A 68308-nucleotide genomic window follows, 5' to 3' on the forward strand; every position below is an offset into this window, starting at 1 on the left:
TGTGATCAGCGCTGTAATGTAGATAACAGTGGTCCTAGTAATAAAGAGGCTGTCACCACATTATAAGTGGCCTATATTGTACATGATGTGATCGGCGCTGTAATGTAGATAACAGTGGTCCTAGTAATAAAGAGTCTGTCACCACATTATAAGTGTCCTGTCTCCTACATAATGTGATCTGCGCTGTAATGTAGATAACAGTGGTCCCAGTAATAAAGAGGCTGTCACCAGATTATAAGTGTCCTGTCTCCTACATAATGTGATCAGCGCTGTAATGTAGATAACAGTGGTCCTAGTAATAGAGAGGTTCTGTCACCAGATTATAAGTGCCCTGTCTCCTACATAATCTGATCAGCGCTGTAATGTAGATAACAGTGGTCCCAGTAATAAAGAGGCTGTCACCAGATTATAAGTGGCCTATATTGTACATGATGTGATTGGCGCTGTAATGTAGAGAACAGTGGTCCTAGTAATAAAGAGGCTGTCACCACATTATATGTGTCCTGTCTCCTACATAATGTGATCGGCGCTGTAATGTAGATAACAGTGGTCCTAGTAATAAAGAGTCTGTCACCACATTATAAGTGGCCTATATTGTATATGATGTGATCGGTGCTGTAATGTAGATAACAGTGGTCCCAGTAATAAAGAGGCTGTCACCAGATTATAAGTGGCCTATATTGTACATGATGTGATTGGCTCTATAATGTAGATTACAGAAGTGTTTTTTATTTAGAAAAACTATAATTTTTGACGGAGTTATGACCTATATTAGCTTTATGTGAATGACTTTCTCAATGGACAACAGGGCGTGTTTTACTTTTTGACCAAGTGGGCGTTGTGGAGAGAAGTGTATGACGCTGACCAATCAGTGACAAATCAGTGACCAATCAGTGACCAATCAGCCACATACACACACACTAACGTTACACAAGTGTCCTGACAGTGAATAGACATCACCTCCAGCCAGAACGTGATGTCTATTCACAATCCTGACACTTTGTTTGTGTGAGATTTACAGCACAGCAAGCGTAATCTCGTTTTAAATGACAGTTTACAGCATAATCTCGAAAGATTACGCTTGCCTTGCTGTAAATCTCACACAAACGTTAGCAAAGTGTCAGGATTCTGAATAGACATCACGTTCTGACTGGAGGTAATGTATATTCACTGTCAGGACACTTGAGTAACGTTAGTGTGTGTGTATGTGGCTGCACATAATGATCTAGTAAGATCACTATGTGCTGTGTAAATGAATGGGGAGAAGTGTATGATGCTGATTGGTCACTGATTGGTCAGCGTCATACACTCCTCTGTACAACGCCCACTTGGTCAAAAAGTAAAACACACCCAGTTGTCCATTAATAAACTCATTAGCATAAAGCTAAAATAGGTCATAACTCCGTCAAAAATTATTATTTTTCTAAATAAAAAAACACTGCTGTAATCTACTGTACATTACAGCGCCGATCACATTATGTACAAGATAGGCCACTTATAATGTGGTGACAGCCTCTTTATTACTAGGACCACTGTTCTCTACATTACAGCGCCGATCACATCATGTACAAGATAGGGCACTTATAATGTGGTGACAGCCTCTTTAAGAGTTTATATTCTTGGCTTAGTGGATATAACAGGAGGGACAAGGAGGGGGCGTTTAGAGTCCCATTAATTCCTAGAAAAGGAATAACTAAATATTGGGTAAAATCTAGACCTCCAACAAGAGTCGCTTGGGTTGGCGCTATCAATCAATTGATTCAGTTTGAAAAATGTCCCGTATTAGTAGGAGAATTTATTAGTTTTTCACAGACTCTGGGATTCATGGATTCGGTGGGGTGGATATAATGATTTCCATGCCTATGAGATTCTGAAGTGGAACATCGGACTGATATATGTCGGACTGAGCATTGTGTCCCTTGGGAGACTTGCTAAACCTTTTTCCTGTTTTACCCAAACTTTTTTTTAAATTTCTGTCTCCCTTTATCATTACAACAGGTCATTGACCCTCGTACTTCTGGGATGACACCATCTTTATTTTTCCTTTTAGGGTCTTTGGAGTCCAGCGCTGGCAGGGACCTGAAAACAATGGCGGCCTCCTTGATTATAGTGTCCCTGCTCCTCCTCCTGTAATGACCCCTGTGATCCCCTAACTATTCAATGTTATATTTTCTGCTCCATGTGGTCTGTGATCCCCTTCTAGAACTGCCCCCACTCATCATGGATGATATGCTGCCGACCACTGATCCCACACTTCGGGTCACCTGCAGCTTTCCCTGTCGCCATTGTTCTTCATTCTGATTCCTTTGGTGCCGCTTATCCCTGAAATATTATCACCCACCAAAGATCCCTGGACACAACAAAGATCTGCTCTGCTCTCTGCTCTATTCCATGCTCCGAGATTTGTTATCTGCTCCATGATCTGCTCTCTTTTCTGATTCATGATCTTCTCTGTTCTCTACTCCATGATCTGTTCTCTGCTCTATGATCTGCTCTCTGCTCCATGATCTGCTCTCTGCTCCATGATCTGTTCTCTGCTCCATGATCTGATCTGTTCTCTGCTCCCTGATCTGTTCTCTGCTCCATGATCTGTTCTCTGCTCCATGATCTGTTCTCTGCTCCATGATCTGTTCTCTGCTCCATGATCGGTTCTCTGTCCCATGATCTGTTCTCTGCTCCATGATCTGTTCTCTGCTCCATGATCTGTTCTCTGCTCCATGATCGGTTCTCTGCTCCATGATCTGTTCTCTGTTCCATGATCTGTTCTCTGCTCCATGATCGGTTCTCTGCTCCATGATCTGTTCTCTGTCCCATGATCTGTTCTCTGCTCCATGATCTGTTCTCTGCTCCATGATCTGTTCTCTGCTCCACGATCTGTTCTCTGCCCCACGATCTGTTCTCTGCTCCACGATCTGTTCTCTGCTCCACGATCTGTTCTCTGCTCCACGATCTGTTCTCTGCTCCACGATCTGTTCTCTGCTCCACGATCTGTTCTCTGCTCCACGATCTGTTCTCTGCTCCACGATCTGTTCTCTGCTCCACGATCTGTTCTCTGCCCCACGATCTGTTCTCTGCCCCACGATCTGTTCTCTGCCCCACGATCTGTTCTCTGCCCCACGATCTGTTCTCTGCCCCATGATCTGTTCTCTGCTCCATGATCTGTTCTCTGCCCCATGATCTGTTCTCTGCCCCATGATCTGTTCTCTGCCCCATGATCTGTTTTCTGCTCCATGATCTCTTCTCTGCCCCATGATCTGTTCTCTGCTCCATGATCTGTTCTCTACTCCATGATCTGTTCTCTGCCCCATGATCTGTTCTCTGCTTCATGATCTGTTTTCTGCCCCATGATCTGTTCTCTGCTCCATGATCTGTTCTCTGCCCCATGATCTGTTCTCTGCCCCATGATCTGTTCTCTGATCTGTTCTCTGCCCCATGATCTGTTCTCTGCCCCATGATCTGTTCTCTGCTCCATGATCTGTTCTCTGCTCCATGATCTGTTCTCTGTCCCATGATCTGTTTTCTGCTCCATGATCTGTTCTCTGCCCCATGATCTGTTCTCTGCTCCATGATCTATTCTCTGCTCCATGATCTGTTCTCTGCTCCACGATCTGTTCTCTGCTCCACGATCTGTTCTCTGCGCCACGATCTGTTCTCTGCTCCATGATCTGTTCTCTGCTCCATGATCTGTTCTCTGTTCTCTGCTCCATGATCTGTTCTCTGCTCCATGATCTGTTCTCTGCCCCATGATCTGTTCTCTGCCCCATGATCTGTTCTCTGCCCCATGATCTGTTCTCTGCCCCATGATCTGTTCTCTGCCCCATGATCTGTTCTCTGCCCCATGATCTGTTCTCTGCTCCATGATCTGTTCTCTGCCCCATGATCTGTTCTCTGCCCCATGATCTGTTCTCTGCCCCATGATCTGTTTTCTGCTCCATGATCTCTTCTCTGCCCCATGATCTGTTCTCTGCTCCATGATCTGTTCTCTACTCCATGATCTGTTCTCTGCCCCATGATCTGTTCTCTGCTCCATGATCTGTTTTCTGCCCCATGATCTGTTCTCTGCTCCATGATCTGTTCTCTGCCCCATGATCTGTTCTCTGCCCCATGATCTGTTCTCTGATCTGTTCTCTGCCCCATGATCTGTTCTCTGCTCCATGATCTGTTCTCTACTCCATGATCTGTTCTCTGCCCCATGATCTGTTCTCTGCTCCATGATCTGTTCTCTGCCCCATGATCTGTTCTCTGCTCCATGATCTGTTCTCTGCCCCATGATCTGTTCTCTACTCCATGATCTGTTCTCTGCTCCATGATCTGTTCTCTGCCCCATGATCTGTTCTCTGCCCCATGAACTGTTCTCTACTCCATGATCTGTTCTCTGATCTGTTCTCTACTCCATGATCTGTTCTCTGCTCCATGATCTGTTCTCTGCCCCATGAACTGTTCTCTACTCCATGATCTGTTCTCTGCTCCACGATCTGTTCTCTGCCCCATGATCTGTTCTCTGCTCCACGATCTGTTCTCTGCTCCACGATCTGTTCTCTGCTCCACGATCTGTTCTCTGCTCCATGATCTGTTCTCTGCTCCATGATCTGTTCTCTTCTCCATGATCTGTTCTCTGCTCCATGATCTGTTCTCTGCTCCATGATCTGTTCTCTGCTCCATGATCTGTTCTCTGCTCCATGATCGGTTCTCTGCTCCATGATCTGTTCTCTGTTCAATGATCTGTTCCTTGCTCCATGATCGGTTCTCTGCTCCATGATCGGTTCTCTGCTCCATGATCTGTTCTCTGTCCCATGATCTGTTCTCTGCTCCATGATCTGTTCTCTGCTCCATGATCTGTTCTCTGCTCCACGATCTGTTCTCTGCCCCACGATCTGTTCTCTGCTCCACGATCTGTTCTCTGCTCCACGATCTGTTCTCTGCTCCACGATCTGTTCTCTGCTCCACGATCTGTTCTCTGCTCCACGATCTGTTCTCTGCTCCACGATCTGTTCTCTGCTCCACGATCTGTTCTCTGCTCCACGATCTGTTCTCTGCTCCACGATCTGTTCTCTGCTCCACGATCTGTTCTCTGCTCCACGATCTGTTCTCTGCTCCACGATCTGTTCTCTGCCCCACGATCTGTTCTCTGCCCCACGATCTGTTCTCTGCCCCACGATCTGTTCTCTGCCCCACGATCTGTTCTCTGCCCCACGATCTGTTCTCTGCCCCATGATCTGTTCTCTGCTCCATGATCTGTTCTCTGCCCCATGATCTGTTCTCTGCCCCATGATCTGTTCTCTGCCCCATGATCTGTTTTCTGCTCCATGATCTCTTCTCTGCCCCATGATCTGTTCTCTGCTCCATGATCTGTTCTCTACTCCATGATCTGTTCTCTGCCCCATGATCTGTTCTCTGCTTCATGATCTGTTTTCTGCCCCATGATCTGTTCTCTGCTCCATGATCTGTTCTCTGCCCCATGATCTGTTCTCTGCCCCATGATCTGTTCTCTGATCTGTTCTCTGCCCCATGATCTGTTCTCTGCTCCACGATCTGTTCTCTGCTCCACGATCTGTTCTCTGCTCCACGATCGGTTCTCTGCTCCAGGATCTGTTCTCTGCTCCATGATCTGTTCTCTGCTCCATGATCTGTTCTCTGCTCCATGATCTGTTCTCTGCTCCATGATCGGTTCTCTGCTCCATGATCTGTTCTCTGTCCCATGATCTGTTCTCTGCTCCATGATCTGTTCTCTGCTCCATGATCTGTTCTCTGCTCCATGATCGGTTCTCTGCTCCATGATCTGTTCTCTGTTCCATGATCTGTTCTCTGCTCCATGATCGGTTCTCTGCTCCATGATCTGTTCTCTGTCCCATGATCTGTTCTCTGCTCCATGATCTGTTCTCTGCTCCATGATCTGTTCTCTGCTCCACGATCTGTTCTCTGCCCCACGATCTGTTCTCTGCTCCACGATCTGTTCTCTGCTCCACGATCTGTTCTCTGCTCCACGATCTGTTCTCTGCTCCACGATCTGTTCTCTGCTCCACGATCTGTTCTCTGCTCCACGATCTGTTCTCTGCTCCACGATCTGTTCTCTGCTCCACGATCTGTTCTCTGCTCCACGATCTGTTCTCTGCTCCACGATCTGTTCTCTGCCCCACGATCTGTTCTCTGCCCCACGATCTGTTCTCTGCCCCACGATCTGTTCTCTGCCCCATGATCTGTTCTCTGCCCCATGATCTGTTCTCTGCTCCATGATCTGTTCTCTGCCCCATGATCTGTTCTCTGCCCCATGATCTGTTCTCTGCCCCATGATCTGTTTTCTGCTCCATGATCTCTTCTCTGCCCCATGATCTGTTCTCTGCTCCATGATCTGTTCTCTACTCCATGATCTGTTCTCTGCCCCATGATCTGTTCTCTGCTTCATGATCTGTTTTCTGCCCCATGATCTGTTCTCTGCTCCATGATCTGTTCTCTGCCCCATGATCTGTTCTCTGCTCCATGATCTGTTCTCTGCTCCATGATCTGATCTGTTCTCTGCTCCCTGATCTGTTCTCTGCTCCATGATCTGTTCTCTGCTCCATGATCTGTTCTCTGCTCCATGATCTGTTCTCTGCTCCATGATCGGTTCTCTGCTCCATGATCTGTTCTCTGTCCCATGATCTGTTCTCTGCTCCATGATCTGTTCTCTGCTCCATGATCTGTTCTCTGCTCCATGATCGGTTCTCTGCTCCATGATCTGTTCTCTGTTCCATGATCTGTTCTCTGCTCCATGATCGGTTCTCTGCTCCATGATCTGTTCTCTGTCCCATGATCTGTTCTCTGCTCCATGATCTGTTCTCTGCTCCATGATCTGTTCTCTGCTCCACGATCTGTTCTCTGCCCCACGATCTGTTCTCTGCTCCACGATCTGTTCTCTGCTCCACGATCTGTTCTCTGCTCCACGATCTGTTCTCTGCTCCACGATCTGTTCTCTGCTCCACGATCTGTTCTCTGCTCCACGATCTGTTCTCTGCTCCACGATCTGTTCTCTGCTCCACGATCTGTTCTCTGCTCCACGATCTGTTCTCTGCCCCACGATCTGTTCTCTGCCCCACGATCTGTTCTCTGCCCCACGATCTGTTCTCTGCCCCACGATCTGTTCTCTGCCCCATGATCTGTTCTCTGCCCCATGATCTGTTCTCTGCTCCATGATCTGTTCTCTGCCCCATGATCTGTTCTCTGCCCCATGATCTGTTCTCTGCCCCATGATCTGTTTTCTGCTCCATGATCTCTTCTCTGCCCCATGATCTGTTCTCTGCTCCATGATCTGTTCTCTACTCCATGATCTGTTCTCTGCCCCATGATCTGTTCTCTGCTTCATGATCTGTTTTCTGCCCCATGATCTGTTCTCTGCTCCATGATCTGTTCTCTGCCCCATGATCTGTTCTCTGCCCCATGATCTGTTCTCTGATCTGTTCTCTGCCCCATGATCTGTTCTCTGCCCCATGATCTGTTCTCTGCTCCATGATCTGTTCTCTGCTCCATGATCTGTTCTCTGCCCCATGATCTGTTCTCTGCCCCATGATCTGTTCTCTGCTCCATGATCTGTTCTCTGCTCCATGATCTGTTCTCTGTCCCATGATCTGTTTTCTGCTCCATGATCTGTTCTCTGCCCCATGATCTGTTCTCTGCTCCATGATCTATTCTCTGCTCCATGATCTGTTCTCTGCTCCACGATCTGTTCTCTGCTCCACGATCTGTTCTCTGCGCCACGATCTGTTCTCTGCTCCATGATCTGTTCTCTGCTCCATGATCTGTTCTCTGTTCTCTGCTCCATGATCTGTTCTCTGCTCCATGATCTGTTCTCTGCCCCATGATCTGTTCTCTGCCCCATGATCTGTTCTCTGCCCCATGATCTGTTCTCTGCCCCATGATCTGTTCTCTGCCCCATGATCTGTTCTCTGCCCCATGATCTGTTCTCTGCTCCATGATCTGTTCTCTGCCCCATGATCTGTTCTCTGCCCCATGATCTGTTCTCTGCCCCATGATCTGTTTTCTGCTCCATGATCTCTTCTCTGCCCCATGATCTGTTCTCTGCTCCATGATCTGTTCTCTACTCCATGATCTGTTCTCTGCCCCATGATCTGTTCTCTGCTCCATGATCTGTTTTCTGCCCCATGATCTGTTCTCTGCTCCATGATCTGTTCTCTGCCCCATGATCTGTTCTCTGCCCCATGATCTGTTCTCTGATCTGTTCTCTGCCCCATGATCTGTTCTCTGCTCCATGATCTGTTCTCTACTCCATGATCTGTTCTCTGCCCCATGATCTGTTCTCTGCTCCATGATCTGTTCTCTGCCCCATGATCTGTTCTCTGCTCCATGATCTGTTCTCTGCCCCATGATCTGTTCTCTACTCCATGATCTGTTCTCTGCTCCATGATCTGTTCTCTGCCCCATGATCTGTTCTCTGCCCCATGAACTGTTCTCTACTCCATGATCTGTTCTCTGATCTGTTCTCTACTCCATGATCTGTTCTCTGCTCCATGATCTGTTCTCTGCCCCATGAACTGTTCTCTACTCCATGATCTGTTCTCTGCTCCACGATCTGTTCTCTGCCCCATGATCTGTTCTCTGCTCCACGATCTGTTCTCTGCTCCACGATCTGTTCTCTGCTCCACGATCTGTTCTCTGCTCCATGATCTGTTCTCTGCTCCATGATCTGTTCTCTTCTCCATGATCTGTTCTCTGCTCCATGATCTGTTCTCTGCTCCATGATCTGTTCTCTGCTCCATGATCTGTTCTCTGCTCCATGATCGGTTCTCTGCTCCATGATCTGTTCTCTGTTCAATGATCTGTTCCTTGCTCCATGATCGGTTCTCTGCTCCATGATCGGTTCTCTGCTCCATGATCTGTTCTCTGTCCCATGATCTGTTCTCTGCTCCATGATCTGTTCTCTGCTCCATGATCTGTTCTCTGCTCCACGATCTGTTCTCTGCCCCACGATCTGTTCTCTGCTCCACGATCTGTTCTCTGCTCCACGATCTGTTCTCTGCTCCACGATCTGTTCTCTGCTCCACGATCTGTTCTCTGCTCCACGATCTGTTCTCTGCTCCACGATCTGTTCTCTGCTCCACGATCTGTTCTCTGCTCCACGATCTGTTCTCTGCTCCACGATCTGTTCTCTGCTCCACGATCTGTTCTCTGCTCCACGATCTGTTCTCTGCTCCACGATCTGTTCTCTGCCCCACGATCTGTTCTCTGCCCCACGATCTGTTCTCTGCCCCACGATCTGTTCTCTGCCCCACGATCTGTTCTCTGCCCCACGATCTGTTCTCTGCCCCATGATCTGTTCTCTGCTCCATGATCTGTTCTCTGCCCCATGATCTGTTCTCTGCCCCATGATCTGTTCTCTGCCCCATGATCTGTTTTCTGCTCCATGATCTCTTCTCTGCCCCATGATCTGTTCTCTGCTCCATGATCTGTTCTCTACTCCATGATCTGTTCTCTGCCCCATGATCTGTTCTCTGCTTCATGATCTGTTTTCTGCCCCATGATCTGTTCTCTGCTCCATGATCTGTTCTCTGCCCCATGATCTGTTCTCTGCCCCATGATCTGTTCTCTGATCTGTTCTCTGCCCCATGATCTGTTCTCTGCTCCACGATCTGTTCTCTGCTCCACGATCTGTTCTCTGCTCCACGATCGGTTCTCTGCTCCAGGATCTGTTCTCTGCTCCATGATCTGTTCTCTGCTCCATGATCTGTTCTCTGCTCCATGATCTGTTCTCTGCTCCATGATCGGTTCTCTGCTCCATGATCTGTTCTCTGTCCCATGATCTGTTCTCTGCTCCATGATCTGTTCTCTGCTCCATGATCTGTTCTCTGCTCCATGATCGGTTCTCTGTTCCATGATCTGTTCTCTGCTCCATGATCGGTTCTCTGCTCCATGATCTGTTCTCTGTCCCATGATCTGTTCTCTGCTCCATGATCTGTTCTCTGCTCCATGATCTGTTCTCTGCTCCACGATCTGTTCTCTGCCCCACGATCTGTTCTCTGCTCCACGATCTGTTCTCTGCTCCACGATCTGTTCTCTGCTCCACGATCTGTTCTCTGCTCCACGATCTGTTCTCTGCTCCACGATCTGTTCTCTGCTCCACGATCTGTTCTCTGCTCCACGATCTGTTCTCTGCTCCACGATCTGTTCTCTGCTCCACGATCTGTTCTCTGCTCCACGATCTGTTCTCTGCCCCACGATCTGTTCTCTGCCCCACGATCTGTTCTCTGCCCCACGATCTGTTCTCTGCCCCATGATCTGTTCTCTGCCCCATGATCTGTTCTCTGCTCCATGATCTGTTCTCTGCCCCATGATCTGTTCTCTGCCCCATGATCTGTTCTCTGCCCCATGATCTGTTTTCTGCTCCATGATCTCTTCTCTGCCCCATGATCTGTTCTCTGCTCCATGATCTGTTCTCTACTCCATGATCTGTTCTCTGCCCCATGATCTGTTCTCTGCTTCATGATCTGTTTTCTGCCCCATGATCTGTTCTCTGCTCCATGATCTGTTCTCTGCCCCATGATCTGTTCTCTGCCCCATGATCTGTTCTCTGATCTGTTCTCTGCCCCATGATCTGTTCTCTGCCCCATGATCTGTTCTCTGCTCCATGATCTGTTCTCTGCTCCATGATCTGTTCTCTGTCCCATGATCTGTTTTCTGCTCCATGATCTGTTCTCTGCCCCATGATCTGTTCTCTGCTCCATGATCTATTCTCTGCTCCATGATCTGTTCTCTGCTCCACGATCTGTTCTCTGCTCCACGATCTGTTCTCTGCGCCACGATCTGTTCTCTGCTCCATGATCTGTTCTCTGCTCCATGATCTGTTCTCTGTTCTCTGCTCCATGATCTGTTCTCTGCTCCATGATCTGTTCTCTGCCCCATGATCTGTTCTCTGCCCCATGATCTGTTCTCTGCCCCATGATCTGTTCTCTGCCCCATGATCTGTTCTCTGCCCCATGATCTGTTCTCTGCTCCATGATCTGTTCTCTGCCCCATGATCTGTTCTCTGCCCCATGATCTGTTCTCTGCCCCATGATCTGTTTTCTGCTCCATGATCTCTTCTCTGCCCCATGATCTGTTCTCTGCTCCATGATCTGTTCTCTACTCCATGATCTGTTCTCTGCCCCATGATCTGTTCTCTGCTCCATGATCTGTTTTCTGCCCCATGATCTGTTCTCTGCTCCATGATCTGTTCTCTGCCCCATGATCTGTTCTCTGCCCCATGATCTGTTCTCTGATCTGTTCTCTGCCCCATGATCTGTTCTCTGCCCCATGATCTGTTCTCTGCTCCATGATCTGTTCTCTACTCCATGATCTGTTCTCTGCCCCATGATCTGTTCTCTGCTCCATGATCTGTTCTCTGCCCCATGATCTGTTCTCTGCTCCATGATCTGTTCTCTGCCCCATGATCTGTTCTCTACTCCATGATCTGTTCTCTGCTCCATGATCTGTTCTCTGCCCCATGATCTGTTCTCTGCCCCATGAACTGTTCTCTACTCCATGATCTGTTCTCTGATCTGTTCTCTACTCCATGATCTGTTCTCTGCTCCATGATCTGTTCTCTGCCCCATGAACTGTTCTCTACTCCATGATCTGTTCTCTGCTCCACGATCTGTTCTCTGCCCCATGATCTGTTCTCTGCTCCACGATCTGTTCTCTGCTCCACGATCTGTTCTCTGCTCCACGATCTGTTCTCTGCTCCATGATCTGTTCTCTGCTCCATGATCTGTTCTCTTCTCCATGATCTGTTCTCTGCTCCATGATCTGTTCTCTGCTCCATGATCTGTTCTCTGCTCCATGATCTGTTCTCTGCTCCATGATCTGTTCTCTGCCCCATGATCTGTTCTCTGCCCCATGATCTGTTCTCTGATCTGTTCTCTGCCCCATGATCTGTTCTCTGCCCCATGATCTGTTCTCTGCTCCATGATCTGTTCTCTACTCCATGATCTGTTCTCTGCCCCATGATCTGTTCTCTGCTCCATGATCTGTTCTCTGCCCCATGATCTGTTCTCTGCTCCATGATCTGTTCTCTGCCCCATGAACTGTTCTCTACTCCATGATCTGTTCTCTGCCCCATGATCTGTTCTCTGCTCCATGATCTGTTCTCTGCTCCATGATCTGTTCTCTGCTCCATGATCTGTTCTCTGCCCCATGATCTGTTCTCTGCCCCATGATCTGTTCTCTGATCTGTTCTCTGCCCCATGATCTGTTCTCTGCCCCATGATCTGTTCTCTACTCCATGATCTGTTCTCTGCTCCATGATCTGTTCTCTGCCCCATGATCTGTTCTCTGCCCCATGAACTGTTCTCTACTCCATGATCTGTTCTCTGATCTGTTCTCTACTCCATGATCTGTTCTCTGCTCCATGATCTGTTCTCTGCCCCATGAACTGTTCTCTACTCCATGATCTGTTCTCTGCTCCACGATCTGTTCTCTGCCCCATGATCTGTTCTCTGCTCCACGATCTGTTCTCTGCTCCACGATCTGTTCTCTGCTCCACGATCTGTTCTCTGCTCCATGATCTGTTCTCTGCTCCATGATCTGTTCTCTTCTCCATGATCTGTTCTCTGCTCCATGATCTGTTCTCTGCTCCATGATCTGTTCTCTGCTCCATGATCTGTTCTCTGCTCCATGATCTGTTCTCTGCTCCATGATCTGTTCTCTACTCCATGATCTGTTCTCTGCTCCATGATCTGTTCTCTGTTCCATGATCTGTTCTCTGCTCCATGATCTGTTCTCTACTCCATGATCTGTTCTCTGCTCCATGATCTGTTCTCTGCTCCATGATCTGTTCTCGGCTCCATGATCTGTTCTCTGCTCCATGATCTGTTCTCTGTCCCATGATCTGTTCTCTGATCTGTTCTCTGCTCCATGATCTGTTCCCTGTCCCATGATCTGCTCTATGATCTGTTCTCTGCTCCATCATTTGCTCTCTTCTCTGATTTCTGATCTCTTTGTTCTGCTCTATTATATTCTTTATGCTCTCGTCCAGGATCATTTCTCTGCGCTTTACTGTTTATAAATTGTTTCATATTTTATGATGTGTAAAAATTAATAAAGGTCGGAAATTATGGGGAATAAGCTGAGCTGTGATAACTGTGGGCTCTGGGGTGATCTGCTGCTGCTGTTGTTGTTATTGTTGTGTACTGACACAAGGACAGGTCGAGACAAGCTCCAAAATATGGGGCGTGTGTGGGGTGTCAGACCCCCCGCTAATCCCTGCTCCACCCTGAGCTCGTCAAGGCGCATTACATTCCCCTCACTCACACAGAAAGGATCACACCCCGGCTGAAGCGGCAGCTTTAAAAGCAATCACTGGAGTAATATCTGGTATACAATACAGGAGAAGAGGAGTAGTACTGTGCAGTGTATATATACAGAATAATACAGATACTGAGAATTACCCCCAGTATACAGGACAGGAGAAGTGGTACTGTGCAGTGTCCATATATACAGAATAATACAGATACTGAGAATTACACCCAGTATACAGGACAGGGAAGTGGTACTGTGCAGTGTCCATATATACAGAATAATACAGATACTGAGAATTACACCCAGTATACAGGACAGGAGGAGTTGTACTGTGCAGTGTCCATATATACAGAATAATACAGATACTGAGAATTACACCCAGTATACAGGACAGGAGAAGTGGTACTGTGCAGTGTATATATATACAGAATAATACAGATACTGAGAATTACACCCAGTATACAGGACAGGAGAAGTGGTACTGTGCAGTGTATATATATACAGAATAATACAGATACTGAGAATTACACCCAGTATACAGGACAGGAGAAGTGGTACTGTGTAGTGTATATATATATACAGAATAATACAGATACTGAGAATTACACCCAGTATACAGGACAGGAGAAGTGGTACTGTGCAGTGTCCATATATACAGAATAATACAGATACTGAGAATTACACCCAGTATACAGGACAGGAGGAGCGGGTGTGTGCTGTCTGTGTGTTGGAGGAAGCTCTTTCCGGGTGTCGGCTCTTTCCTCTCCAGGGAGAGAGTTTGCTGCTTGGGATGAGAGGAAGTTCTTGCCAGCCAAGTGCTTCTCAGCCTCCTGTTACCCGGTCTAGGCCGGCGGGTAGCGGGAGCGTTCAGCAACCGGCCGAAGTTGTGGGGGTGAGAAGATCTAGTCGGGGTCACAGCGATGTGGCCCCGATCCTGCTCCCGCCTGAAACCAGGACAGAAAGCCAGGAAAGCCGCAAGGTTCCTGGTGTTGCAGCCGGCAGGATCGCTCCTGGAGATGTGCAGCAGAGCATGCATGATGGTGTGGAGGCAGATTGGGGTGAACTACGTGCCACGGAGTCAACAACCACCTTTAGCTCCCGTGTTGCGGAGTGCCTCCGTGGGTATGAGGACGCCGGGAAGGCCATTAGGAAGCTCCAGGAGGAGCTGAAAGCAGCCCGGGTTCGGTCGCACGCCACTTCTGGAGCAAAGAGGTTGGTAGTAATGGCGACTATCAGGGATCTCAAATCTGAGGTGGATGCCCTGAAAGAAAAACGCAAGTTTATTTTGGAGAATAGTGGACCTTTCAAGGAGAACCTCCTTAATGATGATCGGTTCCGGGCAATGAAGGGTGTCTGTGACCCTGGAAAGCAGACGGATGATGAGGGTGAGGAGGAGGAAATGTGTCCGGGTGCGTCTGGTCAGCGGAGCACGTGCAGCGAGCTGCCTGCAGAGCAAGTGGCTTTACCCATGGACTCCAGCTCAGCCGGTGAGGGGGACACCTGTGACCAGGACATCAGCAGCAGCAATTCAGGTGGGAGGCTGATGGCGGAAATACGGCAGCTCCAGTCTCCGGTGAGCCTGCAGCATTTTTCTTTTGGCGCGGACTTGGGTCCAGAGGAGAAAGTTAATGCCAAGCGCGCAGCAAAGCGCAAAGCCCGGCGGCGACTAAAATCCAGAAAGGCTGGAAAAATCGTGGAGGAGGTCAGTTTTAAGTTTGTTCCCCACCCAGTGCTACCCCAGCTGGCCGCAGGGTCAGCTCACTGCACAAGCCCCGTGATCCAGCCTAGCCCGGGCCCTGAAGTGGGTCCGGTGCAGGAAAGCGGGGAGATTAATGATGGCGTAATAATGGAGGCTGATGTCCCTGCTTGTCATAGTAGCGGTGGCGTTTTTGGTGGCGTTTTTAAGGCGTCAATAGCGCCAGATAATGTTGGTGGCCCAGCGTTGGGTGCAGAACAAAGCTCTGGTGCTCTGGTTTCCTCCTCAGTAATGGGGGGCGGCTCGACACCAGAGCTGGCAGCGAATATTCCAGTGTCCCTGGAACCCGTTGGTGCTACTGAGCGGCGGCAGCATGAAGGGGCTGCTGGGACTGACAGCACGGTTGAATGTCCCCCCAAGCTTGCGGTCATTGTGTCCGGTGGCGCAGTCACTAGTATTCCTTTGGTGGCTGCGTCACATGAATCCCCAGCCCGGGAGCCAGCTTTGCCAGGGGTGAGGGCGAGTCTGGGCATTGCTGGCTCTAAGAAGGAAGGATTGCCTCAAGTAAAGAAATGTCACGCTAATGAGGTGGAGGGGAAACCTGATGAAACCGAGGCGATAACATCCGGCCCAGAAACACTTTTTACTGCTGGTCCAGGGGGTGAGGGTATGAATGGTGCAGGTACAAGTGCTGCTAATAATGGTGAGGGTATGAATGGTGCAGGTACGAGTGATATTGATAATGGTCCCTCTCCTGTGTCTGGGGCCGGGGTGAGTGGTGGGAATGTTACTGCCAGGGGTATGAGGTCTAGTGAGGCCGGTCCATCTGCCCCCCCAGGGGTGACTACTCACAGTTATGCCAGTGTCACTGCTGGGGCCTCTTCCTCATCTTCAGGCTCTGGGGACGGTATTTTACAGCGGCGCCTCCTGGAGGCCCTTAAAAAGGGTGAGAGAACAATAATGGTAGAGGGCCGAGCGGTTGATCTGTCCTTCTGGATAGACAGGCATGGCCTGACTGCTTTCCGAGAAGAAAGGTTAGGGGAAACTGTGTGGACCCTTCCGACAGCCGGGCCTGGGGGGGCTCGTAGGAATGTTGTTCGTCTTCGCTGGAGAGGCAATGATACGTGCCCACCTAGGGCAAAAATAGTTGAGCTTCTCTTGAAGATGAATTTCAGGGCAATCGACATCTTTGCCCTGATACATCCCTATGGCACCCCAGTATTTGACATCAGCTTTGTTCGGCCGGAGGGCCTGGAGCTCTTTTGGTCAAATTATGAGCTGGTGAAGAATGAGCCCGGCTGGCGAGACTTCGCTGTACAAGCGTTGTCTCGTCAGAGCGAAATCAAGAAGGTGACCGTCCTAACTTGCAATGAGTGTCTTTCTTGTATGGACATTATGACCTGGCTCAGCAGGTACGGGGAGGTAACGGAGGTCCCCAAAAAAAACAGGGATGAATTTGGCATCTGGTCAGGGGCCTGGACCTTTATGGTTAAATTAAAGCGTTCAGGAAGTTCTGTCACCCACATCCCTTCCTCAGCCTTTTTAGGAAGGGACCGAATCCTGGCCTTTTACCAGGGGCAGCCGAAGCTCTGCCACAGGTGTGGTGACCCCACGCACTTCAGTGCCCACTGCAGAGTGCAGAAGTGTGCGTTGTGCGGGGGGATAGGTCATCTTGCCACATCCTGTGGGGATATTCGGTGTCACCTGTGTGGGGATCTAGGTCACCCATTCAGTCGCTGCCCTCGTTCCTTTGCCAACGCCATGGCGGGCCCAGCGGGAGAAAGCCGAGAGGTTGCTCCTGCCGTGGTTGGCACTGGTGGAGGTGAAGGGGCTGAGGGGCCAGGGAAGAAAGGCAAGTCACCCTCCAAGTTAAGGCGATTGGAGAACCGTCGAAGGAGTAGGGAGCTCGGGGAGCCCCAGACAACTGGGGTAACCCTTGGCCCTGCTCCGGGGGCAAGTGTCATTGCTACTGAGGCCCTGGGGGAACAGGACTTGAATGAAGAGGTCAGGAGGTTGGAGAGGGAGGAGGAAGCCGCTTCTTCATGTTCCTCGCTATATGAAAGTATGGATGAGGACAGTAGACGGTGGCTAGATGAAAAGCGCAAGCAGGGTGCTAAAAAGAAAAAAAAGGGAGATAAGAAATCTTCTCCTCCCCTGGTCCAGGTGCCTAAGGAAAGCCCAACCGACTCACCTCTTGTTGTTCTCTCAAACCGCTTTCAAACCCTCAAGGACATCTCCTCTTCAGATGAGGAGTGTGGGGGCGAGGATGTGGCGAAGGTGACGAGGGGGTCTGTGGGGGGCGTCCAGCTTCTTGCCTCAGGGCATGCGGAACCCTCAGGGAGAAGCGCTGTCTCGGAGCCTGGAGGTGAGGTTGATAGTGGTGCTGGCGGGGAGCTGGAGGAAGGGAGGGATATGGACACATCAGCATCCCTCAAAAGGGCCCTCGGCTCTTCATCAGACAGCGATAAAAACCAGGGGAAGGGCAAGGGGAAGGGGAAAAAGGTCATCTAATTCAATCACCCAGGATGGCGGCACCCACCCCGTTGACGCTGGCATCTATTAATGTCGCCAGCATTAAATCTGACAAGGCTAGATTTGCGGCCTTTGATTTTCTCGGCCGAATTGAGGCCGACATTTTATTTTTGCAAGAGACCAGGCTGACAGACTTGGCAGCCATACATAAAGCGAAAAAGGAGTGGAGGCGTGGACCATCTTATTGGTCTCTTGCGGCCGAGCCGGGTAGCGGGGTGGCGGTTCTTTTCACCGCATCGGTAGAATGCAGACGGGTTATTGAATTAGAAATGGGGAGGTGCCTGATCTTGGATGTCCTCATGAAGGGACAGGAGCTCAGGCTCATTAACATCTATGGTCCCCAAACCAGCTGGGACCGGAAAAGTCTCTTTATGAGGATCAAGCCCTATCTTTTTACGAGTCGGCAGGTGGTCTTTGGAGGGGACTTCAATGCTGCCACGAGGTCCCAAGATAGGGGAGGTTCCAGAGACAGGCTGACTTATGACTGTGTGGCCCTAAATAGGATAGCTAGTGAGGCTCGCCTGGTGAATGTCCACATCCGGCACACCCCAGGCAACGCGGGATTCACCTTTTATCGAGGTAGTTGTAGGTCTAGAATAGATAGGTTTTATTTAAAGGAGGATGCCATCTCTTCGGCAGTGTCCGTCGTTGAGGTGGAGTTCTCCGACCACTGTTTAATTTTATTTTCTCTGAATGTTGCAGAGACCCCCCGGATGGGAAGAGGCTTTTGGAGGCTCAATTCGTCTCTCTTGGAAGAAGCGGAGATAAGACGGTCCTTTGAGGATTTCTTTCAGAGCCAGGTACCATTACTGGATCTTTGTAGCAGTAAGTCGGAGTGGTGGGAGATGTTCAAAAAAAGGGTGGCGAGTTTCTTCCGCCAGCTCTCGAGCCTCAGGAGCCTGGACAGGTATCGCCTGTATCAGGGCCTGAGGAGGAAACTCGAGCATCTTGTCTCGACTGGAGGTGACCGCGAGGACATTTCCAGAGTGAAATCTTTGCTTAAGAGTTGCCAGTATGATAGACACGCATCTTTAGTTTTTGAGAGGGATTTTGGGAAGTACCGCTCGCCCGACCCCTACAAGAACTGCAAGATGTCAGTAAATAGTAAAGTGGTTTCAGGACTGATGGACAGTACAGGATCCCTGAAAAGGTCCAGATCAGGGATCTTGGAGGTCGTCAGATCCTTTTACTCGCACCTCTTGGGAAAGATGGATCTTGATCGGGATGCGATGTCGGCTTTCCTGGCTGAAACTGTCCCCGAACCAGGAGTAGACCCCTCTCTTGGTGTCTTGGCAGAGGCGATCAGGGAAGAGGAAGTGAGACTGGCGATTGAAGGGCTTGCCCTCAAGAAGTCGCCGGGTCCAGATGGCTTAACGTCTGAATTTTACAAGACCTTTAAGGACATTTTAGTTCCCCTGTTGACTGAGGTGTTGAATGAGTGTCTTTCCTCGGGCACTTTGCCGAAGTCAATGAGGAGGTCGGCCCTGATCATCCTGTCAAAGGGTAAAGACCCATCGCACATTGAGAATTGGCGTCCCATAGCGCTACTCAATGTGGACAGAAAGGTTCTGGCAAAGGTGCTGTTTAATCGGCTGGTGAAATTTGCACCCCGGCTCCTTTCGGGGGCTCAGCATTGCTCTGTTCCAGGCCGCAGCGCGTTTAGCGCTGCACTCGGTGTCCGAGAGGCAGTGGAGCAGAGTAGGGCGGGCCGTTGGAAGGGGTACTTGCTGTCCTTGGATCAGGCAAAAGCGTTTGATCGGGTTGATCACGAGTATCTCTGGTCGGTCCTTCTGAGGTATGGTCTGCCGGGGGGGTTTGTTGATTGGCTTAAGATCTTGTATGCAGGGGCAGAGAGTTTTCCGCTTGTGAACGGTTGGATTGGCCGCTCTTTTGAGGTTGGGTCTGGGGTTCGCCAGGGTTGCCCGCTGAGCCCGCTTTTATACGTGTTCGCGATTGACCCCTTCCTTAGGAGGGTAGATCGTGGACCGTTGGTGGGAGTCAGCATGGACTTGGCAGCCTCGGAAGCCACTCTGAGAGTGGTGGCGTATGCGGATGACGTCACCGTCTTTGTGTCCTCGAGAGGGGAGGCAGAGTGGGTGATGTCTGAAGTTGACCGCTACTCGGAGGCATCCGGGTCCATGATCAACCAGGATAAGTGTAAGAGTCTCTGGCTGGGAGGGGGAGATCCTACCTTTGATCTCTCGGACACTCTTCCAGGGCCTCAGGAGTTTGTAAAAATTCTCGGCATCGAATTTGGCCAGGGGGATTACCCCAAACAAAATTGGGACAGCAGGCTAAAGATCGCCGCTCAGAAGGTCGACCAGTGGAAGGGTTGGTCTTTGACCCTCAGGGAAAGGGTCAACTTGATCAAAACTTACCTGCTCCCTTTGTTAATCTATTTGGGCAGTGTCTGCATCTTGCCAGAACCTCTCTGGACTCGGGTCTACAGCTTGTTCTTCCAGATGTTATGGGGGAATAAGCTGAACCTAGTCAAGAGGGAGGTGACATACCGTACGAGGAGACTAGGGGGGTTGTGTATGGTCAACCCTGTGGTATTCCTGGTTAATACCTTTGTAAAGATCAACATGTCAAACCTCTGGCAAGAGAGGGCTCCTCCGTGGGTAGTCTCCTGCAGGGGGTGGTTTCGGCCTTTCTTCCAGGAATGGGAGACAGGAGGGCAAGTGAAGGACCTTCGCACGCCGCATGGGCATCTTCCGGCTTACGCTACCGTGGTTCTGAAAACAATTCGCCGGTGGGGTCTGGGGATGTGGGAGATCAGGACTCTGTCAAGGAGGCTCCTTGACAACAGAGTTCTGTTGACCCATTTCCAGAAGCCCCTGGCGCTCAGGGACTGCCCAAGTCGGGATCTGGAGGTTGGTTTGAGGGTTTTAAATTCTAGTAGGATCCCTTTAAAGTTTTGGGACTTGGCTTGGCGTTGCTTCCATGGGAAACTGTATGTGAGGGACAACTTGAAACACAGGAACCCTGAGGAAAGGGGTTGTCCCCGGGAGGAGTGTGGCGGCGTGCTGGAAAGCATGGAGCACTTCCTGCTTCATTGTCCCCTCAATACAGGGGTCTACAGCAGGGTGGGTGCCTCCATTGGTTGGCCTGGTCTGACCGGTCTCTCCTATGCGGAATGGGCCTATGGAACATTCAGACACCTGGGTGGTCGAGATCGGGGCACTTTATTCTTAGTCAGCTTAGCGGTCAGGTACGGCACGTGGAACGCACGGTGTTTTGTATCAACCAGACAAAAAACCCTCCCGGAGGAAGAGGTGGTGAGGAACATTCTCGGTGACCTGGGGAAGGTTCGTTCTTTGGAGTTCGAGAGACTGGGCACGAGTAGGGCCTCCATGCTTTGGAGGGGTTTCTCCTTCAGCGTGCCCTAGTCTAGTCGTCTCTATTCCTGGTGGGGGGCTAATGCTGTCACTGTAGCTTTTTGTTTTCTGTATAGTTGATGATGGATATAGGGCTTGCAGGTACCGAACCAGGGCCTTGTGGGTAGGATTTGTTAAGGATGTGTTATGTGTTATGTCAGGTAATGTATGCCATTGTACAGGCTGAGTCTTTACTTACTATATCTTGTAGAGTGTAGTATTTTTGTATAGATGTGAGGGGGTTAGGTGTTAGGTGGGGAGGGGGGAAAGGGGGGGTACAAATAATAAGAAAAAGCCGGGCCCGATCAAAGAGACATTGAAGGATGGACGATGGTGTCGGTCGGAGCTTAAAGGTACGGACTTTGGACTGGACATTGGTCTTGAATTGGGTATAATGTAGATATTATATATATATGTATGTTCAGTATTGTTTTCTATATATTGTATATATTGGTTACTAATTGGAAAAAAATAAAAATAAAAAAAAAAAAAAAATTTAAAAATGTAAAAAAAAAAAAAAAAAATTATAAAAAAAAAAAAAAAAAAAAAGGGGGGGTTATTTGCCGATTAGGCTCATGTTGTGTTTTCTCATGTAGGAATTTCTCATTTTTCCTTGGTAATATATTTTGATGGGCACATGGACCGGTTAGGGTCAGTTTTTGGTTTTATTGTGGTTTAACAATTTTATTTATTTTATTTTTTAGACTGTTACTGATTTTGTTCTTTTGAGGCGTCTGGATTGATGTTGTGACTATGAGTTTTGTGTATTTGTATTTATACTGATGTGAGTGACGTGTGGATGATGTGAGTGATGTGTGGATGATGTGAGTTATAATACAGAAGACTGAGTGCTGGTAGGAATGTGATCTGGACCAGAGAGGAGGCGGCCGAGATTCATAATGTGTTTAGAACTTGTTCGTTTTGTGTTGGTTTATGACCCGTGTATTGTATGTGCGGATTTATGGCATGTGTATGTTTGTTAACATTTATTAAAAAGATGAGAAGTGGTACTGTGCAGTGTCCATATATACAGAATAAGGTGAGATTCGGATGGGTGGAGAGGCGATAGAGTGATCGTGGCTTTATCTACTTGCTGCAGGTTCTAGAGCAGAAGGAGCTGAGAACAATTTTTTCTTTTTCGTTTTGTGGATAAGGAGATTTTAGGTCATTTCTTTTTAGGGTATGATTTTCTGGTTGATCCTACTGACTTTTTGACAATCTTTCCTTTAAAGACGAATGCATGTAACTTCCAGTGCTCTTTATAATCATCATCTACATATAGTGTCCTATGTAGCGACAGCGATGCTGATCTATAATTCTAACAGATGGAACAAAAAAACAAAAACGAAAAATAATTGTAGAAAGTAAAAAAAATACATGAGGATTAAAAAGTAAAAATGAAGAAAAATGAAACAATAAATGAAGATTAAGATGAATGGCAGTGACAGGCGCTGAGGGCAGATTGCGGGCAGCACTGTCATCGCTATGTGTTGTTTGTGGCCCCGTGTTTGTGATGTCCCAGCTGGAGACCTCTGTCAGGGAGTGGCCGTCTATGGACTGGGGTGAATCACTCAGGGAGGAGATACAATAGGACTTTATGAGGGGAGGAGGTTATAAGGGAGATGTATAGGAGTGAAGCCTTGGAGCCGGTTCTATGAGCCCTCCACCAGGTGAGTGATCCTCTTATCAGCACTGGTGGACTATAAACCTGGCTGTAGTCCTCTGCAGATACTGAAGAAGCCAGAACTGGTTATTTGTGGTTTCCTATTTAATTCATGCTGGTGCCTCATTATTTATGGTCTTTCCTCCCCGTCACTCTCTCTAAGCTGTGGAGGGGTCTTACTTTCTAGGGAGAACCGTTAGCCTGAAAGTCTACAGGGATCATGAGGCATCATCATATGTGGACATTGATGCTTCTACTCTCCACAAGTGAGTATAAAACTTGGCTCTGGGTATAAGGTTCCCTAGATGAGGTCCATCCATCTCATTAGACTCTGATAGGGAAACAAGTAACATTTCCATAAACTTATGGCTCCGAAAAAGCGAGAGGCCACTGTTAGTAAGATGTATTGCTGCTTCTTCTTCTTCTTCCATTCTTTATTCTTCTTTTCCTGTTTTGTCTTCTTCGTCTTTTTCCTCTCTTCCTTATTCTTCTCCGATTTTGTTGTCTTCTTCTCCTTCTCCTTCTTCTTCTTCTTCTTCTCCTCCTCCTTCTTTCCCTTCTTTTTTCTTCTTCTCCTCCTCCTTCTTCTTTTCTCCTTCTTCTTCTCCTTCTTCTTCTTCTTCTCCTTCTCCTCCTCCTTCTTCTTCTTCTCCTTCTTCTTCTCCTTCACGTTCTTCTCCTTCTTCTTCTTCTTCTCCTCCTTCTCTTCTTCTTTTCCTCCTTCTTCTTCTCCTTCAGTTTCTTCTTCTCTTCTCATTCTCCTTCTCCATTTTCTTCTTCTCCTCCTTCTTCTCTTTCTCCATCTTCTTCTCATTCTTCTTCTTCTTCTTCTTCTCCTTATTCTTCTTCTTCTCCTTCTTCTTCTCCTTCACGTTCTTCTCCTTCTTCTTCTTCTCCTCCTTCTCTTCTTCTTTTCCTCCTTCTTCTTCTCCTTCAGTTTCTTCTTCTCTTCTCATTCTCGTTCTCCTTCTCCATTTTCTTCTTCTCCTCCTTCTTCTTCTTCTTCTTCTTCTCATTCTTCTTCTTCTTCTTCTTCTCCTCCTCCTTCTTCCTCTCCTTATTCTTTATCGTCTTCTTCTTCTTCTTTCTCCTTCTTCCTCTCCTTCTCCATCTTCTTCTTCTTCTCCTTCTTCTCCTCCTTCTTCTTCTTCTTATTCTTTGTCTTCTTCTTCTTTCTTCTTCTTCGTCTTCTTCGTGTTATTCTTCTTCATTTTCTTTGTGTTCTTCTTCTTTCTCCTTCTTCTCCTCCTTCTTCTTCTTCTTCTCCTTATTCTTTGTCTTCTTCATTTTCTTTGTGTTCTTCTTCTTCTTCATTTTCTCTGTCATCCTCTTCTGCTCCTTTTTTCCTTCATCTTCTTCTTTTCCCACCTCACATTCTGCTTATTTTCATGCAACTCTAGCTGTGTGGCTGCTTCTCCTGAGCTGTATTGTTCCAGTGCCTGAGTGGCCCCTCAGCCTCAGGGGCCCTGTAGCAGCTGCTATGACTGCAGTTGTTTTACTGATCATGATTTTCTCTGGTATTATGTTGAGGTCTTGCGGCTTCTCAGTGGGGCATTGTTCATGACCCTTTGATTGGCATCTTGCAGCAGGTCGTTCTTTGGCTTCTCTCCCTTTATCTCCTCCCACTATAATTGTCTTCTCCATTGAGTTAGGCTGCTGTCTGGTCATTTGTGGTCACGTAGGGAGTTGGATGATTAGAGTAGTTGTTTCCTTCACTGGACTCATAACAATCCTCTCCAGCAAACAAGGGATAGGTTCTGTCCCACCATCTCAATGGTATCCTCGTTCAGTCAGCCCTCTAACCTGTTCCACTACTCTCCAGCTTTTCTTGTATCTTCAATGAATCATAGAATTCTTAAAAAGCAGTAGAGTTCCTAGAAGGAGTGCGGTGATAGTGGTTGTCATTCATTGCAACCCTAAATGTCTTGTGAGTCTGTATTGTATAGCTGCACCCCTGTTTTCTCTCTCCTACCTCTCTGCCTGTGCTCACTATGGGATTTAGTCTGTGAGGCAGGAATTGTGGAAGGACACATCATTAACATTGCTGCATTTGTGGCTGGGGGGGGGGGGTCTGGGAAATCTTATGGCGTTGCACACAGGCTGTATTCTTTGTTACCGTTTATACATAAGAACATCTTTGTGCTGCTTCTTAGTGCCTTGTATGTCTCAGCTCGGTGTTTCAGAGTCTTGCTGGGTGGGGAGCAGAGTCATGTTCTACAGGTGACTGCACCCCCAGGAATGATTGGTAAATGACTCACTGACAGCAGATTTAACAACTGGTAACGTCTGTCACAATAGACAGTAAATTCAATGTACCGTAAACACGGCGTCTAGAGGTGCGCGCAGCGCCAAAAGTGTCGTTGGTACGGCAGCCATGTGTGAGGAGCTCAGGGACGCACATCCTGATCAATAACCTTATTAATTAGGATCCCGAGTCAGTTCCAGTCATTTCATGGGTAAGGACTCGAAACCACCCACAATGTATCTTACGGCTGCCACAATATTATCCTATATAATTATTTCATATCATTATATCATATCATTATATAATCTAATTTCATGTCATATCATCATCTCATATCATCATCTCATATCATCATCTCATATCATCACCTCATATCATATCATCATATCATATCATCACCTCATATCATATCATCATATCATATCATCATCTCATATCATATCATCATATCATTATATCTTCTCATATATCATATCATCTTCTCATATCATAATATCATTACACCATCCTGTATCCTCTAATATAATTATATCGTCATATCATCATCTCGAATCATCATCTCATATCATATCATCTCATATCATCATCTCATATCATCTCATATCATCATATCATATCATCATCTCATATCATCATCTCATATCATATCATCATCTCATATCATATCATCATCTCATATCATCTCATATCATCATATCATATCATCATCTCATATCATCATCTCATATCATATCATCATCTCATATCATATCATCATCTCATATCATCATCTCATATCATCATCTCATATCATCTCATATCATATCATCATCTCATATCATATCATCCTCTCATATCATCATATCATATCATCATCTCATATCATCATATCATATCATCATCTCATATCATCATCTCATATCATATCATCTCATATCATATCATCATCTCATATCATCTCATATCATATCATCCTCTCATATCATCATCTCATATCATATCATCCTCTCATATCATCATATCATATCATCCTCTCATATCATCATATCATATCATCATCTCATATCATCATCTCATATCATCATATCATATCATCCTCTCATATCATCATATCATATCATATCATCATCTCATATCATCATATCATATCATCATCTCATATCATCATCTCATATCATCATCTCATATCATATCATCATCTCATATCATATCATCATCTCATATCATCATCTCATATCATCATCTCATATCATATCATCCTCTCATATCATCATATCATATCATCATATCATATCATCATCTCATATCATCATCTCATATCATATCATCATCTCATATCATCTCATATCATATCATCCTCTCATATCATCATATCATATCATCATCTCATATCATCATATCATATCATCATCTCATATCATCATCTCATATCATATCATCATCTCATATCATATCATCATATCATATCATCATCTCATATCATCATCTCATATCATCACCTCATATCATATCATCATATCATCATCTCATATCATCACCTCATATCATATCATCATATCATATCATCATCTCATATCATCCCATATCATCATCTCATATCATCATCTCATATCATCATCTCATATCATCATCTCATATCATCATCTCATATCATATCATCATCTCATATCATATCATATCATATCATCTCATATCATCATCTCATATCCTCATCATATCATATCATCTCATAACATCATCTCATCTCATATCATCATATCATCATATCATCTCATATGATCATATCATATCACCATCTCATATCATATCATCTCATATCATTATCTCATATCATCATCTCATATCATCATATCATCATCTCATCTCATATCATCACCTCATATCATCATATCATATCACCATCTCATATCATCACCTCATATCACCATCTCATATCATATCATCATATCATATCACCATCTCATATCATCATATCATATCACCATCTCATATCATCACCTCATATCACCATCTCATATCATATCATCATATCATATCACCATCTCATATCATCATATCATATCACCATCTCATATCATATCATCATATCATCATATCATATCACCATCTCATATCATATCATCTCATATCATCATCTCATAACATCATATCATCATCTAATATCATCATCTCATCTCATATCATCATCTCATATCATCATCTCATATCATCATCTCATATCATCATCTCATATCATCATATCATATAATCTCATCATCTCATATCATATCATCATATCATTATATCTTCTCATATATCATATCATCTTCTCATATCATAATATCATTACACCATCCTGTATCCTCTAATATAATTATATCGTCATATCATCATCTCGAATCAACATCTCATATCATATCATCTCATATCATATCATCTCATATCATCATCTCATATCATCTCATATCATCATATCATATCATCATCTCATATCATCATCTCATATCATATCATCATCTCATATCATATCATCATCTCATATCATCATCTCATATCATCATCTCATATCATATCATCTCATATCATATCATCATCTCATCTCATATCATCCTCTCATATCATCATATCATATCATCATCTCATATCATCATATCATATCATCATCTCATATCATCATCTCATCTCATATCATCATCTCATATCATATCATCTCATATCATATCATCATCTCATATCATCTCATATCATATCATCCTCTCATATCATCATCTCATATCATATCATCCTCTCATATCATCATATCATATCATCCTCTCATATCATCATATCATATCATCATATCATCTCATATCATATCATCCTCTCATATCATCATCTCATATCATATCATCCTCTCATATCATCATATCATATCATCCTCTCATATCATCATATCATATCATCATCTCATATCATCATATCATATCATCATCTCATATCATCATATCATATCATCCTCTCATATCATCATATCATATCATCATCTCATATCATCATATCATATCATCATCTCATATCATCATCTCATATCATCATCTCATATCATATCATCATCTCATATCATATCATCATATCATATCATCATCTCATATCATCATCTCATATCATATCATCATCTCATATCATCTCATATCATATCATCCTCTCATATCATCATATCATATCATCATCTCATATCATCATATCATATCATCATCTCATATCATCATCTCATATCATATCATCATCTCATATCATATCATCATATCATATCATCATCTCATATCATCATCTCATATCATCACCTCATATCATATCATCATATCATCATCTCATATCATCACCTCATATCATATCATCATATCATATCATCATCTCTTATCATCATCTCATATCATCACCTCATATCATATCATCATATCATATCATCATATATCATCATCTCATATCATCATCTCATATCATCATCTCATATCATCATATCATATCATCATATCATATCATCATCTCATATCATATCATCATCTCATATCATATCATATCATCATATAATATCATCTCATATCATCATCTCATCTCATCATCTCATATCATCTCATATGATCATATCATATCACCATCTCATATCATATCATCTCATATCATTATCTCATATCATCATCTCATATCATCATATCATCATCTCATCTCATATCATCACCTCATATCATCATATCATATCACCATCTCATATCATCACCTCATATCACCATCTCATATCATATCATCATATCATATCACCATCTCATATCATCATATCATATCACCATCTCATATCATCACCTCATATCACCATCTCATATCATATCATCATATCATATCACCATCTCATATCATCATATCATATAATCGTCTCATATCATCATCTCATATCATCACCTCATATCATCATATCATATCACCATCTCATATCATATCATCATATCATCATATCATCATATCATATCATCATATCATCATATCATATCACCATCTCATATCATATCATCATATCATCATATCATATCACCATCTCATATCATATCATCTCATATCATCATCTCATAACATCATATCATCATCTAATATCATCATCTCATCTCATATCATCATCATCTCATATCATCATCTCATATCATCATCTCATATCATCATCTCATATCATCATCTCGAATCATCATCTCATATCATCTCATATCATCATCTCATATCATATCATCATATCATATCATATCATCATCTCATATCATCATATCATCATCTCATCTCATATCATCATATCATCATCTCATAACATCATATCATCTCATATCATCATCTCATATCATCATCTCATATCATCATCTCATATCATATCATCATCTCATATCATATCATCATATCATCTCATATCATCATATCATCTCATCTCATCTCATCATCTCATATCATCTCATATCATCATATCATCTCATCTCATATCATCATCTCATAACATCATATCATCTCATCTCACCATCTCATATCATATCATCTTATATCATTATCTCATATCATCATCTCATATCATCATCTCATCTCATATCATCACCTCATATCATCATATCATATCATATCATATCATCTCATATCATTATCTCATATCATCATCTCATATCATCATCTCATATCATCATCTCATATCATCATCTCATCTCATATCATCACCTCATATCATCATATCATATCATATCATATCATCTCATATCATTATCTCATATCATCATCTCATATCATCATCTCATATCATTTCATATCATATCATCATATCATATCATCATATCATCATATCATATCATCATATCATATCACCATCTCATATCATCATATCATATCACCATCTCATATCATCATCTCATAACATCATATCATATCATCATATCATATCACCATCTCATATCATCACCTCATATCACCATCTCATATCATATCATATCATCATATCATATCATCATATCATATCACCATCTCATATCATCATATCATATCACCATCTCATATCATCACCTCATATCATCATATCATCACCTCATATCATCATCTCATATCATCACCTCATATCATCATATCATATCACCATCTCATATCATATCATCATATCATCATATCATATCACCATCTCATATCATATCATCATATCATATCATCTCATATCATCATCTCATAACATCATATCATATCACCATCTCATATCATCACCTCATATCATATCATATCATCATATCATCATATCATATCATCATATCATATCACCATCTCATATCATCATATCATAACATCATATCATATCATATCACCATCTCATATCATATCATCTCATATCATCATCTCATATCATATCATCCTCTCATAACATCATAGCATATCATCGTCTCATATTATTATCTCATATCATCATCTCATGTAATATCATCGCATCATTTCATATTATCTCATATCAGCGAATCATCTCGTATCATATTATCATTATGTATTTTTACATCATCTGATAATATCTTATATTATGTCACCTCATATCTTCTCATGTCATTTTTTATCATCTCATATAATCTCATGTTATATCTCCATATCATCTCATATAATCTCATATCATTTCATTATCTCAAATCATTATATCATCCCACATTATCCCATATGATATCATTTTATATCTCATATCTCATATCATCTCATATCATCATATCATCTCATATCTCATCATATCATATCATTGTATCATCTAATATCATATCCCCTTGTATAACCTCATCTCATATAATTATCTCATCTCATCTTTTAATCTCATATAATCTCATCTCTTAATTTATAATCTCATAATATAATCATATATCACCTCATCCTATCATATGCCCTCAGGTTAGTTGTTATTACTGAGAACAGACATTAAGTAAATTCTCTGTATTACAGGTTTCCAGTGTGCGCTGAGTTATGCAGGTAAGTGCCCCCATCCTCTTCTCCTTGTACCTCCATATTAAGTGACCTCGGTAGTAGGTGACAGGTTGCTGGTTGTCTATAGGTTGTGGAAAGCCGATGACGTCGGATCGCATCGTCGGTGGACAGGATGCCTTCTATGGGGAGTGGCCCTGGCAGATAAGCTTGAGAAAAAATGGGTTTCACATCTGTGGGGGAGTCATGATTGACACCCAGTGGGTGCTGAGTGCGGCTCATTGCTTCATACGGTAAGAGACTGCTCTATGCCATGTTATTCAGTATAAGACGCTAGTTCCATATTGATAAACACCATTCAGTTCTGACCTGAGATTCTCCATGCACTGTCCATACTCACTCTGCTTTCTTCTTCTTGCCCCACCAGACCCTTCTCACCCACAGATTACATGGTAAATCTGGGAGCATATCAGCTGTCCATACCCACGGGCATTCTGTCTGCAGTCAGCTCCATTTATATCCACCCAATATTTCAACGTGCCGGTTCCAGTGGTGACATCGCCCTCATCAAGCTTAAGAACCCGGTGCAGTACTCAGATTATGTGATGCCCATTTGTATCCCCACCCAAGATGTCCAGTTCCCCAGTAATCTCAACTGCTTTGTGACTGGCTGGGGATCCATTAAATCAGGAGGTAATGGCTGAATAGTGGCAGTCAGTCAACATGTTTTACTGTTATTAGGATTGACACCAAGTTGATGTGATCTCCCGGGATGTGTGGTAAGAGTTCCTGTTGTCTGGGTCTTCACACTTTCCCCTGGTGCCTTCTCCTTATCTATTATGGTATCTTCATGGTGGAGTAAGGGTTAGATATTGTAACTATACGAAGTCTATAGAACGATCCAGGCTGCGGCACTTTAATGCTTTGTTTTTCCTGTGAAACCCGGACACCAGACTGGACAGGAGCCAATTACTGCACATGAACTTGGTGAAGGAAAAATACAAGTGGACCCCGGACCTTATCAAGCTCAACCATCGAAATGAAGACGGAATGACTGATCTTCATCTCATGCGGGATATATGATGTTTATTGGGATTGATAGATATGGAGAAAGAGAAGACGAGGAAGGATGGCGGCCATCAACAAGAATGGGTTAATCCCAGGAATCATGAGCCAAAAGACACCCGAAGACTCAAACATCAGACAGGTGTCCTGGAGGAGGGACATGAGGGACAGTAGTTCCATCACATAATAATATTCTTAGTCATCCTCTTCTACCTTCTGAGCTGCGTCTTCTCATGAGCCGAATAAGATAAATCCTCCGTCTAGTCATTCGTGGGAATGGGAAAGTTCTGCTTTAATTGGGTCAAAAATCCACTCACTTAAATTCTCAATAGTCTTCACCAACCAAAGTTCAAAGGTGCAAACACTTCTGTCCGGCTCGTGTATCGTCCATAAAAAGTCCAACAGCCTTAACAATTCTGCTCTTGGTTTTAAATATTGGATATCAGAATATTGTATCTTCATTCAAGAACATCTACTGGAAAATGTTAGAATGAGGTTGGGAGTGATTAATCTTCTATTTCTACCATTAATTACTGAGGGTCGACTCTGTTGAAGTCAAACTCGTAGCAAGGACAGGGTCAGATAGCGGAAAACCTGAACTCTGACCAGGATAATGTGGCTTTTCTTTCAGTGAGTCTACCATCACCTCAGACACTGCAGAAGGTCCAGCTCCCCGTCATTGACCGTGCCCAGTGTGATGCCATGTACCACGTCAACAACCCCACAACAGCCGCCAACGTCACCTTAATACAATGGGACATGATCTGTGCAGGATTCACGGAGGGTCAGAAGGACGCCTGCCAGGTAACCAAGACGTCATAAATCTTACAACACGGTGACCTAAGCAGTCAACACATTATATAAGATGTAGACATCAGCATGACCCCCAGGATACCCGTCAATCCCAATTATCACTACAGGGGCTTAGGGACTATTGATAGGACTGAAGTGTGAGGAGCAGAACAGTGACGAGTATACCGAATTAACAGGACTGGTGATTGTACCCAATGATAGGGAGGGTGAAGTGACATTAGGATGAGTCCACTCCCACAATTGCCCAATAACTATACCATTCCACCCTAGACATATACCACAACTGCCCCATAACTATACCATTCCACCCTAGACATATACCACAACTGCCCCATAACTATACCATTCCACCCTAAACATATACCACAACTGCCCCATAACTATACCATTCCACCCTAGACATATACCACAACTGCCCCATAACTATACCATTCCACCCTAGACATATACCACAACTGCCCCATAACTATACCATTCCACCCTAAACATATACCACAACTGCCCCATAACTATACCGCTCCACCCTAGACATATACCACAACTGCCCCATAACTATACCATTCCACCCTAAACATATACCACAACTGCCCCATAACTATACCATTCCACCCTAGACATATACCACAACTGCCCCATAACTATACCATTCCACCCTAGACATATACCACAACTGCCCCATAACTATACCATTCCACCCTAGACATATACCACAACTGCCCCATAACTATACCATTCCACCCTAGACATATACCACAACTGCCCCATAACTATACCATTCCACCCTAGACATATACCACAACTGCCCCATAACTATACCATTCCACCCTAGACATATACCACAACTGCCCCATAACTATACCATTCCACCCTAGACATATACCACAACTGCCCCATAACTATACCGCTCCACCCTAGACATATACCACAACTGCCCCATAACTATACCATTCCACCCTAGACATATACCACAACTGCCCCATAACTATACCGCTCCACCCTAGACATATACCACAACTGCCCCATAACTATACCATTCCACCCTAAACATATACCACAACTGCCCCATAACTATACCGCTCCACCCTAGACATATACCACAACTGCCCCATAACTATACCATTCCACCCTAGACATATACCACAACTGCCCCATAACTATACCACTCATATAGAACAACTGCTCCATAATTCCACCCTACACATACACTGTCTCCATATTATCCTTGCTTTATTCGGCAGTATATACAGATGTTGACTTGAGTTTCACTCTTGACTTCAGGCAACGTTTATGGCCAAATGTTCATGATTGAATGTGAGGTAAGAGGGAAAGACAGTATGTGGAATAATTGAGAAATCCAACCCCCAAGACCCCCCACATAGTGTGTATGAGCCCCTAGATTTCTCAGGCCTGATCATCCCGGGTCTCCTACGTGGGGTCGTCAGTGTACCGTTATGTGGGAGGTAAATCTAACTTTCCAGATTCCATTACCCGGTATCTACGAGGTCGATGTTCTCTGGGGGTTTCATATTTATTCATTAAAGGTAATTGAGGGTAATAATTAGTGACTGGTCAAGTTCTATAATGTAACCTATTGTTGTCACATTCTCACAGCCACAAACCTCTTCTCTCCCACAGGGTGACTCCGGTGGTCCGCTGGCTTGTCGATGGGATGGGTCTTGGCTCTTAGCTGGACTTGTCAGCTGGGGCTTTGGCTGCGCAAATCCAAACCGTCCAGGTGTATACACCAGAGTGACAGCGTACTCCAACTGGATTCAACAATACGTGCCACAATTCGATCTGACACCTGCTGTCATCACCGGATCCAATCCCACCAACGGCTCGCTGGCGCCATCTTCGTTCCTCACCCTTCTATTCCTCATTGCCCTGCTCATGCCCAAGCTGTGGTAGACCGGGTAACATAGGTGCAGCTCTCTGCTGGCACTGGACATATATTAGACATTACTGTGTGAATTGTTCTTCTTTCTGGGTCATGAGACATTTAGACATTGCACAATGTGTCCTATTAGTGATGTCATCGCTGTGACGTCATTTACACGTAGAGACCCTCATGCTGCTCAACTTTTATTTCATGAAACTTTTTAATATTAATAAATGTCTATGGAATAAAACATTGTTCTGCCCACATTGTCCACACGCTCTGCCCACATTGTCCACACGTTCTGCCCACATTGTCCACACGCTCTGCCCACATTGTCCACACGTTCTGCCCACATTGTCCACACGCTCTGCCCACATTGTCCACACGTTCTGCCCACATTGTCCACACGTTCTGCCCACATTGTCCACACGCTCTGCCCACATTCACACATCTACTCACATGATATTAAAATTGAAGCAGAGATCTGGAGAAAACATGTGTGGAAAACACAACAGCTCAAACACATAAAATGTAACACAGTGTAATGGTGTAAGATCCGAGACTCAGACAACTAGAATGCAAATGGCGCTTTAGACGGAACAAGGAATAATAGCCAAGTCTCATGATACAATTGACGGATTCTTCAAGGCTGCAATACTCCCACTCACCACTGGGTGTGACTAGTGCACATAAGAGGTAAGTGTAGGTGACTGCTCCATATAGACAGAACATTGAGGAGCATGTGACGGGGTCACTATATATCCTGCAGAGGCCTCCAGCCGAGCGCCACGTCACAGTCACACAGATCATTACTTTGCTTTAGTTGTTGCTTCTTGGTCTGGTTTTCCCGCCTGCTGTTAGTGTCAGAGGGCCAAGGAAGCACAACAAGCACCAGCAATCCTGGACTCCCAGCCAAATACTCACCCGTTTTTTCCCCCACTATATCAAAAGCAAATGATTACCTTACATGGGGTGTTAATATTTGTGTCATTGTCAAGTTAGGACCTGGGACGGTGCGTTGGGCTCAGACTACGAGGCGCCATTTGTCCATGTAAAAAAAAACAACAAAAAAAAAAACAACACCTTTTTGTAAACACAAAATACACAAATAAGTAAAAACATTCACAAAACCAAGTGCCGTGTCACAAAGTGTCAACTAATCCAGAATATCACATTGTCCTCAGTTCCCCCGACGTGTCACAAAAATGTAACAAAACGTCGTTCTGTCACCAGTTTGTATATTCACTGTCACTAATTGAATTTGTGGCAAAGTTGTGTATTTTCTGTGACAATGTGTCGTTCTGTGTCACACAATCGCATGTTGTCCCTGAATGTTCTCCTGCCTGGTTTGCCTATATTTAATGATTATTGAATAGGGGACCAGTTAGAGTCCTTGTTTAATCACCGCGGAGCCGCTTCATTATATTCCCTGTGTGATGATTCCTGAAATATCTGACACTGTAACCACCAAGCTGGCGGAAATCCTGAGGATGAAGTCACTGCGCAGCCCCCACCTCACCGGTCACTGCGCAGCCCCCACCTCACCGGTCACTGCGCAGCCCCCACCCCCCACCGCACCGGTCACTGCACAGCCCCCACCGCACCGTTATTCTGCTGCACCGGTCACTGCACAGCCCCCACCTCACCGGTCACTGCGCAGCCCCCACCTCACCGGTCACTGCGCAGCCCCCACCCCCCACCGCACCGGTCACTGCACAGCCCCCACCGCACCGTTATTCTGCTGCACCGGTCACTGCACAGCCCCCACCTCACCGGTCACTGCGCAGCTCCCACCTCACCGGTCACTGCGCAGCCCCCACCTCACCGGTCACTGCGCAGCCCCCACCCCCCACCGCACCGGTCACTGCACAGCCCCCACCGCACCGTTATTCTGCTGCACCGGTCACTGCACAGCCCCCACCTCACCGGTCACTGCGCAGCCCCCACCTCACCGGTCACTGCGCAGCCCCCACCCCCCACCGCACCGGTCACTGCACAGCCCCCACCGCACCGTTATTCTGCTGCACCGGTCACTGCACAGCCCCCACCTCACCGGTCACTGCGCAGCTCCCACCTCACCGGTCACTGCGCAGCCCCCACCTCACCGGTCACTGCGCAGCCCCCACCCCCCACCGCACCGGTCACTGCACAGCCCCCACCGCACCGTTATTCTGCTGCACCGGTCACTGCACAGCCCCCACCTCACCGGTCACTGCGCAGCCCCCACCTCACCGGTCACTGCGCAGCCCCCACCCCCCACCGCACCGGTCACTGCACAGCCCCCACCGCACCGTTATTCTGCTGCACCGGTCACTGCACAGCCCCCACCTCACCGGTCACTGCGCAGCTCCCACCTCACCGGTCACTGCGCAGCCCCCACCTCACCGGTCACTGCGCAGCCCCCACCTCACCGGTCACTGCGCAGCCCCCACCTCACCGGTCACTGCGCAGCCCCCACCTCACCGGTCACTGCGCAGCCCCCACCTCACCTGTCACTGCACAGCCCCCACCTCACCTGTCACTGCACAGCCCCCACCGCACCGTTATTCTGCTGCACCGGTCACTGCTAGAAAGAAGACAAGCAACGCCAGCAGCAGATAACTCCACACTGATCACATGAAGGTTTCGAGCACTGAGACCCCCACCGACTGTAAAAATGTAGTGGCAGAAGTATACGGATGAGAACGGTGACGCTTCGTTTCTGATCGGCTTTCCCCATAGACTTTCTATTGAGCCCGCACAACACTTACTTGGCTTTCCATCAGAAATGATGCGCCACATCGCTCACCTGAGCACTTCTCCTGCTTCGTTTTAGCAATTGGTGGTCTCAGTCCTCGGCCCCCACCAATCAAAACTTCTGATATGTTACTATGACATGACTACACTTTTTGGAGTGTTTAGAGATCTCTACAGCCTACGTGCGAGGATGAGAGCTGGGAGGAAACGTTCCGTCAGTAGATTTCAGCATCAGGTTTATCTATCCAGCTGCACCTGGGAGGGGATGTTCTCACGCTGTGTTTTTGGGGTGTAACTGGTAGCTAAACACCTAAAAGCATCTGCCCATTGAAATGAATGGGAAAAACTGCATTTCGTTCAGACGGTGCGTTTTAACTATAGAGAGAGGAATAGAGAGAAGCAGTGTCACTATAGAGAGAGGAGTGGAGAGAAGCAGTGTCACTATAGAGAGAGGAGTGGAGAGAAGCAGTGTCACTATAGAGAGAGGAGTGGAGAGAAGCAGTGTCACTATAGAGAGAGGAGTGGAGAGAAGCAGTGTCACTATAGAGAGAGGAGTGGAGAGAAGCAGTGTCACTATAGAGAGAGGAGTGGAGAGAAGCAGTGTCACTATAGAGAGAGGAGTGGAGAGAAGCAGTGTCACTATAGAGAGGAGTGGAGAGAAGCAGTGTCACTATAGAGAGAGGAGTGGAGAGAAGCAGTGTCACTATAGAGAGAGGAGTGGAGAGAAGCAGTGTCACTATAGAGAGAGGAGTGGAGAGAAGCAGTGTCACTATAGAGAGAGGAGTGGAGAGAAGCAGTGTCACTATAGAGAGAGGAGTGGAGAGAAGCAGTGTCACTATAGAGAGAGGAGTGGAGAGAAGCAGTGTCACTATAGAGAGAGGAGTGGAGAGAAGCAGTGTCACTATAGAGAGAGGAGTGGAGAGAAGCAGTGTCACTATAGAGAGAGGAGTGGAGAGAAGCAGTGTCACTATAGAGAGAGGAGTGGAGAGAAGCAGTGTAACTATAGAGAGGAGTGGAGAGAAGCAGTGTCACTATAGAGAGAGGAGTGGAGAGAAGCAGTGTAACTATAGAGAGGAGTGGAGAGAAGCAGTGTCACTATAGAGAGAGGAGTGGAGAGAAGCAGTGTCACTATAGAGAGAGGAGTGGAGAGAAGCAGTGTCACTATAGAGAGGAGTGGAGAGAAGCAGTGTCACTATAGAGAGAGGAGTGGAGAGAAGCAGTGTCACTATAGAGAGAGGAGTAGAGAGAAGCAGTGTCACTATAGAGAGAGGAGTGGAGAGAAGCAGTGTCACTATAGAGAGAGGAGTGGAGAGAAGCAGTGTCACTATAGAGAGAGGAGTGGAGAGAAGCAGTGTCACTATAGAGAGAGGAGTAGAGAGAAGCAGTGTCACTATAGAGAGAGGAGTGGAGAGAAGCAGTGTCACTATAGAGAGGAGTGGAGATAAGCAGTGTCACTATAGAGAGAGGAGTGGAGAGAAGCAGTGTAACTATAGAGAGGAGTGGAGAGAAGCAGTGTCACTATAGAGAGAGGAGTAGAGAGAAGCAGTGTCACTATAGAGAGAGGAGTAGAGAGAAGCAGTGTCACTATAGAGAGAGGAGTGGAGAGAAGCAGTGTCACTATAGAGAGAGGAGTGGAGAGAAGCAGTGTCACTATAGAGAGGAGTGGAGAGAAGCAGTGTCACTATAGAGAGAGGAGTAGAGAGAAGCAGTGTCACTATAGAGAGAGGAGTAGAGAGAAGCAGTGTCACTATAGAGAGAGGAGTGGAGAGAAGCAGTGTCACTATAGAGAGGAGTGGAGAGAAGCAGTGTCACTATAGAGAGAGGAGTGGAGAGAAGCAGTGTCACTATAGAGAGAGGAGTGGAGAGAAGCAGTGTCACTATAGAGAGAAGAGTAGAGAGAAGCAGTGTCACTATAGAGAGAGGAGTGGAGAGAAGCAGTGTCACTATAGAGAGAGGAGTGGAGAGAAGCAGTGTCACTATAGAGAGAGGAGTGGAGAGAAGCAGTGTCACTATAGAGAGAGGAGTGGAGAGAAGCAGTGTCACTATAGAGAGAGGAGTGGAGAGAAGCAGTGTCACTATAGAGAGAGGAGTGGAGAGAAGCAGTGTAACTATAGAGAGGAGTGGAGAGAAGCAGTGTCACTATAGAGAGAGGAGTGGAGAGAAGCAGTGTAACTATAGAGAGGAGTGGAGAGAAGCAGTGTCACTATAGAGAGAGGAGTGGAGAGAAGCAGTGTCACTATAGAGAGAGGAGTGGAGAGAAGCAGTGTCACTATAGAGAGGAGTGGAGAGAAGCAGTGTCACTATAGAGAGGAGTGGAGAGAAGCAGTGTCACTATAGAGAGAGGAGTGGAGAGAAGCAGTGTCACTATAGAGAGAGGAGTAGAGAGAAGCAGTGTCACTATAGAGAGAGGAGTGGAGAGAAGCAGTGTCACTATAGAGAGAGGAGTGGAGAGAAGCAGTGTCACTATAGAGAGAGGAGTGGAGAGAAGCAGTGTCACTATAGAGAGAGGAGTGGAGAGAAGCAGTGTCACTATAGAGAGAGGAGTAGAGAGAAGCAGTGTCACTATAGAGAGAGGAGTGGAGAGAAGCAGTGTCACTATAGAGAGGAGTGGAGAGAAGCAGTGTCACTATAGAGAGAGGAGTGGAGAGAAGCAGTGTAACTATAGAGAGGAGTGGAGAGAAGCAGTGTCACTATAGAGAGAGGAGTAGAGAGAAGCAGTGTCACTATAGAGAGAGGAGTAGAGAGAAGCAGTGTCACTATAGAGAGAGGAGTGGAGAGAAGCAGTGTCACTATAGAGAGAGGAGTGGAGAGAAGCAGTGTCACTATAGAGAGGAGTGGAGAGAAGCAGTGTCACTATAGAGAGAGGAGTAGAGAGAAGCAGTGTCACTATAGAGAGAGGAGTAGAGAGAAGCAGTGTCACTATAGAGAGAGGAGTGGAGAGAAGCAGTGTCACTATAGAGAGGAGTGGAGAGAAGCAGTGTCACTATAGAGAGGAGTGGAGAGAAGCAGTGTCACTATAGAGAGAGGAGTGGAGAGAAGCAGTGTCACTATAGAGAGAGGAGTGGAGAGAAGCAGTGTCACTATAGAGAGAAGAGTAGAGAGAAGCAGTGTCACTATAGAGAGAGGAGTGGAGAGAAGCAGTGTCACTATAGAGAGAGGAGTGGAGAGAAGCAGTGTCACTATAGAGAGAAGAGTAGAGAGAAGCAGTGTCACTATAGAGAGGAGTGGAGAGAAGCAGTGTCACTATAGAGAGAGGAGTGGAGAGAAGCAGTGTCACTATAGAGAGAGGAGTGGAGAGAAGCAGTGTCACTATAGAGAGAGGAGTGGAGAGAAGCAGGGTCACTATAGAGAGAGGAGTAGAGAGAAGCAGTGTCACTATAGAGAGAGGAGTGGAGAGAAGCAGTGTCACTATAGAGAGAGGAGTAGAGAGAAGCAGTGTCACTATAGAGAGAGGAGTGGAGGGAAGCAGTGTCACTATAGAGAGGAGTAGAGAGAAGCAGTGTCACTATAGAGAGAGGAGTAGAGGGAAGCAGTGTCACTATAGAGAGAAGAGTAGAGAGAAGCAGTGTCACTGTAGAGAGAGGAGTGGAGAGAAGCAGTGTCACTGTAGAGAGAGGAGTGGAGAGAAGCAGTGTCACTGTAGAGAGAGGAGTAGAGGGAAGCAGTGTCACTATAGAGAGAGGAGTAGAGGGAAGCAGTGTCACTATAGAGAGAGGAGTGGAGAGAAGCAGTGTCACTATAGAGAGAGGAGTGGAGAGAAGCAGTGTCTCTATAGAGAGGAGTGGAGAGAAGCAGTGTCACTATAGAGAGAAGAGTAGAGAGAAGCAGTGTCACTATAGAGAGAGGAGTGGAGAGAAGCAGTGTCACTATAGAGAGAGGAGTGGAGAGAAGCAGTGTCACTATAGAGAGAAGAGTAGAGAGAAGCAGTGTCACTATAGAGAGAGGAGTGGAGAGAAGCAGTGTCACTATAGAGAGAGGAGTGGAGAGAAGCAGTGTCTCTATAGAGAGGAGTGGAGAGAAGCAGTGTCACTATAGAGAGAGGAGTGGAGAGAAGCAGTGTCACTATAGAGAGAGGAATGGAGGGAGGGACTATCAGGAGGTGGAGGGACTGTAGATGGAGGGAGGGACTATAGATGGATGGAGGGAGGGACTGTCAGGGGGTGGAGGGACTGTCAGGGGGTGGAGGGACTGTCAGGAGGTGGAGGGACTGTCAGGGGAGGGATTTTAAATGCAGTGATTCAGAAAACGTGAGGCTTTCCCCCGGGATGTGTTTGGAATAATCGCTGCATTGTCAGCACAGGAGACATCAGAGGAGACCGCAGAGATCATGGCCCTCTCAGACGTCCGGCGGGTCCTCATCAGTGACAGTCTGGCCTCTGCTTGTGCGGACATTCTGCGCTCACAGGGGGACATTGAAGTGACAGAAGCCCCAGGACTGAGCCCCCAGGATCTGCTCTCCAGGATTAAGGTAGGAGAGGTCTGGGCATCTGTGCCAGGGGGTGAGGGGCCGCGCACACAATGCAGATGCTCTGCAGGACAGGGTGGAGGAGGCACTGAAGCAATAGCCTGTATCCTAGAAGAGCAATGCTCTGCAGGCTGGTACGATGCAATAATCTGCTGGATAGAGAGAAGTTTCATCTATAGAAGGAGCAATGTTCTGCGGGAGGACCGTGCGCTGCATTTATCATCTGTCCAAGGAGCTGATCTACAATCTGTGGCCTCTGTAACCGGGTGGTGGTAGCGCAATCATCTGCAGAGTATGACAAACACTGCAGGATCAGCACATGGTGACTACATGGCGAGATGTTCTGCAGAGGCTGCAGTGTCAGCTGTTTGTATGGGGAAAGTTGTATATAAGGATGAGGAATGTCCAGGAGTGATAGTCTGCAGGGAATCAGCCGCACTACTTTTTGCACACCAAGCAGAGAAGGTTGTGTGCGGTGCAATGTTCTGCAGATCACCGGTGCAGCTGATGGAAAACCTCATTCATTTCAGAGTCTGATGCAAGAGAAGCGGGAGGTGTCATGAGGGGGCGGGGACTGAGGAGGAGGGGGCGGAGTAAGGAATCACCTGGAGTTGGAGGGCCTGTGGATGTTCTCACCTGTCCTCATGCTGCGCTGATACACTGTGACGCAGGGATACGTCTGGACTGCACATTGTTGGGGGAGGGGCTGATTTTCTATCTCATTCGGTCAGTGGAATTCCTGGGCCGGGGGCTGGACCTGGACTCTTATTTTGTAGTGAGCGATTTAATCGCTGTCCCTAGGAATGTATTGAGTGTCCCGAAATTCTCTCCAGACGCGATCAGCTGTGAACTCCGGCGTGTGGCGATAACACGAAAAAAGAATCGCTAGTAAATCACAGAGCGGAGACTGAATGTACTGAGGACGCCCACTACATCCCAAGTGTCCAGCTCCGGCCGAAGTCCTGGAGCAAAGAGCAGCACCGGGGTGATGGGGTCACGGGGGGGGGGGGGGGGTCGTGTATGTGCTGGACCCTGTAATGCCAGAGATATAATGCCCACTTTATACTGGTTTAAACTATGGCAGCCAAGATGTGGCGTTAGGAGAAGTTCAGTGTCTTGCGTGTTGCGCCACATTTATCATACAACGGTTGAGTTTGTCGCGGTGTCTGCCTGTCCGGTGGTGGATCGTTCTCTCTAACGTTGATACAGTAATAAATCTTTCTCGTCCTCGTGATCTTCCTCTTCTGCTTGAAAGTGTTGGAATGTTTCGACCGTGGAAATTGATGGAACGTTCCCTGGACATCGGTTGTGACTGAGCCGCCTCTGATTGTTCTAATGAGGAGCCTCCACACATTTCTAGAAGACGGTAGAGAAACCTGCAGACTATCTCACCGCGCCCTGGACCTGCGGCCTATCACACCGTGCCCTGGACCTGCGGCCTATCACACCGTGCCCTGGACCTGCGGCCTATCACACCGTGCCCTGGACCTGCGGCCTATCACACCGTGCCCTGGACCTGCGGCCTATCACACCGTGCCCTGGACCTGCGGCCTATCTCTCCGTGCCCTGGACCTGCGGCCTATCACACCGTGCCCTGGACCTGCAGACTATCTCACCGTGCCCTGGACCTGCAGACTATCTCACCGTGCCCTGGACCTGCAGACTATCTCACCGTGCCCTGGACCTGCGGACTATCTCTCCGTGCCCTGGACCTGCGGCCTATCACACCGTGCCCTGGACCTGCGGCCTATCACACCGTGCCCTGGACCTGCGGCCTATCACACCGTGCCCTGGACCTGCGGCCTATCTCTCCGTGCCCTGGACCTGCGGCCTATCTCTCCGTGCCCTGGACCTGCGGCCTATCTCTCCGTGCCCTGGACCTGCGGCCTATCTCTCCGTGCCCTGGACCTGCGGCCTATCACACCGTGCCCTGGACCTGCGGCCTATCACACCGTGCCCTGGACCTGCGGCCTATCACACCGTGCCCTGGACCTGCGGCCTATCACACCGTGCCCTGGACCTGCGGCCTATCACACCGTGCCCTGGACCTGCGGCCTATCACACCGTGCCCTGGACCTGCGGCCTATCACACCGTGCCCTGGACCTGCGGCCTATCACACCGTGCCCTGGACCTGCGGCCTATCACACCGTGCCCTGGACCTGCGGCCTATCTCACCGTGCCCTGGACCTGCGGACTATCTCTCCGTGCCCTGGACCTGCGGCCTATCACACCGTGCCCTGGACCTGCGGCCTATCACACCGTGCCCTGGACCTGCGGACTATCTCACCGTGCCCTGGACCTGCGGACTATCTCTCCGTGCCCTGGACCTGCAGACTATCTCACCGCGCCCTGGACCTGCAGACTATCTCTCCGTGCCCTGGACCTGCAGATGAAGCCGTGTTTACCTTGACTTTTTCCATGGCTTTTGTTGTGTTCTCACGCTGCAGCAAGTCATCCGGGTCAAGATAAAGATGGCTACATCCGTATCATGAGAGAAGCCGGACTGGAGGACGGAAGACGAGTGGGAGGAACCTCATCACCCGTCTGTCTGCCGGTGTCCATCTACCTGCAGTCCGTGCGCAGCCTGAGGCTTCCAACCATCGCGGTGCCATCTGCCTGTGCCGGTCTCGGGTCTCTTTGGCCAGCCGCTACTCTGCCAGGACCCCATCAAGAGGCAGTGACCTGGCGGCCTCTCCCAGTGAAGACCAGATAGGGGGTTTAGGGTGAAGACCGGGAAGGCTGCTTCGAGAACGCCATTAGAGGTGGCCCCAAGCCAAACCGGTGGAGGAGCCCAGTGGGTCCACAACCTGCTGGTCATAACACGGTGGAGACCCCTCTACCCATAGACCTAACAGGGCACGTGCGTAAAGAGTCGTTCTGCCCACAGATTCCGTCTGTAGAAATGACACGACACTAGAGGGGAATTTATTAACCTTTTTTAATGCCGGTTTTCTGGCGGAGAAAAGTCGCAAAAAATCTCTTGTGCCGTTTCCGTTGCCCTCGCCACTTTCCTAAATTCAGATTTTGCTGTGAAGGAGGGGGGCCGCCTGTGACCAGACGAGTTTACTATAATGTTGTGAAGCCGTCCGCTTACTGCCGGACGCAGAAACGTATAAAAGACCAGTGATGACCCGGAGAAAATCGTTCCTGTCGAATTTAAAAAAATGTCGCCAAAAAAAGCAAAGCCTTTTATAAACAGGAATTTGTATCATTTCGTGGCCCTTCCACCATTAACTGCTTTTTATTATATTCCCAAAACACATAAATGACTTGACCTCCCACCCGGGCCAACCATCGTTTTGGGCATTGAGCGTCTTATCGCAAATCTCTCCACATAAAATGCTGCACGTCTTCAGATACTTGTCAGAAAGCCGAGACGGAGGACGCGACGTCTATATTATCACCTCCATACAACGAGGGGGGACATGTTCTGAGCTCCGATGTCACGGCTCTGCACCGAGACGCAGGAAGGTTTCGCGTGCGACGCAGTTAAACGTTTTCTCGCTCTACGTGACGCTTTACAAGTTGAATTCATTACGTAAATCCTGCAATATAATCCTCCTAAATCTGGCGATGTCTGACCCACGACAATGGGACGTTCCCCTGGGGACCAGGTCCGCACCCGCTTATGTCAATCTATATGGGAGGAGCTTAACGTTGTCCCGGATGGCGGGCCGGCTGTGAACCTATGGCCTAGATTTATTGACTGTCTTTTGTTTATTTGGAAAGGGGACATGGACGCCCTACAGAGCTTTCTCGTGTAAGGAATCTGAATCCGTTATTTCTCTTCTGTGGCGACACAAATCAACAAAATGTTTTATATAAAAGTCGTCCAATATAAAAAAAAAATTATCGTAAAAGTATCACCGACCGAAATCTTATTGAGAGACCGAATAACATTCAGTTGTTGTTTTTATAGCCCAATGAAATCGTAAAAGCGAAACCCAAAAAATCTATTGCGTTTTTCCCAGTTTCAGCCCGCAAAGGAGGAGTCGACCGCTGCTGAGAACTTCCCAGAGAGCGTCGGAGGTCACATGGTACGACCAGCCGGACCACCCGTATTGCAGTAGGGACTGGAGTAGAGGGGGGAGGATACACTGCTGAGAAGCTAGCAGGGGGGTCAGTCTACACTAGACATGGAGCAGGGTGACTGTGGGATAAAGAGCGCTCGCGCGACACCCGCCTCTACGTGTAGGAAACGTTTGTCTTCATAAATCTCCCCGGTCTCATACGATCCGCGCGCACAGACGGATTTGCTGCAGTCTCTAAATGTTGGAGCCGCTGAGACCTTGAATGAGACTTTAGGGAACGCGTCTGTTCTGACCCGGCCAACGTTTCTTCTGGACTACGCGCTTTTCACCGCACCCCAAGGGAGAGATGTCGTCCTATAAAACTGGCAAGAATTGTGCTGCGGTGATGAAGACGAGGACTCTGTGCTGAGAAAACAAAATCTGGGAAAAAGAGTGAAAATCTCAAAATAATCATCACCCTCCTCCCATAGATACCACCTGAGGGGCAAGTAGCCCAAATGTCACAGAACATATTACGCCATTATTTACCCTGGAAAAGCTTCATGCATGTCTGGGCTAGACTAACCTAGAACCAACATGGGCCCATGTCGGGACTAGACCATACTGGAAGCGAGGTACAGGTCGGGGCTAGACCTGCCTAGAAGAGAGGTACAGGTCGGGGCTAGACCTGCCTAGAAGAGAGGTACAGGTCGGGGCTAGACCTGCCTAGAAGCGAGGTACAGGTCGGGGCTAGACCATACTGGAAGCGAGGTAGAGGTCGGGACTAGACCTGCCTAGAAGAGAGGTACAGGTCGGGGCTAGACCTGCCTAGAAGCGAGGTACAGGTCGGGGCTAGACCTGCCTAGAAGCGAGGTACAGGTCGGGGCTAGACCTGCCTAGAAGCGAGGTACAGGTCGGGACTAAACCTGCCTAGAAGAGAGGTACAGGTCGGGGCTAGACCTGCCTAGAAGAGAGGTACAGGTCGGGGCTAGACCTGCCTAGAAGAGAGGTACAGGTCGGGGCTAGACCTGCCTAGAAGCGAGGTACAGGTCGGGGCTAGACCATACTGGAAGCGAGGTAGAGGTCGGGACTAGACCTGCCTAGAAGAGAGGTACAGGTCGGGGCTAGACCTGCCTAGAAGCGAGGTACAGGTCGGGGCTAGACCTGCCTAGAAGCGAGGTACAGGTCGGGGCTAGACCTGCCTAGAAGCGAGGTACAGGTCGGGACTAAACCTGCCTAGAAGAGAGGTACAGGTCGGGGCTAGACCTGCCTAGAAGAGAGGTACAGGTCGGGGCTAGACCTGCCTAGAAGAGAGGTACAGGTCGGGGCTAGACCTGCCTAGAAGAGAGGTACAGGTCGGGGCTAGACCTACCTAGAAGAGAGGTACAGGTCGGGGCTAGACCATACTGGAAGCGAGGTACAGGTCGGGGCTAGACCTGCCTAGAAGCGAGGTACAGGTCGGGGCTAGACCTGCCTAGAAGCGAGGTACAGGTCGGGGCTAGACCTGCCTAGAAGGCTGCCCCTTCAGATGCCACACTATAGCAGCGGGTGGTAGCGGTGTATGTATTTGCCCTAGAGATTTAGGCATGTGATATATGAAAGGATGGGGACCCCATTACATACATTCCCAGGTGGGTTTAATCAATTTTGTCCCCCCCTCTCACCCCACAGGACTATGATGGACTTATTGTCCGCTCGGCCACGAAGGTCACCTCGGATGTCCTGACTGCTGGAACAAGGTTAAAGGTGGTGGGACGAGCAGGTACTGGAGTGGACAATGTTGATGTGGATGCTGCCACCAAGAAAGGGGTCATTGTAATGAAGTAAGTGCCCCCTTGTGTCCTGTCCGGGATGACGTTCCAGTGATTGATATAATATAGTCCAGGCGTTAAGCAGAGTTTACCTTGGACAACCAATAAATCTGACGGCACTTCATTAACTTCTGTGTACATTCATAAGATTATCCTGTTCTTCAGAGCTGAAATCTTCTAGCACTTCCTACTTGTTCTGGTGATTTGCATTCTGGGATTTGTAGGCTCTGTACAGTCATCTGATGGGGGAACCACTTCCTGCCCCCTGCATAGCTGTCCTAGTGTCTGTCCATGAGCTCCATGTAATATTCATCTGTCCATCTCTCCATCCAGCACTCCCACCGGGAACAGTATCAGTGCCGCTGAGCTGACGTGTGGCCTCATCCTCAGCCTCTCCAGGTGAGTGGACAGGGCAGGTAGATGCTGATTTCTCTGGGCCTGTGACTTGTTATGTTTGTATAATATGTGGAGTCCATCTTGTAATGAGCTCCTCAGGGCTATCCGTAGTTCATGGGTGAGTTAGCAGATGGAGGAGGTAAATCTCTCTTCATTATCTGTCATTTACTGTGAATAACAAAAGTTTTGGCTAAAGACGATGGGGGAGAGAAATCCTGGAATAATCTCTTTACACTTATTGCCTATTTTCAGGCAGATCCCTCAAGCTGCATCATCCATGAAGCAGGGGAAGTGGGACCGGAAGAAGGTATGGACCACAGAGATTACAATGTCTTGGTATCTGGGCTATCTCTACTAATGACGACTGACATGGAGTAAAGTGTGAAGAACATTTTGTGTAGGGGCAAAACAAATCGCAATGTTTCACAATAAGCTCTCTACTACCCATAATGCAGTGCTTGAATATAGTGATGGGGGGGGGGGGGGCAGACATTCTGGAAGGTAAGAACCAGCACTAACAATCCTCTGCCCCCAGTACATGGGCTCTGAGCTGCATGGGAAGACTCTGGGAATCCTGGGGCTTGGACGGATCGGGAAAGAAGTGGCAATAAGAATGCAGTCATTCCAAATGAAGGTGAGAGACCATAGTGGACCTTCTCTGTACCATCTCGTCATGTCACCCTTCCCTCATCCCCTAACATCACAGGTTAGACACCTCTACAGACCACTGAGGTTTCCCACATCTGCCCATCCATGTTCTCCTCCATGTCCCCCTCTCTCGTTCCCCTCGTCTGTCCTCTTTCTCCCTCTCTCCCTCTCCATGTCCTTCCTCCGTCTTTCTCCTCCCTCTCTCGTTCCTCTCTGTCCATGTTCTTTCTCCGTCTCTCTCTCTCTCTCTGTCCATGTTCTTCCTCCGTCTCTCTCTCTCTCTCTCTGTCCATGTTCTTCCTCCGTCTCTCTCTCTCTCTCTCTCTCTCTCTGTCCATGTTCTTCCTCCGTCTCTCTCTCTCTCTCTCTCTCTCTCTGTCCATGTTCTTCCTCCGTCTCTCTCTCTCTCTCTCTGTCCATGTTCTTCCTCCGTCTCTCTCTCTCTCTCTGTCCATGTTCTTCCTCCGTCTGTCTGTCTGTCCTTTTCCTTCCTCTCCTCTGAAGTTTCTTCAATTCACTTATTAGCTTTTTCCATGTCCCACAGACCATCGGCTATGACCCCATTATCCCCCCGGAAGTCACAGCAGAGTTTGGAGTTCAACAATTACCCCTTGAAGAAATCTGGGAACAGTGCGATTACATCACCGTGCACACACCGCTCCTGCCCTCCACCACAGGTACACACAGCGCTGTACGCACTGCTCCTGCCCTCCACCACAGGTACACGCAGCGCTGTACGCACCGCTCCTACCCTCCACCACAGGTATACGCAGCGCTGTACGCACCGCTCCTGCCCTCCGCCGCAGGTATACATTGCGCTGTACACATCCATTATCTGTAGAGACACTTTGTATCCTTCTGAATTTCAGAGCTTATTTGGGGGATGTATCCCGGAAGGTCGTGCCCACGCTGCTCTGTCATGACCTGTCACAATATGATAAATTCCTGCTCTCCATTCTCCAGGTCTTATAAATGATGCTGCGTTCTCCAAGTGCAAACGTGGGGTCCAGGTCATCAACTGCGCTCGGGGGGGGATCATTGATGAGGCGGCATTACTGAGGGCACTGGAGAGCGGGCAGTGTGGAGGTGCCGGGCTGGACGTCTTCACTGAGGTGAGCTGTGAATAGTCTCAACCTGACGGCCGAAATCCCCGACGGCAGAGACCCCCGCCCCCCACGACCGAGATCCCCATGACCGAGACTCCTCACACCCTGACACCTCTAGTAATGATTTCTCCCTTTCTCAGGAGCCACCACGGGATCGGGCTCTGACAGACCATCCTCTAGTAATCGGCCTTCCTCACCTTGGGGCCAGCACACATGAGGCTCAAAACCGCTGCGGGGAGGAGATTGCTCTGCAGATTGTGGATCTGGTGAAGGAGCGGGCGCTCGTGGGGGCAGTGAGTATATGGGGATGTTTTCAGCCCACAATTTATTTATTTTCTGCTCCTAATTCGTTTTATAAACTAAAGAGGAAATATCCTGGGGAAACCTGATCCTGTCTATTAGTCGCTCGTGGTACTGAAGATATTGTCCAGCAGAGGGCAGTGCAGCCGTGTCCTCAACCCCGGTGCAGACTAATGTCCCCAGACCGACACAATGTATAGATGTCCTAATAAAGAGACGGTGCATCCAGTCCCTACGAGCCCGGTGAACCCGGCACGTCCAGTCCCTATGAGCCCGGTGAACCCGGCACGTCCAGTCCCTATGAGCCCGGTGAACCCGGCACGTCCAGTCCCTATGAGCCCGGTGAACCCGGCACGTGCAGTCCCTATGAGCCTGGTGAACCCGGCACGTGCAGTCCCTATGAGCCTGGTGAACCCGGCACGTGCAGTCCCTATGAGCCTGGTGAACCCGGCACGTGCAGTCCCTATGAGCCTGGTGAACCCGGCACGTGCAGTCCCTATGAGCCTGGTGAACCCGGCACGTGCAGTCCCTATGAGCCTGGTGAACCCGGCACGTCCAGTCCCTATGAGCCTGGTGAACCCGGCACGTCCAGTCCCTATGAGCCTGGTGAACCCGGCACGTCCAGTCCCTATGAGCCTGGTGAACCCGGCACGTCCAGTCCCTATGAGCCTGGTGAACCCGGCACGTCCAGTCCCTATGAGCCTGGTGAACCCGGCACGTCCAGTCCCTATGAGCCTGGTGAACCCGGCACGTCCAGTCCCTACGAGCCTGGTGAACCCGGCACGTGCAGTCCCTATGAGCCTGGTGAACCCGGCACGTGCAGTCCCTATGAGCCCGGTGAACCCGGCACGTCCAGTCTTGCACCCAATAAACGGCTTCTGTATGTAGATTGGGGCTCGGCCGTTGACTACCTCATTCACAGACTCACAAGCAAAACTGCGCAGAACTGATATAATGAAAAGTTCTGTAGCCGTGTTCTCCGCTCTGTCAATCCTCTGTGAGCTGAACACAGCAGCAACTCAAATCTCTCTCCTGTCCTGATTCGTTACAATGTATCAGTGCAGGTAAACTGTGTTGGGGTCCAGGCTGTCTAAATTAGATTATTGTATAGACTGGATACAATTGTAGCAAATCCTCTGCTGTGTGAGCAGGACTTGGTTGGGATTTAAATAATGAATTTACTGACAGCAAGCAGAGATCTTGTAAATGATCAGAAACTGAAACCCAATGGGGTAGATTATTGTGACTGGAGTTTCATACACAAGTCTTAAGAAACCAGCTGGAGACAGAGGCGCAGGCAGGGAGCTGGCGTCCATTATGACGAGTGCCGCTCCTTTCTCTAAGCTCCACCCACTTTTCAGAAGCGGATCAAAAGCCACAATTTCTGCGGCCTGTGGGCCATTTGTGACACTTTTACCAAGTCTCTGTTCAGACTACAAGAAAGTTGCGGAACTTTTCATCATACGAGGATTGACCGTCTACGTGAATCTTGTCCCCTTTAAGGCGACAGTGGCCCTTTAAATGCAGTGACCTGGTACATGCGGTGGCGTGACTATGTATCATTGACATCAGGTTGCGGCTTCCTTTATATCGCAGGAAGTGGTGGGATCGTTCTCCGCACAGGAAGCCACAGACGTCCAGTCATTGCCCCGACTTTACTCCGATTCTCGTTTTCCGATGACGGTTCTATAGTTAATAAAATAAAATGTAAAAAAATGAGTAACCTGTGGAGCAGACTGTAGTGTCCATGGTGATATGGGGGGTTACTAGTATGTATGAAGTAACGGGTACAGATACCTGTGGAGCAGACTGTAGTGTCCATAGTGATATGGGGGGTTACTAGTATGTATGAAGTAACGGGTACAGATACCTGTGGAGCAGACTGTAGTGTCCATAGTGATATGGGGGGTTACTAGTATGTATGAAGTAACGGGTACAGATACCTGTGGAGCAGACTGTAGTGTCCATGGTGATATGGGGGGTTACTAGTATGTATGAAGTAACGGGTACAGATACCTGTGGAGCAGACTGTAGTGTCCATGGTGATATGGGGGGGTTACTAGTATGTATGAAGTAACGGGTACAGATACCTGTGGAGCAGACTGTAGTGTCCATAGTGATATGGGGGGTTACTAGTATGTATGAAGTAACGGGTACAGATACCTGTGGAGCAGACTGTAGTGTCCATAGTGATATGGGGGGTTACTAGTATGTATGAAGTAACGGGTACAGATACCTGTGGAGCAGACTGTAGTGTCCATAGTGATATGGGGGGTTACTAGTATGTATGAAGTAACGGGTACAGATACCTGTGGAGCAGACTGTAGTGTCCATGGTGATATGGGGGGTTACTAGTATGTATGAAGTAACGGGTACAGATACCTGTGGAGCAGACTGTAGTGTCCATGGTGATATGGGGGGTTACTAGTATGTATGAAGTAACGGGTACAGATACCTGTGGAGCAGACTGTAGTGTCCATGGTGATATGGGGGGTTACTAGTATGTATGAAGTAACGGGTACAGATACCTGTGGAGCAGACTGTAGTGTCCATAGTGATATGGGGGGTTACTAGTATGTATGAAGTAACGGGTACAGATACCTGTAGAGCAGACTGTAGTGTCCATAGTGATATGGGGGGTTACTAGTATGTATGAAGTAACGGGTACAGATACCTGTGGAGCAGACTGTAGTGTCCATAGTGATATGGGGGGTTACTAGTATGTATGAAGTAACGGGTACAGATACCTGTGGAGCAGACTGTAGTGTCCATAGTGATATGGGGGGTTACTAGTATGTATGAAGTAACGGGTACAGATACCTGTGGAGCAGACTGTAGTGTCCATAGTGATATGGGGGGTTACTAGTATGTATGAAGTAACGGGTACAGATACCTGTAGAGCAGACTGTAGTGTCCATAGTGATATGGGGGGTTACTAGTATGTATGAAGTAACGGGTACAGATACCTGTGGAGCAGACTGTAGTGTCCATGGTGATATGGGGGGTTACTAGTATGTATGAAGTAACGGGTACAGATACCTGTAGAGCAGACTGTAGTGTCCATAGTGATATGGGGGGTTACTAGTATGTATGAAGTAACGGGTACAGATACCTGTGGAGCAGACTGTAGTGTCCATGGTGATATGGGGGGTTACTAGTATGTATGAAGTAACGGGTACAGATACCTGTAGAGCAGACTGTAGTGTCCATGGTGATATGGGGGGTTACTAGTATGTATGAAGTAACGGGTACAGATACCTGTGGAGCAGACTGTAGTGTCCATGGTGATATGGGGGGTTACTAGTATGTATGAAGTAACGGGTACAGATACCTGTAGAGCAGACTGTAGTGTCCATGGTGATATGGGGGGTTTCCAGTATGTATGAAGTAACGGGTACAGATACCTGTGGAGCAGACTGTAGTGTCCATGGTGATATGGGGGGGTTACTAGTATGTATGAAGTAACGGGTACAGATACCTGTGGAGCAGACTGTAGTGTCCATGGTGATATGGGGGGTTACTAGTATGTATGAAGTAACGGGTACAGATACCTGTGGAGCAGACTGTAGTGTCCATCCTGATATGGGGGGTTACTAGTATGTATGAAGTAACGGGTACAGATACCTGTAGAGCAGACTGTAGTGTCCATGGTGATATGGGGGGTTACTAGTATGTATGAAGTAACGGGTACAGATACCTGTGGAGCAGACTGTAGTGTCCATGGTGATATGGGGGGTTTCCAGTATGTATGAAGTAACGGGTACAGATACCTGTGGAGCAGACTGTAGTGTCCATGGTGATATGGGGGGTTACTAGTATGTATGAAGTAACGGGTACAGATACCTGTGGAGCAGACTGTAGTGTCCATGGTGATATGGGGGGTTACTAGTATGTATGAAGTAACGGGTACAGATACCTGTGGAGCAGACTGTAGTGTCCATGGTGATATGGGGGGTTACTAGTATGTATGAAGTAACGGGTACAGATACCTGTAGAGCAGACTGTAGTGTCCATGGTGATATGGGGGGTTACTAGTATGTATGAAGTAACGGGTACAGATACCTGTGGAGCAGACTGTAGTGTCCATGGTGATATGGGGGGTTACTAGTATGTATGAAGTAACGGGTACAGATACCTGTGGAGCAGACTGTAGTGTCCATGGTGATATGGGGGGTTTCCAGTATGTATGAAGTAACGGGTACAGATGCCTGTGGAGCAGACTGTAGTGTCCATGGTGATATGGGGGGTTACTAGTATGTATGAAGTAACGGGTACAGATACCTGTGGAGCAGACTGTAGTGTCCATAGTGATACGGGGGGGTTACTAGTATGTATGAAGTAACGGGTACAGATACCTGTAGAGCAGACTGTAGTGTCCATGGTGATACGGGGGGGTTACTAGTATGTATGAAGTAACGGGTACAGATACCTGTAGAGCAGACTGTAGTGTCCATGGTGATATGGGGGGTTACTAGTATTATGAAGTAACGGGTACAGATACCTGTGGAGCAGACTGTAGTGTCCATGGTGATATGGGGGGTTACTAGTATGTATGAAGTAACGGGTACAGATACCTGTGGAGCAGACTGTAGTGTCCATGGTGATATGGGGGGTTACTAGTATGTATGAAGTAACGGGTACAGATACCTGTGGAGCAGACTGTAGTGTCCATAGTGATATGGGGGGTTACTAGTATGTATGAAGTAACGGGTACAGATACCTGTGGAGCAGACTGTAGTGTCCATGGTGATATGGGGGGGTTACTAGTATGTATGAAGTAACGGGTACAGATACCTGTGGAGCAGACTGTAGTGTCCATGGTGATATGGGGGGGGTTACCAGTATGTATGAAGTAACGGGTACAGATACCTGTGGAGCAGACTGTAGTGTCCATGGTGATATGGGGGGTTACTAGTATGTATGAAGTAACGGGTACAGATACCTGTGGAGCAGACTGTAGTGTCCATGGTGATATGGGGGGTTACTAGTATGTATGAAGTAACGGGTACAGATACCTGTGGAGCAGACTGTAGTGTCCATGGTGATATGGGGGGTTACTAGTATGTATGAAGTAACGGGTACAGATACCTGTGGAGCAGACTGTAGTGTCCATGGTGATATGGGGGGTTACTAGTATGTATGAAGTAACGGGTACAGATACCTGTGGAGCAGACTGTAGTGTCCATGGTGATATGGGGGGTTACTAGTATGTATGAAGTAACGGGTACAGATACCTGTGGAGCAGACTGTAGTGTCCATGGTGATATGGGGGGTTACTAGTATGTATGAAGTAACGGGTACAGATACCTGTGGAGCAGACTGTAGTGTCCATGGTGATATGGGGGGTTACTAGTATGTATGAAGTAACGGGTACAGATACCTGTGGAGCAGACTGTAGTGTCCATGGTGATATGGGGGGTTACTAGTATGTATGAAGTAACGGGTACAGATACCTGTGGAGCAGACTGTAGTGTCCATGGTGATATGGGGGGTTACTAGTATGTATGAAGTAACGGGTACAGATACCTGTGGAGCAGACTGTAGTGTCCATGGTGATATGGGGGGTTACTAGTATGTATGAAGTAACGGGTACAGATACCTGTGGAGCAGACTGTAGTGTCCATGGTGATATGGGGGGGGTTACTAGTATGTATGAAGTAACGGGTACAGATACCTGTGGAGCAGACTGTAGTGTCCATGGTGATATGGGGGGTTACTAGTATGTATGAAGTAACGGGTACAGATACCTGTGGAGCAGACTGTAGTGTCCATGGTGATATGGGGGGTTTCCAGTATGTATGAAGTAACGGGTACAGATACCTGTGGAGCAGACTGTAGTGTCCATGGTGATATGGGGGGTTACTAGTATGTATGAAGTAACGGGTACAGATACCTGTGGAGCAGACTGTAGTGTCCATGGTGATATGGGGGGTTACTAGTATGTATGAAGTAACGGGTACAGATACCTGTGGAGCAGACTGTAGTGTCCATGGTGATATGGGGGGGTTACTAGTATGTATGAAGTAACGGGTACAGATACCTGTGGAGCAGACTGTAGTGTCCATGGTGATATGGGGGGTTACTAGTATGTATGAAGTAACGGGTACAGATACCTGTGGAGCAGACTGTAGTGTCCATGGTGATATGGGGGGGGTTACCAGTATGTATGAAGTAACGGGTACAGATACCTGTGGAGCAGACTGTAGTGTCCATGGTGATATGGGGGGTTACTAGTATGTATGAAGTAACGGGTACAGATACCTGTGGAGCAGACTGTAGTGTCCATGGTGATATGGGGGGGTTACTAGTATGTATGAAGTAACGGGTACAGATACCTGTGGAGCAGACTGTAGTGTCCATCCTGATATGGGGGGTTACTAGTATGTATGAAGTAACGGGTACAGATACCTGTGGAGCAGACTGTAGTGTCCATAGTGATATGGGGGGTTACTAGTATGTATGAAGTAACGGGTACAGATACCTGTGGAGCAGACTGTAGTGTCCATGGTGATATGGGGGGTTACTAGTATGTATGAAGTAACGGGTACAGATACCTGTGGAGCAGACTGTAGTGTCCATGGTGATATGGGGGGTTTCCAGTATGTATGAAGTAACGGGTACAGATACCTGTGGAGCAGACTGTAGTGTCCATGGTGATATGGGGGGTTTCCAGTATGTATGAAGTAACGGGTACAGATACCTGTAGAGCAGACTGTAGTGTCCATGGTGATATGGGGGGTTACTAGTATGTATGAAGTAACGGGTACAGATACCTGTAGAGCAGACTGTAGTGTCCATGGTGATATGGGGGGTTACTAGTATGTATGAAGTAACGGGTACAGATACCTGTGGAGCAGACTGTAGTGTCCATGGTGATATGGGGGGTTACTAGTATGTATGAAGTAACGGGTACAGATACCTGTGGAGCAGACTGTAGTGTCCATGGTGATATGGGGGGTTACCAGTATGTATGAAGTAACGGGTACAGATACCTGTAGAGCAGACTGTAGTGTCCATGGTGATATGGGGGGGGGTTACCAGTATGTATGAAGTAACGGGTACAGATACCTGTGGAGCAGACTGTAGTGTCCATGGTGATATGGGGGGTTACTAGTATGTATGAAGTAACGGGTACAGATACCTGTGGAGCAGACTGTAGTGTCCATCCTGATATGGGGGGGTTACTAGTATGTATGAAGTAACGGGTACAGATACCTGTAGAGCAGACTGTAGTGTCCATCCTGATATGGGGGGTTACTAGTATGTATGAAGTAACGGGTACAGATACCTGTGGAGCAGACTGTAGTGTCCATAGTGATATGGGGGGTTACTAGTATGTATGAAGTAACGGGTACAGATACCTGTGGAGCAGACTGTAGTGTCCATGGTGATATGGGGGGTTACTAGTATGTATGAAGTAACGGGTACAGATACCTGTGGAGCAGACTGTAGTGCTAGTCATTGCAGGAATCGGAGGAGGGAGCATCTTCTGCTTTTGTATTCTTACCCATCATCTGGTGACGGCCTTTTCTCTCGTGGTCTTGGCTGCGAGGGGTTAATCACCTTCCTGCTTTTGCTCCTCTGTTAATAGACGTGAAGTGGATCTCTTCTGTAATCGCCACTGAGGCCGCCGCGGTCCGCTCCGCCGTATTCTACACATGGAGACGCGCGCCGGCTTTATATTCTATATCGTGGCCTCCTCTTACAATCCCATCTACAGCGCCCTCCCTGCTGGAGCTCTGTTCATCCATGATTATTACGCCAGAACCTACTGACACTTCGGCTCCATTCACACGACCGTTCCCGTAATTACGACCCATAGCGACAGTCCCGGACGGCCGCGGACATCTGTCCGTATTTACAGGCCGTACTCCCATTATAAAGTATGAGAGCGCGGTGCGTAAAATAAAAAAATAGGGCACGTCCTAGTTTGTACGGCGCGGACGCCTTCCTATAAATCTATGGGACGGTGTCCGCCTGCCATCGAAATAAACGGGTTCATAATTACGGGCGATTTTCCGATCGTGTGCACGGGGCCTTACCAGGCTATGGACCGTAGGATGGAGGTGCCATTGGGTGGAGGCAACTACACAGCAATGCAGAAAGTTTACTGATGACCCTCATGGGCACGGTGATGTTGACCCTCATGGGCACGGTGATGATGACCGTTCATGATTGTCACTCAGCAAAACAACTCGAAATCCGCAGGAATAAATGTCTACTTACTCTTCAGGTCAATGCCCCGGCTCTTACCAAGGCCTTCTCCCCGGAGACTCAGCCGTGGATCCGGTTGGGTGAAGCCCTGGGTCGTCTTCTTCACACTGTATTGCCAGAAGTCCGTGGAGAGATCCAAGTGACCACCACAGGTGAGAAGTGTCCGCACTCCGGAGACATTTATGTCCCTTCTTTTCCGAGGTCTTTGACTTCTTCACTGTCGGTGATGGAGTTCCTGGTGCGAGGATGAGAAGATGGATTGACTCTTCACCAACACGTTTACCGTCTTCCACCATCGAGGAGATTGGGAGAACTGATTTGACGATATATTACCCACATATTACTACTGCTGTTATTTTACTCCTAGGGGGCGCTCTGAAGAATTCTGGCTCAATCCTCGGCTCTGCTGTTGCCATTGGTCTTCTCCAAAATACAGACAAGAAAGTCAACCTGGTCAACTCCTGCTTCTTTGCCAAGGACGTTGGGATCCAGGTGATCTATCTCACTAATGATGGCTCGAGACCTGAGTCTGGGGGTGACGTCTCCGGAGGTCATGTGGCCACACCTCTTGAATATCCCCGTGTCTGATCACCTGTCTCCATCCCCTTTATCAGGTAACTCCTCGATATTCCTTGGACTCTGCAGAGATCAGGCTGGAAGTGTCAGGAGGAGGACTGACATTAATTGGGGGGTTGAGTGGTGCAACCCCCTCCCTGATTGGGATTGGAGCCTTCCACTTCAGGAGTCCTGTGTCGCTGGATGGGACTCTACTCCTGTGGACTGCGGAGACAAATCTGACAAAACTTTTAGGTGAGTTTTAACTCGTAGACCCCAATTTTAACCCTTTCCTGGAGCGCCGTCCACCGCACTCCGTGGAACCCCATGTTTATATTCAGCGCACACAGGGTTAATGATCCCTAATATGTTATGGAGTCCTTTATTTGCTATGTTCATGTTCCCGTCCTCGCTGGTCATAGCGCTGACGGTTCCAGCTCCACCGTCTTGATCGATAGGCCCCGTTCCTGCCTCACAGTCTTTTCTTCTGTTCCAGAGGTTCTTGCAGCAGCTGGAAGTCAACTCCAAACGTTCCATGTGACGGGCGGCTACAGCGTGGCGGAGATCTCCGCTCCCCTCCCGGATCTGTCGTCCCTGGGATCCTGCCTGCAGGTCACGCTCGGGCTGCCCATCTCCAACGGAAGTCTCCATCTCCGGTCGCCATGAACGTGTTTCTGTCTAAGATCTTTCTAATACAAATCCTCCAGTTTCTCCTTCTTTGTTCCTCATTATCAGATTTTAACGCTGGATGTGTCCAGAATATTGTGCCAGGGGTGACCCAAACCTCTACGGTGCACGGGGGGTCTTCTCTAGTCATGGGCCGCGCGTGGTTACATTCCTGATGGTCATGTGGGGTCTATTCTGTCCAGATATCGGTTGTCCTGTAAGTTCCGCTGATTCACCAGTCACGGGCCATGGACTCCCATACATTGTGGAAATGGGGTTTCTTGGGCCCCCAAAGGATATTATTGTAAGGGCCATCATCCATCTATGCAAAACTTGTGTAGGTCCGTCTATACGGGAGCCGCGTCCGTCTGTCTATACGGGAGCCGCGTCCGTCTGTCTATACGGGAGCCGCGTCCATCCGTCTATACGGGAGCCGCGTACATCCGTCTATACGGGAGCCGCGTACATCCGTCTATACGGGAGCCGCGTACATCCGTCTATACGGGAGCCGCGTACATCCGTCTATACGGGAGCCGCGTACATCCGTCTATACGGGAGCCGCGTACATCCGTCTATACGGGAGCCGCGTACATCCGTCTATACGGGAGCCGCGTACGTCCGTCTATACGGGAGCCGCGTACGTCCGTCTATACGGGAGCCGCGTACGTCCGTCTATACGGGAGCCGCGTACGTCCGTCTATACGGGAGCCGCGTACGTCCGTCTATACGGGAGCCGCGTACGTCTGTCTATACGGGAGTTATTTTACCCCATTAGAAATAGACCCTAGCGGGGAGTCATTGGCCCCAGGGTCACCTCCACATGGTGTTGTCTACTGCTGGATCAGCGGGGCCCATTATTGTGTCTGAGCCTGTGCCCCCCAGGGAAGTTTCTGGGGCCCGGTTGATTCTGCCCATATACTGGTAGGGCCGCCGGGCGATACGCCGGGGACAGGACCCTCCAGAGGGGAGACGTTGGTCATTATGTAGGTGGTAAAGGAGGACATTCTGCTCTTCATGATGAAGAATGAGGAGCGACAAACCACGGAAGGTTCACAGGCCAAATCTAATGTTACCACCGCCTGCTCCACCTGCGGTATCTGCACTAAAGGCTTTCTACCAGAATACTGAGCAAGGGTGACCACATTCTGAGCGGCTTCACTTCTGTCACCTCCTCAACTCATCATTAAGTAAGAAAATGTTAGGAAATAAACTGAAGAGGAACAAAGAGCAACCAACGGTCATTACTTATTGTATAACCTGTGAGGAGACTACAACCCCCAACATCTATACTGTATCTCACATCGACCTCATATGCAGCAACTCAGCCAAGAAGTGCAGAAAAGTCACCAGCACTCCGCATAACTGCAGAGTACAGACCTCCCCTGCTATTCACATCCGCACTGTGCCCGGGAGCTTCATGGCCGAACATCACCAAGCACAATGCCAAGCGTCAGATGGAGGGGGGTAAAGCCACTGGACTCCGGAGCAGCGTGTTCTGTGGAGTGACGCTTCTCTATATGACGTGTTCTGTGGAGTGACGCTTCTCTATGTGACGTGTTCTGTGGAGTGACGCTTCTCTATCTGACGTGTTCTGTGGAGTGACGCTTCTCTATGTAACGTGTTCTGTGGAGTGACGCTTCTCTATGTGACGTGTTCTGTGGAGTGACGCTTCTCTATGTGACGTGTTCTGTGGAGTGACGCTTCTCTATCTGACGTGTTCTGTGGAGTGACGCTTCTCTATATGACGTGTTCTGTGGAGTGACGCTTCTCTATGTGACGTGTTCTGTGGATTGACGCTTCTCTATGTGACGTGTTCTGTGGAGTGACGCTTCTCTATGTGACGTGTTCTGTGGAGTGACGCTTCTCTATGTGACGTGTTCTGCGGAGTGACGCTTCTCTATGTGACGTGTTCTGTGGAGTGACGCTTCTCTATATGACGTGTTCTGCGGAGTGACGCTTCTCTATGTGACGTGTTCTGTGGAGTGACGCTTCTCTATGTGACGTGTTCTGTGGAGTGACGCTTCTCTGTGTGACGTGTTCTGCGGAGTGACGCTTCTCTATGTGACGTGTTCTGTGGAGTGACGCTTCTCTATCTGACGTGTTCTGTGGAGTGACGCTTCTCTATGTAACGTGTTCTGTGGAGTGACGCTTCTCTATGTGACGTGTTCTGTGGAGTGACGCTTCTCTATGTGACGTGTTCTGTGGAGTGACGCTTCTCTATCTGACGTGTTCTGTGGAGTGACGCTTCTCTATATGACGTGTTCTGTGGAGTGACGCTTCTCTATGTGACGTGTTCTGTGGATTGACGCTTCTCTATGTGACGTGTTCTGTGGAGTGACGCTTCTCTATGTGACGTGTTCTGTGGAGTGACGCTTCTCTATGTGACGTGTTCTGCGGAGTGACGCTTCTCTATGTGACGTGTTCTGTGGAGTGACGCTTCTCTATGTGACGTGTTCTGTGGAGTGACGCTTCTCTATGTGACGTGTTCTGTGGAGTGACGCTTCTCTATGTGACGTGTTCTGTGGAGTGACGCTTCTCTATGTGACGTGTTCTGTGGAGTGACGCTTCTCTATGTGACGTGTTCTGTGGAGTGACGCTTCTCTATGTGACGTGTTCTGTGGAGTAACGCTTCTCTATGTGACGTGTTCTGTGGAGTGACGCTTCTCTATATGACGTGTTCTGTGGAGTGACGCTTCTCTATGTGACGTGTTCTGTGGAGTGACGCTTCTCTATATGACGTGTTCTGTGGAGTGACGCTTCTCTATGTGACGTGTTCTGTGGAGTGACGCTTCTCTGTGTGACGTGTTCTGCGGAGTGACGCTTCTCTATGTGACGTGTTCTGTGGAGTGACGCTTCTCTATCTGACGTGTTCTGTGGAGTGACGCTTCTCTATGTAACGTGTTCTGTGGAGTGACGCTTCTCTATGTAACGTGTTCTGCGGAGTGACGCTTCTCTATGCGACGTGTTCTGTGGAGTGACGCTTCTCTATGTGACGTGTTCTGTGGAGTGACGCTTCTCTATATGACGTGTTCTGTGGAGTGACGTTTCTCTATCTGACGTGTTCTGTGGAGTGACGCTTCTCTATGTAACGTGTTCTGTGGAGTGACGCTTCTCTATGTGACGTGTTCTGTGGAGTGACGCTTCTCTATGTGACGTGTTCTGTGGAGTGACGCTTCTCTATATGACGTGTTCTGTGGAGTGACGCTTCTCTATGTGACGTGTTCTGTGGAGTGACGCTTCTCTATCTGACGTGTTCTGTGGAGTGACGCTTCTCTATGTGACGTGTTCTGTGGAGTGACGCTTCTCTATGTGACGTGTTCTGTGGAGTGACGCTTCTCTATATGACGTGTTCTGTGGAGTGACGCTTCTCTATGTGACGTGTTCTGCGGAGTGACGCTTCTCTATCTGACGTGTTCTGTGGAGTGACGCTTCTCTGTGTGACGTGTTCTGCGGAGTGACGCTTCTCTATCTGACGTGTTCTGTGGAGTGACGCTTCTCTATGTAACGTGTTCTGTGGAGTGACGCTTCTCTATGTGACGTGTTCTGTGGAGTGACGCTTCTCTGTGTGACGTGTTCTGCGGAGTGACGCTTCTCTATCTGACGTGTTCTGTGGAGTGACGCTTCTCTATGTGACGTGTTTTGTGGAGTGACGCTTCTCTATGTGACGTGTTCTGTGGAGTGACGCTTCTCTATGTGACGTGTTCTGTGGAGTGACGCTTCTCTATATGACGTGTTCTGTGGAGTGACGCTTCTCTATATGACGTGTTCTGTGGAGTGACGCTTCTCTATGTGACGTGTTCTGTGGAGTGACGCTTCTCTATGTGACGTGTTCTGTGGAGTGACGCTTCTCTATGTGACGTGTTCTGTCCGGTGACGCTTCTCTATGTGACGTGTTCTGTGGAGTGACGCTTCTCTATGTGACGTGTTCTGTGGAGTGACGCTTCTCTATGTGACGTGTTCTGTGGAGTGACGCTTCTCTATGTGACGTGTTCTGTGGAGTGACGCTTCTCTATGTGACGTGTTCTGTGGAGTGACGCTTCTCTATGTGACGTGTTCTGTGGAGTGACGCTTCTCTATGTGACGTGTTCTGTGGAGTGACGCTTCTCTATGTGACGTGTTCTGTGGAGTGACGCTTCTCTATGTGACGTGTTCTGTGGAGTGACGCTTCTCTATGTGACGTGTTCTGTGGAGTGACGCTTCTCTATGTGACGTGTTCTGTGGAGTGACGCTTCTCTGTGTGACGTGTTCTGTGGAGTGACGCTTCTCTGTGTGACGTGTTCTGCGGAGTGACGCTTCTCTATCTGACGTGTTCTGCGGAGTGACGCTTCTCTATGTAACGTGTTCTGTGGAGTGACGCTTCTCTATGTGACGTGTTCTGTGGAGTGACGCTTCTCTATGCGACGTGTTCTGTGGAGTGACGCTTCTCTATGCGACGTGTTTTGTGGAGTGACGCTTCTCTATGTGACGTGTTCTGTGGAGTGACGCTTCTCTATGTGACGTGTTCTGTGGAGTGACGCTTCTCTATATGACGTGTTCTGTGGAGTGACGCTTCTCTATATGACGTGTTCTGTGGAGTGACGCTTCTCTATGTGACGTGTTCTGTGGAGTGACGCTTCTCTATGTGACGTGTTCTGTGGAGTGACGCTTCTCTATGTGACGTGTTCTGTCCGGTGACGCTTCTCTATGTGACGTGTTCTGTGGAGTGACGCTTCTCTATGTGACGTGTTCTGTGGAGTGACGCTTCTCTATGTGACGTGTTCTGTCCGGTGACGCTTCTCTATGTGACGTGTTCTGTGGAGTGACGCTTCTCTATGTGACGTGTTCTGTGGAGTGACGCTTCTCTATGTGACGTGTTCTGTGGAGTGACGCTTCTCTATATGACGTGTTCTGTGGAGTGACGCTTCTCTATCTGATGTGTTCTGTGGAGTGACGCTTCTCTATGTGACGTGTTCTGTGGAGTGACGCTTCTCTATGTGACGTGTTCTGTGGAGTGACGCTTCTCTATGTGACGTGTTCTGTGGAGTGACGCTTCTCTATGTGACGTGTTCTGTGGAGTGACGCTTCTCTATGTGACGTGTTCTGTGGAGTGACGCTTCTCTATGTGACGTGTTCTGTGGAGTGACGCTTCTCTATGTGACGTGTTCTGTGGAGTGACGCTTCTCTATGTGACGTGTTCTGTGGAGTGACGCTTCTCTATGTGACGTGTTCTGTGGAGTGACGCTTCTCTATGTGACGTGTTCTGTGGAGTGACGCTTCTCTATGTGACGTGTTCTGTGGAGTGACGCTTCTCTATGTGACGTGTTCTGTGGAGTGACGCTTCTCTATGTGACGTGTTCTGTGGAGTGACGCTTCTCTATGTGACGTGTTCTGTGGAGTGACGCTTCTCTATGTGACGTGTTCTGTGGAGTGACGCTTCTCTATGTGACGTGTTCTGTGGAGTGACGCTTCTCTATGTGACGTGTTCTGTGGAGTGACGCTTCTCTATGTGACGTGTTCTGTGGAGTGACGCTTCTCTATAACGTGTTCTGTGGAGTGACGCTTCTCTATGTGACGTGTTCTGTGGAGTGACGCTTCTCTCTGTGACGTGTTCTGTGGAGTGACGCTTCTCTATATGACGTGTTCTGTGGAGTGACGCTTCTCTATGTGACGTGTTCTGTGGAGTGACGCTTCTCTATATGACGTGTTCTGTGGAGTGACGCTTCTCTATGTGACGTGTTCTGTGGAGTGACGCTTCTCTATGTGACGTGTTCTGTGGAGTGACGCTTCTCTATATGACGTGTTCTGTGGAGTGACGCTTCTCTATGTGACGTGTTCTGTGGAGTGACGCTTCTCTATGTGACGTGTTCTGTGGAGTGACGCTTCTCTATGTGACGTGTTCTGTGGAGTGACGTTTCTCTCTGTGACGTGTTCTGTGGAGTGACGCTTCTCTATATGACGTGTTCTGTGGAGTGACGCTTCTCTATATGACGTGTTCTGTGGAGTGACGCTTCTCTATGTGACGTGTTCTGTGGAGTGACGCTTCTCTATATGACGTGTTCTGTGGAGTGACGCTTCTCTATGTTGCGTGTTCTGTGGAGTGACGCTTCTCTATGTGGCGTGTTCTGTGGAGTGACGCTTCTCTATGTGACGTGTTCTGTGGAGTGACGCTTCTCTATGTGACGTGTTCTGTGGAGTGACGCTTCTCTATGTGACGTGTTCTGTGGAGTGACGCTTCTCTGTGACGTGTTCTGTGGAGTGACGCTTCTCTATGTGACGTGTTCTGTGGAGTGACGCTTCTCTATGTGACGTGTTCTGTGGAGTGACGCTTCTCTATGTGACGTGTTCTGTGGAGTGACGCTTCTCTATGTGGCGTGTTCTGTGGAGTGACGCTTCTCTATGTGACGTGTTCTGTGGAGTGACGCTTCTCTATGTGACGTGTTCTGCGGAGTGACGCTTCTCTATGTGACGTGTTCTGCGGAGTGGCGCTTCTCTATGTGACGTGTTCTGTGGAGTGACGCTTCTCTATAACGTGTTCTGTGGAGTGACGCTTCTCTATATGACGTGTTCTGTGGAGTGACGCTTCTCTATGTGACGTGTTCTGTGGAGTGACGCTTCTCTATGTGACGTGTTCTGTGGAGTGACGCTTCTCTATGTGACGTGTTCTGTGGAGTGACGCTTCTCTGACGTGTTCTGTGGAGTGACGCTTCTCTATATGACGTGTTCCGTGGAGTGACGCTCCTCTATGTGGCGTGTTCCGTGGAGTGACGCTTCTCTATGTGACGTGTTCCGTGGAGTGACGCTTCTCTATGTGACGTGATCTGTGGAGTGACGCTTCTCTATGTGACGTGTTCTGTGGAGTGACGCTTCTCTATGTGACGTGTTCTGTGGAGTGACGCTTCTCTATGTGACGTGTTCTGTGGAGTGACGCTTCTCTATGTGACGTGTTCTGTGGAGTGACGCTTCTCTATGTGACGTGTTCTGTGGAGTGACGCTTCTCTATGTGACGTGTCCAGTGGAGTGACGCTTCTCTATGTGACGTGTTCTGCGGAGTGACGCTTCTCTATGTGACGTGTTCTGCGGAGTGACGCTTCTCTATGTGACGTGTTCTGCGGAGTGACGCTTCTCTATGTGACGTGTTCTGCGGAGTGACGCTTCTCTATGTGACGTGTTCTGCGGAGTGACGCTTCTCTATCTGACGTGTTCTGCGGAGTGACGCTTCTCTATGTGACGTGTTCTGTGGAGTGACGCTTCTCTATGTGACGTGTTCTGTGGAGTGACGCTTCTCTATGTGACGTGTTCTGTGGAGTGACGCTTCTCTATGTGACGTGTTCTGCGGAGTGACGCTTCTCTATGTGACGTGTTCTGCGGAGTGACGCTTCTCTATGTGACGTGTTCTGCGGAGTGACGCTTCTCTATGTGACGTGTCCAGTGGAGTGACGCTTCTCTATGTGACGTGTTCTGTGGAGTGACGCTTCTCTATGTGACGTGTCCAGTGGAGTGACGCTTCTCTATGTGACGTGTTCTGCGGAGTGACGCTTCTCTATGTGACGTGTTCTGCGGAGTGACGCTTCTCTATGTGACGTGTTCTGTGGAGTGACGCTTCTCTATGTGACGTGTCCAGTGGAGTGACGCTTCTCTATGTGACGTGTTCTGTGGAGTGACGCTTCTCTATGTGACGTGTTCTGCGGAGTGACGCTTCTCTGTGACGTGTTCTGCGGAGTGACGCTTCTCTATGTGACGTGTTCTGCGGAGTGACGCTTCTCTATGTGACGTGTTCTGCGGAGTGACGCTTCTCTATGTGACGTGTTCTGTGGAGTGACGCTTCTCTATGTGACGTGTTCTGTGGAGTGACGCTTCTCTATGTGACGTGTTCTGTGGAGTGACGCTTCTCTATGTGACGTGTTCTGTGGAGTGACGCTTCTCTATGTGACGTGTTCTGTGGAGTGACGCTTCTCTATGTGACGTGTTCTGTGGAGTGACGCTTCTCTATGTGACGTGTTCTGTGGAGTGACGCTTCTCTATGTGACGTGTTCTGTGGAGTGACGCTTCTCTATATGATGTGTTCTGTGGAGTGACGCTTCTCTATGTGACGTGTTCTGTGGAGTGACGCTTCTCTATGTGGCGTGTTCTGTGGAGTGACGCTTCTCTATGTGACGTGTTCTGTGGGGCGACGCTTCTCTATGTGACGTGTTCTGTGGAGCGACGCTTCTCTATGTGACGTGTTCTGTGGAGCGACGCTTCTCTATGTGACGTGTTCTGTGGAGTGACGCTTCTCTATGTGACGTGTTCTGTGGAGTGACGCTTCTCTATGTGACGTGTTCTGCGGAGTGACGCTTCTCTATGTCACGTGTTCTGCGGAGTGACGCTTCTCTATGTGACGTGTTCTGTGGAGTGACGCTTCTCTATGTGACGTGTTCTGTGGAGTGACGCTTCTCTATGTGACGTGTTCTGTGGAGTGACGCTTCTCTATGTGACGTGTTCTGTGGAGTGACGCTTCTCTATGTGACGTGTTCTGTGGAGTGACGCTTCTCTATGTGACGTGTTCTGTGGAGTGACGCTTCTCTATGTGACGTGTTCTGTGGAGTGACGCTTCTCTATGTGGCGTGTTCTGTGGAGTGACGCTTCTCTGTGACGTGTTCTGTGGAGTGACGCTTCTCTATGTGACGTGTTCTGTGGAGTGACGCTTCTCTATGTGACGTGTTCTGTGGAGTGACGCTTCTCTATGTGACGTGTTCTGTGGAGTGACGCTTCTCTCTGTGACGTGTTCGGTCGGTCGGTCGGTCGGTCGGTGGGTTGGAGAAGTTTGGGGTGGAGATTTTGATTGGCCGCACAGAGTCCTGACCTCAACCTCATCCATCACCTTTGGGAAGAACTAGAACGGAGATTATGAGCCCGGCCCCTCCCCCAATATCCGTGTCTGACCTCACACATGATCTTCTGGATAATTGGGCAAAAATTCCCACAGACCCCAAAATTTTGTAGAAAACTTC

General features: G+C 47.9%; 3 protein-coding genes across 4 annotated transcripts in view; all 3 read left to right on the forward strand.

Moving 5' to 3' along the window:
- Window positions 1-2600, forward strand: part of LOC142656723 (uncharacterized) — a 63166-nt gene extending 60566 nt beyond the window's left edge. Inside the window, exon 13 of the mRNA XM_075831650.1 lies at window positions 2051-2600. Within this exon, the coding sequence (XP_075687765.1) occupies window positions 2051-2133 (83 nt within the window). The 3' untranslated portion in view covers window positions 2134-2600. The remainder of the gene's footprint in view (window positions 1-2050) is intronic.
- A 20151-nt stretch (window positions 2601-22751) lies between these two features.
- On the forward strand, window positions 22752-34549 carry LOC142656564 (serine protease 27-like). Its single transcript, XM_075831494.1, has 6 exons — window positions 22752-22797; window positions 30696-30722; window positions 30805-30967; window positions 31102-31367; window positions 32371-32543; window positions 34188-34549. The coding sequence occupies exons 1-6, from the start codon at window positions 22752-22754 to the stop codon at window positions 34458-34460; spliced, it is 948 nt and encodes a 315-aa protein (XP_075687609.1). The 3' UTR covers window positions 34461-34549.
- A 6804-nt stretch (window positions 34550-41353) lies between these two features.
- Window positions 41354-59384, forward strand: PHGDH (phosphoglycerate dehydrogenase). Of its 2 annotated transcripts, none has more exons than XM_075830996.1 (12): window positions 41354-41635; window positions 47315-47466; window positions 47788-47853; window positions 48103-48157; window positions 48386-48484; window positions 49043-49175; window positions 49462-49610; window positions 49745-49897; window positions 58138-58270; window positions 58486-58610; window positions 58733-58928; window positions 59170-59384. In XM_075830996.1, the coding sequence occupies exons 1-12, from the start codon at window positions 41495-41497 to the stop codon at window positions 59337-59339; spliced, it is 1572 nt and encodes a 523-aa protein (XP_075687111.1). In that variant the 5' UTR covers window positions 41354-41494; the 3' UTR covers window positions 59340-59384. The 2 variants fall into 2 exon arrangements, with proteins under 2 accessions (XP_075687111.1, XP_075687112.1); XM_075830997.1 differs by lacking the exon at window positions 41354-41635 and adding an exon at window positions 42247-42358.
- The last annotated feature ends 8924 nt before the right edge of the window (window positions 59385-68308 follow it).

The sequence above is a fragment of the Rhinoderma darwinii genome, chromosome 6 (genome assembly GCF_050947455.1).
Source record: "Rhinoderma darwinii isolate aRhiDar2 chromosome 6, aRhiDar2.hap1, whole genome shotgun sequence".
NCBI classification, from domain to species: domain Eukaryota; kingdom Metazoa; phylum Chordata; class Amphibia; order Anura; family Rhinodermatidae; genus Rhinoderma; species Rhinoderma darwinii.

What these genes read in the sequence shown, in the direction of transcription:
- LOC142656564 (XM_075831494.1), top strand. Translation starts at nt 22,752, where the DNA reads ATGAGGCATCATCATATGTGGACATTGATGCTTCTACTCTCCACAA. An exon ending in GCGGCTCATTGCTTCATACG is followed by an intron (nt 30,968 to 31,101) that starts GTAAGAGACTGC and finishes TTGCCCCACCAG; the next exon opens with ACCCTTCTCACCCACAGATT. An exon ending in GGGATCCATTAAATCAGGAG is followed by an intron (nt 31,368 to 32,370) that starts GTAATGGCTGAA and finishes CTTTTCTTTCAG; the next exon opens with TGAGTCTACCATCACCTCAG.
- PHGDH (XM_075830996.1), top strand. Translation starts at nt 41,495, where the DNA reads ATGGCCCTCTCAGACGTCCGGCGGGTCCTCATCAGTGACAGTCTGGCC. An exon ending in ATCTGCTCTCCAGGATTAAG is followed by an intron (nt 41,636 to 47,314) that starts GTAGGAGAGGTC and finishes CTCACCCCACAG; the next exon opens with GACTATGATGGACTTATTGT. An exon ending in GATCCAAGTGACCACCACAG is followed by an intron (nt 58,271 to 58,485) that starts GTGAGAAGTGTC and finishes TTTTACTCCTAG; the next exon opens with GGGGCGCTCTGAAGAATTCT.